The following is a 72,089-nucleotide window of genomic DNA, read 5'->3' on the forward strand; positions in this document are numbered from 1 at the left end:
CATTTCCTCGTTCTCTTCTTCCTTCATCTACCCCTTTTACCTTGACCCCACACCACCCCTTTTCAGTACTCACTTGCTGGTATTTTATTTTACTGAACTCTGAGTTTGCTTTTCTAAGGAATGACTACTATATTTCAGTTAGTACATTTGTATACACTTGCATACCACCTGTCATATTTACTTGGAAGTTTAAAAGCTAAACTAATGTCCACGGAGAAGGGAAAATGTGGATCCTTGTCTCTCTGGGCCTGACTTCACCTAGCATATTTTTTCCAAGTTTTTCTACTTCTTTACAAATGGTTCAATATCATTCTTTCTAATGAAGGAATAAAATTCCATTGTGTGTAGATGCCACATTTTCTTGATTTATTTGTTCTTTGAGGAGCTTCTGGGCGGATTCCATGTTTTAGTTATGGTGAGTAAACATTAGATTATTTGGAAATGTTCTGAATATCACAAAGCCTAAGATAGAGTGTACCACACAGATGAGGAGTGATATTTTTATGAGAATCCTGAGTTTGGGAAGATGGGTAGTAGGATTAAGAATGTTCAGTTCTTGAGGTCTATATTATTTGTTCCTGGGTTAGCCTATGACTGATTCTTTGGTGAATACTTGATTGTTTTCTCTGTTATGTCTAAATTGTTTAAAAATAAAAATAAATACGACTAGCGGGTGTGGTGGCTCAGCGCTGTACTCCTAGCTACTCTGAGGATAGAGATTGGAGGATTATAGTTTGAGGCCAGCCTGGATGAAATTTGCCCAAAGCCAGGGTAGACTATAGTCCTTCTATTTATTCTGTGTAATCTAAAATTTTTAGGAGCCATTTTACAAAATAAAAAGAGACAACATTAAGTCTAACAATGTATATAAGCAGAAAAACTTAATGGGCATTGGGGTAGATACATGGCATCATGTGGAATTTACAAAAGTATTAAACAAGGCAGAGCTTTAATCTGCAAAGGAGGACCTAAAAAATGAAAGTGTTAAAAATACAGGTGCGTACCTGGAAAAGAAGAGTCGGGAAGTTTGGTCACAATAGGCAGAAAGGAGAATGTTTGTTCTAAAACTTGGAGAGAAAGGGGTAAGAATAATAAAGTTTGTATTCTAGGGTAGGGTTTGTAAGTCTAAGGAAAGTAAAAAATGTGTTCTCAAATCTTTTCATGATGAAAGAGGAAACCTTAAAAAAAATTTAGATTGTTCATGAAACAATAGAACCCTGCTATAGGTGTTCAGTTTTCCTTTTTGGTAATATTAATCCACACTGAAGCTCTGGCTTGTGATTCCAAGGACAAAGCAGAACAAAGTTGACAAGAAATGTCACCGTAGAGCTTCGTGCAGATTTTTCAGGAGCATTCAAGGCTGACTGTGCCAGACAGTGTCTTGGAAATTTAAAGCTGATTCATAAAGAAGGAGATGCATGTTGACTGATGGGAATTCTTGGTGCCAAGCACAAAGAAATAGTGGAGGTGAGGAGGAAGGATAGAATGTGGGGAGAGAAAGGGAGTTCTCGCATGAGTGATAGATCAGTAGATAAGAAAATCTGTGCTCCTTTGCCACACATCATTGTTCTGTCTTTGAATCTTTGCATTAAAAATATTTGTTACAAGGGACTGAAATGCATCTCAGAAAGAAAAGGAAAGGAAAGGAAGAAAAATGAAGAAAGGAAAGAGGAAAAGAAAGAGGGAAAATGAAGGAAGAAAAATGAAGGAGGGAAAGAGAAAAGGAAGAGGGAAGAAAAGGAAGGAAGGAAGGAAGGAAGGAAGGAAGGATAGAGCCTGCTTTCTCGGACAGTCAGCACTTTGGCTCTCCTTCATTTGTTTATGCCTTCCCCTAGTGCCCCTGCTGCTGTGTTCTCTACAGCAAATGCCAGATGCATTTGCCCATAGAATCCAGGGAGGGTCCTTAGACTCTGGCTGATTGGGTCCCAGCTGATTGTAAATGTCATGGCTGGGGCTTGGGGTGGAGTCAGGGTTCTTGGATTATACATTCCCCCGCTGAAAGGAGAGTTGTTGGGAGGCTGGGGATAGTACAGTCAAGAGTCCTTGCAGTACCAATGGCAGTGAGCGGTAGACACACTCCAGGGACTTGTAGCCTTGTGTAAAAACTTCCTTTACACTTTTTGTTTTAATTTCCTGCTTTATTTTGAATACTAAGTATAATTTCAAATTACATTCCAGAATGCCCTTTCATATAAACCAAGGATTCTTTGTAGGTCTTTTGAGTAAAATCAATGATTCAAAGCTATTGTTTAACCTGTGACTTCAAACCTTCCTTCACCAGGAGGTAGGAGTAAACATTTCTTAAGTAATCATAACCTAGGGGAATCTTTCCTACAGATAACATACGTGGTATATAAAGTAAGTAGAACTCTGATTATTTTATAGATATCATGTCTTTGATATACGTTCTGGAAAATCATGATTTTTTTTTAAGAATAAGACATCTATTTTAAGGGAAAACACCACAATTCACATTTTTTTTCTTTTTTTGGGTCCAGTTGTGGGGCCTGAACTCTTGGCTTGGATGCTATCCCTCAGCTCTCCAGCTCAAGGCTAGCGCTCTACCACTTGAGCCACAGCGCCACTTCTGGCTTTTTTTCTTTTTGCTTATGTGGTGTGAGGAATCGAACCCAGGGCCTCATGCATACAAGGCAAGCACTCTACCACCGAGCCACCTTCCTAGCCCCACAATTCACATTTATTTACAACTGCCTGTCTTTGCAATTAACCAGCTTTTAGATATTAATAACCATAATAAAAACATCTGAGGGTACTTCATTTTTTTTTAATGTGCTTTGTACCCAAGGTCATTACATTTAGTCTGCGAATGTGTTTAGTAGCTGTAATTGTGCTGTAGGACAATTTAAAGACTCACACTGAACTCTTAACCCCAGGTTTCCTCTGAGATAATTACAGGATGAAACATAACTAAAAGAAAATAAATCTATGGGTCTTCATTAATAAAAAGACCTCACAGCACTGCTCAATATCTTTGAAATTGAATGATGTTTTCATCTCACACACAGTCTGTTCTAGCTGTTTTTAGGAATTAGAGTTATCAATTTATTCTGATATCCAGATGTCCTAGGAGACATAGATCCTAAGGAATAAACTCTTATTTTCAATCAGAAATAGGGCTTATTATTTCTAAAGTGCCATTTTCATGTGAGCAACATAATCACATTTAGTACTAAAAAGAAAAAAAAGAAATTGAGGTTCAGTGTGATTAAATAACTCGTTTGAAGCAAACACTCAGATACTCAGAGCTGTGACCTTAACTTCACACGCCGTGGATTTCTGTTGATGATAGATAGATGTGTATTATATTAACATAACGGGCTGCAATATTGCTCATGGACTTTCCCAGGTTGAAGGTGGATGGCCTAGCCAGCCCCTACCTGAGCTCAAGCTCTGGGGCACATTTTCCCAGAGGCTCACTTGAGCTGTACCTTTTGAAGTCATGCTTCCTCGAGTCTTTGATGTGTTTCTTCTGACCAGGTTTCTTTCAGGTGTCCAACTTCAGATGAATGATAATGGTTCCATTCTTCAGCAATAACATAATAGAATTGGGACTCTTTTTATTCTTTTGTGAGGCGGGTCATTAAATGTTGCATTTTTAGATCATTTAATTGAACAAATCAGGAGAGTTGAGTTTTAAAGTTTATCTTTTGGTTGTTATATTACATGTAAATATTCAATGGCATTAATTTACAAGCCTTTAGGAACTTTTTTTTTTGAAACATGAACTGAACCCTCTATTCAAAAGAGATATGGCCAATCGATTTTGTGTTAGCAGGTAACAACAAGGGAAAAGCTTTCAGAAAAATTTCCCCTTCTCTCCTTGACATTCAGTTTGCTTTCGCTTCCTTTCAGGACTCATTCTGGCTTAGACAGCTTTATAATGTGCTGTTTTGTAGAAACAGTGAAGGACAAGTTGGGAGGAAATAAATGTTCAATGCACTCACTTAGAACATCCCTAATCTAAGTCAAACTTGGAGAAATGAAGAGTTTAATCGTGGTTATGGGGGGTCTGGTAGGAGGAAATGGGGAGATGTTGGTCAGGATACCACCTTTTCGTTATGAGATGAAGAACTTGTAGGGATCCAAAATATGGCATGGTGACTTTAGTTACTCATGTTTACTTGAGATTGTCTCAGAGATCCTGAGGTGTTATCATTCTCCTACACAGAAGGCGAAAAAACTACCACATAACCTTTCTATTTTGTCTATTTTAAATCATGTGATCAGTGTGGATGTGAGCTGTTTTGGTTGGGGCTTGTTCTTTCTTGCCCCTCAAACTGAAGCCTCTATTGTAGATAGAAGAAACAAGAATGAGTCTTAAAGAAAGTGGGTCATTGAGGGAGTTGAACAATGAGGCTCTGACTTTAGAGTTAGTTTTCTCTTCATCTATGTTCCTTGAGACCCTGCAAATAGGAGGCTTGTCTTTGATCAAGATGACTTGATCTCGAGAAAGTGATGTAAGTTAGATCTCCTCCTATACCCCATCTCTGGGCCACAGGAGAGGTGCACAGTGTGATTTAGTTGTGGCAGGAGATGGGTGTGTATATCAATCAACTCTCTCATCTTCACTGTTCTTTTTGTCTCTCTGCATTTCATAGACAGTCCGGACATAATTTGATGTGAGGTTTTGCTATGGGGACAAAAGACTTACTGAAAAAAAAAAGAAAGAAGTAGAGGATCCGGTTTCTAAATGAATTTCCCATTGATCGCTAGGTAATTCTCAGTGAGTCATGGTTTTCCTAACCAGTGGCCCAAATGGATAAGATTAATGAATGTGACTGTGGGGATAATAATAGTCCGGCAGTCCCCGCAGTAATGGCAGTGCATTTTCACATGTGTCCATCTCTAAGAAAAATCCAGAGAGGAAAGAGGAGCGAGTTATTTAGCATTCATACAGGCTGTTCTGGTTTTATATCTGGAAGATTTCTCTGCTGTTAACCAGCACAAAGGAAGTAAAATAGAATGTTAACCCTAAAGATTAGAAACAAATGATAGAATGTTGAAAGTCAGAATTTTGTAAAGGAATCTGCCACATATAGCAGTGTGTATGTGGATTTCATTGTATTATTTTAAGGGGTATAGAATTGGGAAAGGATAGAAAGTTATATAAGAAAGTATTTTCTAAGACTCCCTTCTTTCCTTTCTACCTCCATGTCTTCTCCTTCTTCAGTCCTCCCCTCCTCCCTCCTAACCCTCCTTCCCCCTCCTTCCCTTCCTTCCTCTAGTATTCCAACTCAGGAACTTCCCTAAGGGAAAAACCCACTTCCCTAAGAAAGAGGTCAAAATTTAGAGAAAGGTCTATCTCAAACGTTACTGCACAGTGTTTTTACCTCTTATTCATGATGTTTTTGAAAACTTTTCAAACCAACTTTTAGTTAAAATTTGATGTAATAAGTACAAATATTACTATCTAATGGACCTATTTATAATCCTTTAAAAAGAAATAGCTAGTCAGTAATGCTATTATTTGGGCTTACTAGAGTGTCAGGAGAGAAGTTTGGAGAAATCTCTCCACTTAGGTATTTGCCTTTTTTTGGCCAGTCGTGGGGCCTGGGTGCTATCGCTCAGCTCTTCAGCTCAAAGCTGGCTCTCTACCACTTGAGCCACAGCACCACTTTCAGCTTTTTCTGCTTATGTGGTACTGAGGAATTGAACCCAGGGCCTCATGCATGCAAGGCAAGCGCTCTACCACTGAGACACCTTCCCAGCCTGTGTATTTACCTTTTTTTTTTTTATCACAAGTATTAAATAGTGCCATGCAAATTTCAGTGAAAATAAGCATGAAAAATATCTAATTCCCTATAGTTGAGTCATTGGTCAATAGAGCAGTTATAGCCTGTCATAATTGTATTCTTTTTCCTTATTTTTTTGTGGTACTAGAAAATATCTTTGAGTTCTAATAAGAATTAGAGGAGAGGAGAACTATATTTTAGTTGAACTTTTTCTTTATTTCTGCTTTTCTTTTTTATTGTCAATTGTGGGGCTAGAACTCTGGACTTGGGTGCTGTTCCCCTCAGCTCTTCAGCTCAAGGCAAGCGCTCTACCACTTGAGCTACAACACCACTTCCTAGTTGAACTTTTTCAATAACTCTATAGAGGTACATATTTTTTGAGGAGGAGAATTAGCAATTCATATTATTATAGGTAATATTACATATTGCTATATGTAATAATCCTTCATAATTAATCCTCCCAAGCCTTCAATTGGGGTATTTTTCATACATAGAAGTCCAAAATAAAATGGAAAGGTGAGGGGGACATGATTCTCTGAAACCTTAATCACTGCAGAGGTTTTCAGGGATTAGGTGTGAGGTACAATTGATTTTAGTTGCCTTTAATCTTCCTGGAAGAGTGAACCAGTGTGGGTGATACAAGGCAGCTGTGTGGCTGATGTGCTTCAAGCCAAGCAGGGAGGTCAGTATCCTGGAGTGGGTCATCCAAGGGGAAAGTCATAAGGAGAAGGAAGGGCAACTGGTCATTAGGTCATGTTGGCTCTCCCAGGCAGTCTGAAGAATGTTGTTTTTATTTGGAATGATAGTGGAAAGTCCTCAGATTGTTTAATCAAACGAGTCACGTAGGTTGTCATTGACTTTGCAAAGACTGTGTGACTCATGGTGAGGAATGTTAGCACAGAAAGTGGAGACCACTGAGGCGATCTCAGGTAGGCTAGGATGGCAGGGGTAGAGTTATGCAGGCAAGATCAAATTCAGGGTATATCTTAAAGGACACACTGAAAGGATCTGGATTGGACATAGGGGATGAATGAGAGGGTGACATGAATAAAAAGTTCATGGGACATTTTTTTTTCTAGTTCAAAGGAGGTCCTTGCCATTTATGACATCAAAGAGATGAAGAGGTGCAAGTGTGGGTTTGTTTGGACACATTGGGATGTCATTTACTGTGAATCTGTGAACTTAGTGGGGAGCCTGCATAGAGATAAAAAACCAAATAGAGTTTTGTGAGTATATAGCTGTTACCCAAAGCTACCAGACAAAGCAGGACTATTTAGGTATTTACAGAATTTACAGAAAGAAAAACTGTATGAAGATGTAGACCTGAGCAGTCCATGGTGGAAATTTGGGTCTATGAGGAAGAGGTAGTAAAGGAGAGGACAAGGAGTAAAATAAGAGGGAAATCGTGTGTGTGTGTGTGTGTGTGTGTGTGTGTGTGTGTGTATGCGCGCACACACATGCATATGCATGCATGCATACATATAGCTCAGAAGCCTTATGATGGAAGTATTTCAAGGAGAAGGAGTTGAAAACCTTAGTTAAATCTTTAGCAATTTGGAGGCCAACTTGGTGACCCTGACAACCACAGGCAGGAGTGTGGAACCACAATCCGAGTGCCTGGATTTCTAGAGCAAGCCAGAGCCAAGAAAGGGAGGGTAGTTAGCAAATCAAGTCTTTGGAGGGATGGTAAGGGGAAACAAAGGAGGAGGCAACAATGCTTGATAAGAAATGTACTCATTGCCTTGCTCATGTATGGTATTTTCACAATAAAAAAAAATCGAGTCTTTGGATGAAAAAAAAAAGTGAGCTGATGGGAAGGGATGTGAAGGGAAAACAAAGGAGGAGGCTGCAATGCTTAATAAGAAATGTACTCATTATCTTGCCCATGTAATTGTAATATCTTGCCCATGTAATTGTAACCCCTCTGTACAGTATGTTCACAAAAAATAAAAATTAAAAAAAGTGAGCTGAGAATAAGTACTACCAGCTAGAGTCAGAACTGAGGTCAGAAGGCAATGTTAACAGTTTTAAGTTTGGTTCGTGTGAATGGAAGTAAATGTAGCTTGAAAATGATTTAGTATAGACACACGAGATAAGGAGTTGCTACTTCAGGGCAGTGTTGGACCTGGTCAAAGAGATTGGGGAGTTGGGGGCATCTTCCATAGGTGCACAGCATTTTATCCAGTTAGGAGGATCAATCTAGAGTATCTTGGCACAGATGCAGGCTGGTAATAAGGTGTGATAGCATGAGTAAATAGGGGGAGTGTTTTGGGGTTGTGTGGGCTGTTTTGTCTTTTGGTGGTGTTGTTTCTCTGAGCTGTTCTAGGCAGAGGACTGAAGGCTTAGGATGAGACACCGGGAAGGAATTGGGAGAGAAGGTTCTTTTACAAATTCAGTGGAAGGCTAGCCATCAGTGGCTTTGTAGAATAGCTCTTACTGTTAGAAGATATATTGTATTCCCTCTTCAAGTGTTCCAGTCCAGAGGGTTGGGCCTCTGATGCTTCCTTACCTCTCTCCATGCTAGTTCATGACATACTTTTTCTCCCATGGCACCAAGAGCACAGGACTGTTGTGTAGCAGACTTTGACTAAACAGTGGAAGGGGATTGTAATATGGTCTTTTTTGGTACTGGGACTTGAATTCAGGGCCTGGGCACTGTCCCTTAGCTTTTTCCACTAATAACTAGTGCTGTACCATTTGAGTCACACCTCCACTTCTTAATTATTTGTTGTTGTGGTTGTTGTTTAATTGGGAGGTAAGAATCTCATGAACTTTTTCCCCTGGGCTGACTTAAATCTACAATTCTCAAATCTCAGCTTCCTGACTAGACAGGATTTATAGGTGTGAGCCACCAGTGCCTTCTGGCAAAAGATTCTTCCCTTTGTTCTTCCATCCATTTTCTCTTGCTTCAGAGTGAAGCTCTTTTCTTTTTTGTGCTATAGACTTTGTAAAAACTTTAAAAAAATATTTTTTGGGAGACTTCTACTCTTATCCTATGGTTGAAACTACTTTATCCACTTTTAGCTCACAACAGTACATGCAAACCTGGCATGATTGTGCTGTAGACATTTTTGTGCAGACTCCCTCCTTGCAATAATTTGTAAGTGAAAAAAATCTCAAAAGAAAGTAATTAGCACTGCTGTTGAAATTAAGAAAAGCACAGCTGGGAGTTAATAATGTATGGGTCTTTATTACATGTTAAACAATGAATTTTAGTGACACATTACATGACTACCTTAATTTCAAAGGAGTCAGCAGAGTAAGCAGTATTTCTTTTTTTAAGTTGTGAAAATACTGTACAGAGGGGTTACAGTTACATGGGCAAGATAATGAGTACATTTCTTATCAAGCATTGTAGCCTCCTCCTTTGTTTCCCCTTCCCATCCCTTCCCATCCCCCGCCCCCCCAATCCTCCCCGGCCCCCCCCCCACACCAAAGTTGTAAAGTTCGTTTTCGACATAATGACTTGTACATCTCAACGTTGCAATGGGTCCACCTGTATCCCTATTTAAACGATTTGTTTTTCCCCTTCCCCTCCACAAATTATACCAACATCAAATATAGTGAAAGCAGGGGTTATACTGTGGGGGAGGGACATACAAAGCAACAAAGAAATCATCTTATAAATGTGTTAGAAACAATCGCATGAAAAAAAAAACCACTTGAAGACATATCTTAAGGTTCATTTCCCTGACATCAACTTATCTGACCTTTTCTGCTTGACTCAGACAAATACTAAATATTGCAAATAAGGGAAGCCATGGGACCTATGTTTCTTTGGGCCTGGCTTACTTCACTTAATATAATTTTTTCCAAGTATTTCCAGAGCTGAGGGGGCATATGATTTTGGTTGGTGTCAAGGTGAATGGTATTGATGATAATTTTGTGATTTACTCTAAAAGAAGCAGACAGTGTGCTGATACTTTCAATTCTTTAAATATCAAGTGGCTACTTGAACTTTTGTTTACATTCATGCAGATATGAATGAGTTAATTGAAATTGTAAAGCTGTTAGCTCAGTGTTTGACACGTAGTGAGCACTACACAGATGATATAAGGGATCACAAATGTAGTTATACACCAACAGCTAGATTATCAGCCTTTTTGGAAACTGTAAACAGGAGGATCTTGTTAGTCCTGTACATCTCTATCCCCAGGCCTGGCTCAGTGGTGCCTCACTGTATGTTATCAATAAACATGTGTTGCCTGATTGTAAGCCCCCAGCATGTGGTGGTTATACAGAGTGGAAATAGATGCAGGAAGAGATATTCAGGTAACACAGACTAAAGGTTAATTCCTTTATCCCTCTTACCTATCTTTGTACAGTGAAATGAGTCTTTCTTGCAAAAACAAAATGAATATGGTTACTGCAGGTAGATGAGGTAGTGGCAGGTATTTAAGTGGAGCTCATCAGCTGGGCTGCTTTGGATCTTCATGGGCAGTCTGCATTCTTACTGAATACATACAGGTTACAATTGTTAGTATTTTACGTATTCTATATGGGTTTATATGAATATTTTGGAGAGTTTTATTCATTAAATTATATAGATAGAAGAAGACCTATATACACATAAGGAGAATGGCTTATATTGTGTGTGTGGAGATTGGGGGCTGGAGTTTGAAATATGGGCATGGGTGCTTGCTGTCTCTCTATCTCTGAGCTTTTGTGCTCAAGGCTAGTGCTCTACACTTGGGCCACAGCTCCACTTATGGTTCTTTGAGGGTTAATGGGACATACAGTTTTGATATTCCTGCCTAAGGTTGGCTTTGAACCTCACTCTTTAGATCTCAGCCTCCTGGTTAGCTAGGATTGCAGGCAGGAGCCACTGGCACCTAGCTGTTTATATCTATTTTTAAGCAATGAAAAAATTTCAGCCAATATTCACCACCCACCACTTATATATCAAAGAACTTACACATTTTTTGAAGTATTGGTTTAGACAATTAAACTATATTTCAATAATGAATCTAAGATACTTTTACATGTAAAATGTTGCTCTTTATGAGTTCTAACTGGCAGCCATGATAATGAAAGTACATTATTAGTGTGTGGTTTTAATTTTTGCCTTAACATTTATATACTCACCAGTTCAGTTAGAGGGTTCAAATGTTCAAATATTTTACAGGGTCATGAAAATCAGTGCATTTTCCTCTTCTAAAAGTAACCACCTCCACATTAAAATTAACACATTCTCTTGGCTTTATTTATTTTATATATTTTTTGGATTATCATTGTCTTCTCCTACTTAGAAAAATGACAGAATAGCTAGTAGACTATATATAAAGTAATTTTATACGTGCTGATTGATCTTCCCTTGGGAGCTACTGTAGATTTTGTACCTAGCTTGCTGCCTTTGAAGAAATGCAGTTCTGTTCTTAGGAACTCATCTGGAAAGGGCATTTCTTTGGGTGGGATATGGAGACCATGTGTGGAATTCCAGCCACAAGGAAAAATTCTGAGATTTAGACAAAGAAATATTAGGTGGTTTAACATTGAAAGTTCATTTGTGAAAAATTAGTTGGCTCTTAATAGTCATATTTTATGTTCTCCAAACCTAATTTATCATGAATTCTTGGTCCCCAGTCTGGAGTTTCCAGACTTCTAGTCCTGCACACACAGATTGGTTCTCCTGATTATTCTACCTGTCCTGGTCAAAAGTACTAATTTGAAGTAGCATGGTTTTGATTAGTTAAAAATGAGCAAATGGTTGTTACTTGAAAAAGAGCAATTTCTTTCCTTTGCTAAATTTTCATTAACATGGAATTCATAAGAAGCTCCCCCTGGGAAAGGCTCTTGCCAATTTGAAATTTGGACGGTAGAGCTGTCAGCTATGTGAGCCTGAAACTTCATATTTATTCAATTACTATATTCAGCTGTAAAGAGCACAAACTACTTAATTGAAATTTACTTTAAGACATTGTGGTTTGTTTCCTACATTTTTTTTTCTTGTGCTGGTCCTAGGACTTGAACTCAGGGCCTTGGTGGTGTTGTTCCTGAACATTTGTGCTCAAGGCTAGCACTCTACCACTTGAGCTACAGATTCACTTCTGGATTTTTTGGGTGGTTGATTGGAGTCAAGAGTCTCATGAACTTTCCTGCTTTGGCTGGCTTTGAACCAGGATCCTTAGATCTGTCTTCAAGTGTGAACCATCAGTGCCTGGCGCACATTAAAATTGTTGATGAATGATCAAGTGGTTTTGTTATACTTATGTGATGAAAAGACACAGGGAAGTTTTCTAGATTATTATATTTCATCCACTCTAGCACATAATTCTTAATAGGAGAGGTATGAGATAATAAATAAAATAAAGTCATTTTTAACAAAGTCGCTTTTACTCTACTTGGATTTAGAGATACCCACAATAAGCTAGATTCTATTTTCAGAACCAGGGTGTTTTTTCCTCCCCTTCCTCCTCTTTGTTAGACTCTCAGCTCATGTCACTTTCAAGCCTCAAACATTTTCTGAACATGTTTCTCCAAGTCATCATAAAACCTTGAACATTGTTTCTGGAGACTGAATTCTGAATGTGTTCAACATTTGGCAGTTTAAAATAAGCATTAGATGGATAATTATAGAATGGCCCCCAATATCAGTCCATTCTAATCTTTCAGAAAGCTTTGGGGAGGGTCTGATTCTCAAATGGCTCAGCAATGTCATTCTGCAGTCCCTTGCTCATTCTTTTTTTTTAATTTTAATTTTTTTATTGTGAAAATATTGTACAGAGGGGTTACAATTACATGGGCAAGATAATGAGTACATTTCTTATCAAGCATTGTAGCCTCCTCCTTTGTTTCCCCTTCCCATCCCTTCCCATCCTCCCCCCCCCCCCCCCCCCCAATCCTCTCTGCCCCCCATTCCCCCCCCCCCGCACCAAAGTTGTAAAGTTCGTTTTTGACATAACGACTTGTACATCTCATTGTTGCACTGGGTCCATCTGTATCCCTATTTAAATGACTTGGTTTTCCCCTTTCCCTCCACAAATTATACCGACATCAAATACAGTGAAAGCAGGGGTTATACTGTGGGGGAGGGACATACCAAGCAACAAAGAAATAATCTTATAAATGTGTTAGAAACAATTGCATGAAAGAAAAAAAACATTTGAGTACTAACATCAACTTATCTGACCTTTTCTGCTTGACTCAGACATATACTAGTTATTGCAAATAAGGGAAACCATTGGACCTATGTTTCTTTGGGCCTGGCTTACTTCACTTAATATAATTTTTAGTCCCTTGCTCATTCTTGTGATTTGTACTTCATCTTCTTTAAGTCGAATTCCAGTTCATAGGAAAGATGAGCGTTTTAGTAAAAATAGGCAGGAGAATAACACTGAACATTTACAGAGCATTTGTCTGACAGTTTTTAGGGTCTTTATCTCTCATTTCTCAAGTCTGATAACTCTTTGATGAAGCAGGCATGATTATATCTTCATTTTACAAAAGGGAAGATAGAGACAAAGATAAACAATGGTCTTCTCAATGTCACCCTGGCAGAAAGTTTCAGAGTCCTCCCTTACAATCAGCTCTCTGGGGCTGAGCATGTGTGCATAAGGCTAGTACGCTATCACTCGAGCCAATTGCGTTAGATTGCAGTGATGTTCCTTTATCTCTCTAAGGTGGCTTCTCACTAGAAAATATATTTAGCCCAGACTGACCTTTTTGCTAATAGCACATTTACTCTCCTCTACCTCCTTTCCAACTTTTCCTTCTTTTGAGTCAATTAGTGAGGTATATGGAATCTAAAAGTGAGTTGTGCTGAGATATTTTGCTTGGTGTTATTTAAGAGACACTGATGGGGCCTGAGTTCTTGGAACTTGCCAACATCATGATGCTTGTCAGCGATTAGCCAGTGAACATAGTCTGCCTGTGTGGTCCAGGATGATAGGAAATATATGAAAACATTACCATGCTTTTAACCAAAAATGGCACAAATAATAAACCCCAGACGGCCGAAGGTAGTGCTTATTTTTTTTTAATTACTTTCCCACTTCAGCTAATGGAAACTTCTCATTTCTCCTGGTGCCAGCTACCACTGAAGAAAAGTAGTTTGTATTGTTACCACTGGTAATATTTGTGACTTTCAGATGAACATTGTCTCCTACTTTCCTTTGTGTTCTTTCAGTATTGTAAATGTCTTTAAAACATTCAAGTTATATGAATGGATCGGATGAGTTCTTGCCAGTAAAATACTCAAACATGACTTATATGTAAAAGTTAGAGGTATGATTTGATCATTCCACAATGTATATGTGTCCTGACACATTGTATGGTTCCCCATATACATATTTATTTATTATTTGCCAATTAGAATAAAACCTAAAAATTAGTATTTGGCTTGTGTGCTGGTAGCTCACGACTATAATCCTAGCTACTTAGAGGCTGAGATTTGAGGATAGAGCCAGCTAGCAGGAAGATCTGAGGTTAGCTCCAAATAACCACCAAAAAGCTATAAATGGAGCTGTGGTTCAAGTGGTAGAGCATGAGCCTTGACCACAAAAGCTGAGGGACATCACACAGGCTCCAAATTCAAGTCCCCAAACTGGCACGCGCACACATACACACTTGTTCAGAATTGCTAAATAGCCTCTTCTAATTTCTAACAAAAGGCCAGTGATAATCTAGGAGAAGAAAGCAAAAGAGAACAAGCAGAAATCTCATCAAGCTCACAGCAATGGGGAAAGGAAGACGGAAACTTAGTTGGTAGAAACTTTATGTGTACCCTGTGTCTCTAAGTAACTGAATTGGAAAAAATGGGTAGTCTCATAAATCAGTTAACCCAGCAGGGCCAGCGTAGGAAATGTGGATTTCTTTCATAATATCTTCTGATTGCTGAGACTCTTGATCTTTACACAGTGGTGTCTCCTCCTGTTCTTTCTGAAGGAGCTACAGTGTTAGTAGCACACATAAAGGACTCCTTTTCCCTTTTGTCTTGCCTCTGTTCTCTTCTTAATATCCATCTAGCAGTGATACCTTCTAAAAGCTGCGGGCACCTGAGGAGCTGCGGAGGTAAAGTTGCCGGATCACTTGCATCCTGAGAAAAAGAGATCTCCGAGGCTGAAGGGTTCCAGGGGATGACAGAGAAGGAAAGTGTGTGTGTGGAAGGGAGGAGGATGCTATTTTAGTTTTCAGGTCATCTTTTTGACAAGGGACAAACTTAAGAAACCCTTCTGCAGTTTAGCAACAAACTTTAACTGCCTCCCAGACACCGAGAATTGGACTACAAATCCTATTGCACACGTGACAGTGTGAATGAGGATTTCTATATCCACTCAAAGCAAAATGAGCCAGGCCGATGGTGGATAGCTTCGTCCTTCCAGGAAATGACCACTCACAGGTCCTAAGCAACCCAGGACCCATTGAAAAAAAGACTGCACTTTAAAGTGATTGCAAGGGAAGATACAAAAGAAAGGTGCATGTTTTGAAATATTTACCATCACTAGGAGCACATTTAGGAAGCAGTTTAGCAGAACAGAAGAAAGAAAAGAAAAGTTCTATAAAACTTAGGGAGCGCTCAGGAGACAAGTTCGTGGTTTGATGCAGGTCAGGAACTCACTGGGATGGGGTGTAACAATAAAGAATTCATGTTCTGAAAAGCAAAGCCAACTGTATGCACGAACTTGAGGAACTTTCCAGATCTCACAACAGCAGTGAGGGATGAGAGGTGAACGCTCACAGACTTAAAGGAGAATTGCTATTCTATCTGAGAAAGACAAGTGACTCATCAGATCAAAGCAGCCTTGCTCTTATGCAAAGAAATATCAATTAAAATAACGTTCCACTTTGTGCCTAATAGTTATCATTGACAAATGATAACCTTGCTTTGACCCTCAGTGCAAAAAAAAAGATTGATTGCAATGTGTGATTATTTAGGTAATTAATAATTTATCCTAAATGAATAATCCTAGAAAACATGTCTTAGGCGATGGGGCACTTACATAGTACAGTAGCTTACAATTTCAAAAATCATGTTTTTGGAGATAGATAGTTTCTGTGATTCCAAGTTGGATGCTGGTAGATTGACAAGGAAATCATATTAAGTAAAATAAACTAGGAAGTCTCTTGCTTCCCAGATTTATTATGATTTACTTCCTAAGTCATTTATTTGAAAAATAAATCGTAAGATGGTAGCACCCTAGAGCATATTACAGTCATTCAGAAAGACCTCTGCTCACCTTGTGCCATTTTATAACTTTCATAGTAGAACAGATATTGAATAAGATATTAATATCTCCCAGATAAGACTAGAGAAATATTGCCTTAATTGAAAAATATAGATAGGGAGGGGCCAAAGGGCTGGGGGGGGTGAGAATATAGCCAAGAATCCATTGTCTATACCACAAAATTAGGTAAGGGAAGGGGCGGCTTGAAGGGGATGAGAATGTTGGAAGGGATGACACTGTTCAAGATACATTGTCTTCCCAAACTGCTTTGTTAAATGGCAACTCCCTAGTACAACTACTTAAAGGTAATAATAAAAAGAAAAGGGAAAGAAAGAAAAAAAGGTAAGTAGCTGAGGGTGTGGCTCAATGGTAGAGTGCTTGCCTAACAAACACAAGGCCTTGAGTTAAAGCCCTAATACTGCCAAAGAAATAAGTAAAAGTAAATAGACGAAATCATTTAAACGATCATCTCTGAGTGGTGAAACTGTCTTATACATGTGACATGAGTTTTCCTCACCAAGAATTTCTTCAATAAGAAAATAATACTCATAAAAATGGAACTATTCTGGTAATGGATTCATGTTGTCATTATTTTCTGTTGCAGAATTTTGTGTTTATTTATGTGTTTAACATAGTATGAGATATTTTGTCTGAACTTTAGTACTGCATATAGTTAGTTCTTCCTGAACTGAATTCAAATAGATAAGTTGAAAAAAAATGTTATTCTGAGTAAAAGTAAAATGAAAATGGTTGGTTTTAAATTTTATTTTGTCTTAGTCAAAGAACTGAATATGACCAGTCTTACTTGTATTGATGCCTGCTATAAGAAAGATGGAATATAAAGAAGTAATCTGCTATTGATTTTTGAACAGTGTAGGTATTTGCATGTGTATGTATATTTATTTATAACTTGTGACTTCATTTTTTATTACATTAAAGGAAAAGATATGTAATACTATCTCCTCAGTTTTTCTTTGCCACTTCTAAATCAACTGAACAAAGTTTAATTATTCACAAGTGAGATGAAGTTGACAAGAATTTTTGTCCATGTTCTGTTTTCTCTTTTATCTTAGACATGATGACATTTTTGTTGCTCTGTTAATAGATCAGCATGGCAACATGGTTATATAATTTATGCAGTAGTTTTACATGAATAGGAAGATCTAGAAATAATGTAGATCTGTGCCTCTTTTTTTTAAAGAATATTTTTGAACTATGGCCCATCTGATTAGAACAATCAAGCTTCTGGACTCTACCCTTCATATGAAAACAAGTGGTATTTAGTGTAAATTGTAAAGTAAAATGAAAAGTACATTTATAACTAGTGATTTTGAAAAACACAGATTGTCATCTTTTTAGTTGCTGAAGTTATTATTATGTTTACAATTGAAACTGAAGATACAGTAAGCACACAATATTTATTTCATTCCAACAAGTGATATTTGGCTGATGTAATATCTTGTAGTGATATTTCTGGCATTCTAAATGCCAGAGTTTTTGTTCTTCAGTATCGTAGCATACATCTTCTAATTTTTAGACCTTTCTTAACTTTCCTCCCTGTCTGGAGAGGCCCTGAAGAATTCCCCATTAGTGGAAAAAAAAATCTGAACACAAAGTTAACAGACTAGCCTCATTAATTTGCTGAATTCTTTCAGCCCTCCCTTTTATCTGTGGTGATTCCATTCAGTTTGAAAGACTTGTCGTGCAGGAAGAATCAGGGCAGACCAATTTGCTTCTCTTAGTATAATGAGTTGGTTTCAATATGGAAGTGGAAATTTCAAATTAAGCAACCCAGTTTTAATTAGTTACAGATGAAAATCATCAAAATGATGCCTGTCAATATGTCAATGATTAACTGAGCTCCTGGAGAACCAAGAAAGGGAAGATTTTTTGTTTTCATTGAGTGAACCCAAAATGTTTATCTTTGAAATCCTAACTATACAGCTGCTTTATCACTGATACATAATTAAGTAATTTGCTCACCATGTAGACCAAATGTTACTACAAAATCTCTTATTTGTTACCTTCATGGATTTCCCAGAAATGAAACATTTATTATTACTTTGTATTAGCCCTTTTTGAAGAAAAGCTCTCTCACCCAGTTCTCTTATTTTAAGGCTCTTCATCTTTATGCCACCTGGTCTGAGATCTGGCTGCAAAATTGCCACAGTCCCTGATCAAAGCATTCAACAAATCAGGAATGCAGGAGTTGACCATATGAGGATTCCAGCACTTTCTTTGTTCCAAACTTAAGTATGTACAAGAACTTCGGAACCGATCTTGTACCTAGGAAGTTAGTGTGAGGGAGAAATGTTGCATTATCCTAATACACACTGCAGTATGTGAAATAAGTCTGGTTTCTTCAGCGTCAGAGATTACATCTCTCAGACTCAGTCTATATTGCCAGGCATGTATATTTTATATATATTTTCCCTTTTTCTAGAGAAGATATGTCTGTTACTTACAGACTGTGTGTGTGTGTGTGTGTGTGTGTGTGTGTGTGTGTGTGTGTGTATGTAGGGTTCTTTCCCTGAGATTTTTTTGGTCAACCTAGTGCTCTGCCACTTGAGCCACATGTTCATTTCTGGCTTTTTGGTGGTTAATTGGAGACAAAAGTCTTACGGGCTTTCTTGCTCTGGCTGCTTGGTTTGCTTTGGACTGAAATCCTGAGGTGTCAACCTCTAGAGTAGCTAGGATTATAGGCATGGGCTACCTGTGCCCAGCTACAAATGTTCTTAATTTTTTTTCTTGTAAGAGTTTTTTGCCTTTATCCTGATTAGTATTGTTTTTTTGCTATATTAGCTTTGGTATTGGCAAACCTGGGTCTTCCTGATTTTAGGCATTTCGCCTACCATTCTCTCTTTTAAGAGGTGGTTGGAAACAATTGCAAGAAAGGAAAAAAAAAACATTTGAATCTTTATCTTGAGGTTCATTTCACCTAACATCAACTTATCTGACTTTTTCTGCGTGTCTCAGACATATACTAGTTATTGCAAATGAGGGAAACCATGGGACCTATGTTCCTTTGGGCCTGGCTTACTTCACTTACTATAATTTTCTCCAAGTCTTTCCATTTCCTAACAAATGGGGCAATGTCATTCTTTCTGATGGAGGCATAGAATTCCATTGTGATGTTTGTTTCTTTCTTGCGATTGTTTCTAACATATTTGTAAGATGATTTCTTTGTTGCTTTGTATGTCCCTCCCCTACCGTATAACTGCTGCCTTCATTGTATTTGATGTTGGTATAATTTGTGGAGGGGAAGGGCAAAAACAACCTGTTTAAATAAGGATACAGGTGGATCCATTGCAACAATGAGATTTACAAGTCATTATGTCGAAAAACAAACTTTACAACTATGGCAACGGAGGGGGCGGAGGGGGGAAGATGGGAAGAGATGGGAAGGGGAAAAAAAGGAGGAGGCAACAATGCTTGATAAGAAATGTACTCATTACCTTGCCCATGTAATTGTAACCCCTCTGCAGGGTATTGGAAAATAAAAAATTATAAAAAAGAAGTGGTTGGACTAAGTCCACCTAAAAGTTAGCATTTATATTTTAGTGTCTCTGAAAGGATCACTCTGTTGACATTCCCACATATCTGTACATAGTTTGTTGTGTTTGGGGAGTTCCAGGTGATGGAGTGTGGTGATTTAGATAAAGGATGCTGCATGAAACTGGATCCAGATCCCAGGAGTGCTACTTACTAGCTGGTAATTTAAGGTAGTAAATTATTTTTGTTTATCCCTTTGTGTATTAGTCTCCAGGAGTGTATAATTGGCATAATAATATCACTTATTCCCTGAGCTTTTGTGAGGATTAAAGGTGGTAATGCCTGTAATGGGCTTCAAACAATGTGTGGTGCATAGCCAAAGTCCTGTGTGTTTCACTGAAGGTCCATTAGAATTCGATATTACCGTCTCTCCCTAGTGTTTTTTTTGACCCTCCATGATGTTTGGTTGTCTATTTGGCCAAGGTTGGTCTCTGCCTTTGGCAAGTCACATGTTCTCTTTGAGTCTTAGAACACGTTGTACTCTGCCCTAATTAGGTTCTATTCTACCATTTTGTGTGTATGTGTGTGTGTGTGTATGCACACACACATACCAGTACTGGGGTTTGAATACAGGGCCTTGGACTCATAGCTGGTGTTCTACCACTTTGGTCATACCTCTACTATTGGCTTTTTGCAAATTAATTGGAGATGACAGTCTTTTGTATTTGTCTGCTTGACTGACTTCAAAGCTCAATCATCAGATTTCAGCCTCCTGGATAGCTAGGAGTATAGGTGTGAGTTACTGGCCCCCAGCTAAAACCTAGTCTTTAGTAAACAGTTAAGATACCACTACCAAACTAGATGGTGAACTTTCTGAGGATAGACACAGAAATTATATTTGGAGATATTCCTAACCATCATTATCACAGAATGACAGAAGAGGAAGTTATCCAAAAAAACCCATGCTGACTGTAAAATTATGCTTATCGCTTATCTATTTTTTCCAAAAGTTTAGAAATGATGTAAAGTAGATCCTAACTGAAAGCTGTACATTTAATTAATACTAGAAAAGAAACAGAGTATTTATGTATAGATTCAAAAGACAGATTATTTCATATTGAATAGCCCTTGAACATTGTTTGAATGAAATAACATCATCTTAAGGCTGTATTGTGTTGCGGTGGTGAATAATTTGTATTTATGGCTTACTAAACTTTAATAGTGAAGAAGCTGTTTGTTTCCGTGGAAATTATAGCTGGCATGATCTAAGGGCTATCATGGGCTGTGTATATAACTGTCTGCCAATGCCTAGTCTTGACTGAAAAGCAAAGATCATGAGGACTTAGGAGATTCAAAGTTTAAATGTGAATTTGGGGAACATTTATCTTAGTGAAAGATTTAGAGAGTTTATGTTTAAGAGCTACAGCGCTTTAGAGAGTTCTCCAGACTCTGGGTGCCACCCAAGGGTGTGAGTTGATTGTGGCCAACAGTGGAACACAGGAGAGGCAGTGAACATGGCCATGGAAGCACAGAGATGCCAACAGTATTTCTAGATTTCAGAATTTTCTTCTCTGGTAACCATCTCTGTGAGACCTTCAGACTATTCAAAGTGGAGAGAAGAAAATATTAGCTCTCTCTATCATTTAGTTTGTAGTTTCTAATTTAGGTTTTGTATTTTCCTTTAATGTTTCATTTTGACACAGTGTGTTTTTAAAATGGACTTTTCTTGTGGATAAGATTTTATGATGTGCTTTTTCTTAAGTTCTAGGCGACAATGTGGCGGTGTTTTATTTACTTGGATCATTTGTGATAGGAACCAGACTCACACTTATTTCAGAAATGGTGTTAATTATACAAATAAAAGAGGCAGATATCTTCTTGGTTCATCTACTCATTTTAGAGTTGTTCCTGTGGTACATTCCTGAAACCACATCTAAATAATCACATGTCATCTTCTAATGCAGTAGATATTTTAGCTTAGCCCATGGAAGTGACATTTAATTAAACGACTGTCCAGTAATTACTGGTTGTCAGGGTGAATAGCTTGGATAGCTGGTATTTGCAAATGATATTACAGGCTGCGGAAGATAGGTTCCAATATATATGATGCATTGAATATTTAACTTACTCTTTGAATTTGTAGACTTCATTGATACTTTATTGCTGTATATAAAATAAAGGAATAAAAAAACCCTAGTGCATTATGTTACGTTTCCATGTATAAGAGTATTAAGTGAACACAACTGAAGGATTATGTAATGCAAACAAATGTTCTGTGGCTTGTGCACCCATCTGTGAAATTACTGAGATCCAGTCTTCAAGGATGACTGAGATTAGTCTTTGATGGGATGCAGATCTTAACCTTTCTTCTTTTCCATGTCTTCATGGCAGCTAGGAATGATCGGGGTAGGTAAAGGAAGGTCAGAATAAAGATCATGATATTTATTTTATTCAATAAAACCTCCCAAAGGAATCAAGGTAATACTTAGGGGTATTTTTAGGGGAGCGAGGAGAATAGGGTAAGAGTAGAGAGAGGATTGGGAAGTCAGTTTGGATATTAGGGGCCCAGGTATAAGCTACTATTTCTGAGCATGTGGTTTTGTTTTAAAGCTTCCTTATAAGTGATTCTTGATTTGGTACAGAAGTTTAATACATGACTTAGAGTTTGCATTTAAAGAGTTAATTCCCTAGAATTTTATGACTGTAGATTAGAGACTTAATTATATTCATAACTTTGATAGAAGGGGGGTATAAACTGAAGGTGCTATATTTATAGTTTGGAAATACTATGCCTAGAGGGTAAAAGTATACAAAACTCAAACTTATGTGATTGCCTTTTAATCAGGTTTATTTAATCATATTTAAAGGGCAGCTGAGAGCAGCATGCAGGATATCTTCAGGTTTCTATCTTTTCTGCTTAAATATGTCTTTTTATATTACATATGAAAAGCAGATTTAACAGTTTAGTACTATGTGGAAACTTGTTTTGTAATTTACAATTGATATATGACAATGTAGTGATTTATAGAATGTTAATCATTTTCAACTTTAATGGATTTATTCCAGGTGAATTTAGAAAAATATAGGGTTATGTATATTTATTAAAATGAATAAGTGTAAGAATATTAGCACGTAGAGCAAAATGCATATATGTTCATATATGTTCATATGTTCATACTCCAACTCCAGTGGCCTTCAAAAGGATGAACACAGAAATCTTATATATTTTGTTTATTCACTTGCTGACAGGGATAATAACATGCATTAAATGATATTAATGCCTGATATTTCTATGTCTAACAATAGACTGATAAAAAGTTTATGGAGATAATTATGGAGTAGGGTTATGTCTTATTTGAAATGCTTTGATTATTTGTGTTAGAATTTTTCAAATGTATAGAATAATTTTTAAAATTTTTATTTTCTTGTAAAGATGCTGCACAGTGAGGTTACAGTTACATGAGCATATTTCCTGCTGAGCACTGTTAGTCCCTTCTTTGTTTTTCTCCTACTATCCCTTCCCTCCCCACCTCCCCCACTACCCCCCAAGTTGTAAAGTTCATTTCCAACATAGTGTCTTGTAGTATCATTGTTGCAATGGGTCACCCAGTGTCCTTGTTTCAGCATTTTGTTATTCCCCTTCCCCTCCTCAAATTAGATAAATGTATCTACAAGTACAGGGTACCAAAATCAAATACAGTGACAACAGGGATATACCATAGGAGGAAGAACATACAAAAGAAACATTAAAAAACAACAACAGCAAAGTAAAACCTCTTGTGTCCATATCTTGGTGTTCATTTCACTTAGCATCATCTTATTTAGTCACATGTATATGCCGTTGAGCTTTTCTGCTCATCTGATAAGATTATCCTAGACATATACATATACTAGTCATTGCAAATGAAGGAAACCATGGGACCTATATTTCTTTGGGTCTGGCTTACTTCACTTAATATGATTTTTTCCAAGTCTTTCCATTTCCTAACAAATGGGGTGGTGTCATTCTTTCTGATAGAAGCATAGAATTCTATCTATCTATCTATCTACCACATTTTCTTTTTTATAGATTTTTTTAATTGTAAAAATACTATACCGAGGGGTTACAGTTACATGAGTAAGGTAATGAGTACATTTCCTATCAAGCATTGTTACCTCCTCCTTTGTTTTTCCCCTACCATCCCTTCCCTCCCCACCTCCCCAACTCCTCCCACCATTGAAGTTGTAAAGTTCATTTTCAACGGTAGTGTCTTGTACATATCATTGTTACAATGGATCAACCTGTATCCTCATTTAAGCATTTTGTTATTTCCCTTCCCCTTCCCAAATTAGAAAAATGTATATACAAGATGCAGGAAACCAGAATCAAATACAATGAAAACAGGGGTTATACCATGGGGGAAGAACATACAAAAGAAACAAAAAAAATCACACAGTACATTATAAATACATTAAAAACAATAGCAAGCAAGAAAAAACCACTTGTGTCCCTATCTTGGGGTTCATTTTTCTTAACCTCATCTTATATAGATTTGACCTTTTCTGCTTGTCCTAGACATATACAAGTTATTGCAAATAAGGGAAACCATGGGACCTATGTTTCTTTGGGCCTGGCTTACTTCACTTAATATATTTTTGTCCAAGTCTTTCCATTTCCTAACAAATGGGGCGATGTAATTCTTTCTGGTGGAGGTATAGAATTCCATTCTATCTATCTATCTATCTATCTATCTATCTATCTATCTATCTATCTATCTATCTATCTATCTATCTATCTATCTATCTATTTCTATATATATCTCACATTTTTTTGATCAATTCATCATCCATTCATCTGGGTTGCTTCCATATCTTAGCTATGGTAAATAATGCTGTAATAAACATAGTTGTGCTGGTAGCTTTAGTATGGTCTTGTTTGTGATCATTTGGGTAAATGCCTAAAACTGGGATTGCTGGGTCATAGGGGAGCTCTATGTGGAGTTTTTTGAGGAACCTCCTTTTGAGGAACCTCCATACTGCTTTCCAAAGTGGTTGAACAAGTTTACACTCCCATCGACAATGCAGTACGGTTCCCTTTTGGTCATATCTCCTCCAGCATCTGTTGTTATTAGATTTCTTGACTATAGCCATTCTAATTGTGGTGAGGTAGAATCTCAATGTTGTTTTGATTTGCATTTCCTTTAAGGCTAGAGAAGCTCAGTATTTCTTCATGTATCTATTGGCCATTCTTATATTCTCTTCAGAGAAGTTTCTCTTTAAGTCTTTAGCCCACTAATTTATTGGGCAGTTGTTTCTTTGAGGATTTCTTGGGGATTTAATTTTTTGAGTTCTAAGTATATTTTAGATACAAGATCCTTGTCTGTTGTATGGGTAGTGAAGATCTTCTCCCAATCTATGGGCTTTCTATTGATCTTGCTAGCTATGTTCTTTGCCATGCAGAAACTCTACAGTTTCATCGAATCCCATTTGTCCAACCTTTCTTTGATTTGTTGTGTTTCTGGGTCTTTATTAAGAAAATTTCGGCCTGTGCCAAGGAGACCTAGAGTTTTTCCTATTGTGTCCTGTAATGTTTTCAGGGTGTCTGCATTTACTTGGAGGTCTTTGATCCATTTGGAGTTGATTCTGGTGCAGAGTGATATATAAGAATCTAGCTTTAGTTTTCTACAGGTGTTTACCAATTTTTCCAGCACCATTTACTGAAGAGGCTGGCTGTCTTCCATTATATATATATTTTAGCTCTCTTTTTGAAGATTAGGTGGCTATGGGTCTGTGGGTTCATTTCTGGGTCTTCAGTTCTATTTCACTGATCCTCAGGTCTGTTCCTGTGCCAGTACCAAGCTGTTTTGATTATTGTGGCTTTGTAGTAGAGTTTGAAATTTGGTATATACCACATTTTCTTGATCCATTCATCTACTGAAGGGCATCTGGGTTGGTTCCATATCTTAGCTATGGTGAATCATGCTGTGATGAACACAGTTGTGCTGGTAGCTTTAGTATGGCCTTGTTTGAGATCATCAAATGCCCAGAAGTGGGATTGTTGGGTCATAGGGGAGCTCTATGTGGAGTCTTTCGAGGAGCCTCCATACTAAATGCATAACATAATTTAAAATGGCATTGAGCAAGATGTATTATATTCATATATTGCTTTATTGCATAGCAACTCCTCTATACAACTACTTAAAGACAATAAAATATATTTTAAAAAAGATTCCTTGTAGAGAAAATAATATGTGCCATAAAGTATATTCTTAGGTATAAATCTTAGGAAACTGGGAAACAACATAGCTTATCAGCCTTATATATTCATGATTTCTAGCCTTCTAGGCACTGATGGTTGTAAATTAAATTTCTAAATGTTTCCAGCCTGCCCCATTCTTCCATTCCACATAGAATACTATTGCCACCCATCTTCTCAAGCTCTGTTTAGTAACAGGAACCTTTTCAGAGGATGATCTGAGAAAATACAGGTCATCAAAAATGCCCACCAACCTTCTGACTTGTATGGCATTCACCTATATATTCAGACATTCATATTGTCCTCCCTGCTTTCAAGGTATGAGAATCTACCTTTACCCAAACAATACTCTTATTCAATTATATCCCCCTCTTTCTCTTCCCTTCCTCCTTTCCTATCCCCCTTCCCACCCTCTGTTTCTTCTTCTAGCTCCTTTTTTGGAGGGGGGTTGTCATGGGGCCTGAACTCTGGGTCTGGGCATTATCTCTCAGCTCTTTAGCTCAAGGCAAGCACTCTACCACTTGAGCCACAGCACCACTTCCAGCTTTTTCTGTTCATGTGGTGCTTAGGAATTGAACCCAGGGCCTCATGCATGTGAGGCAAGCACTCTACCACTGAGCCACCTTCCCAGCCCCTGGCTTCTTTTATAAAAATCTCTTCTGCTAGCAAAACCCTAGCTCGAAGTCAACCTCTAAGTGTGCTGTGTGTGTCCCTCTGGAAAATTGCTGTTGGTGCTCTTCATCATTCATTCCTTGTTGATTTCTCTGGAGGTCATGGCTGTAAATGCTTTCACAGTCTTCCTCATGACCGTGACTTGTCAGATCTTATGGATACTTGATTCAGGCCCTGAACATCCTGTCTGTATTCTGTGGGGGCTCCATATTAGACACATAGATATTAGTTAAATGAATGGCATTTTCCATTTACATTATCTTTCTTTCCTTTGTTTTTTTGTTCCTTGGGGGGCTTGAACTCAGGGCCTGGGTACTGTCCCTGATCTCTTTTGCTCAAGGCTATTGCTCTACCATCTTGAACCATAGCACCACTTCCGGTTTTTTAGAAGTTATTTGGAGATAATAGTCTCATGGGGACTTTTCTGCCCAGGCTGGCTTTGAGCCACAACCCTCAGATCTCATCCTCTTGAGTAGCTAGGATTATAGACATGAGCCACCAGCACCTGGCTTTGTGTATAGATATGTATTTTATTGTTATTGTAAAGGTGATGTACAGAGGAGCTATGATTATAGTCAGGTAATGAATACATTTCTTTTTGAACAATTACCCTTTTTTCTCTCTCTCCCAGTTTTCCCTCTTGTCTTGTTTCCATTTCTTGTAGTTTGTGTTGATAAATATTATTTTGTATGATCATAAGCACATGGCTATTGAGCCTTGTGCTCCTAAGATTATCTTCCTTTGGTCTCACTGTGTGAATGACAGACATATTGTTTTAAATGGAGACATTATTTTAAATGGATGAATGATAAAAATATTTTTCTAGCAAATTCTTTAATGTTTCTTTACTCTTTCTATAATATAGAATATAAAACCTCTGCGAGCTTTGGTTTTTAAATCTATTATCATTATCCATAAATTGTACAAAAAACATTCTACACTTTTATTTAGCCCTTTTTAGTTTCTATTGCTAAGCATTGGAACAAGAATTTTTTTCCTATGATGCTAAAATTTCTTCCAGATCACATGCAGAAGTACTGCCCTTTTGTTTTTCTTTGAGGTCCTTCCTAAGTGATCGATGTGGACTTTTAAATATAAATACGTAGCCCTTTAATCTGAGCTCTACCTGACTTTGTGCTATTCAGATAACATGTATCTTCAATATCTGGCTTTGCTTATAGACTCTATTTTTCTTCTTGAAGCTTTGACTGGAATTAGAGGTATGTACTTTCTGTGTAATAGAGGGTTAGAAGACTTGAGTTTGTAATACTCTTATTCATTAGAAATGAAGTGTGACTGAATTCTAAGGATGTATATGTGTTACAGTTAATAATATTTAAATTTGTTATGCTCCCAAAGAGTATGTAAGCATGTCACTTAAAGATGTAGCTTTTATGAAGTGGTTCATGTTTTATATACTTAGCTTTTATCTTTCTTAAAGATGTGCAGCTGAATGATTGCAAGGAACAGAACCACTTTCCTTTCTCTTTGAGATCTGGTCAATATTTGTGTACAGCATAATAAATATCTTCCAGATTGAACAAATTATTAGTGGTATTTCAAGGGATATGAAGCAAGCTTTCTGCAGCTAAAACCCTATGGAGACCCTAAGTGTAAGAAGTTGTAGTAGAGAAGGAGTTTCAAAGAAATGTAGCTTTTAAGGAATAAAATAAATTTATCTTGGTGTCTTATATTGTGTCTTAATACAATTTTTTTAAGAAACACTATTCAATCTAAACTAAATTTAGCCTTTAGACTTATGGACAGAAGTTGACAAAACTTCACATGGATTCTTGTCATGTGAACTGAGTGCCATATTTGGGTTTGTTTTTGTGATTTTTCTTCTATAAAGCTTAGAATGTAGGCTTTTTAGAGTTCCCAGGCCTTTCCAGTCATATTTGGGTTTCTCATCACTGTGACTGCAATGACTTGCTGACAAGGTTTTTGATGAATTAATTTCCCTTCCTCTTTCAACCAAAGGGTTTTTAAAAAATACTTCAGTAAACTATCTATACTTCTTTTGCTTGTGGTGGAGAGCATCTTTATGCATTGGTTATGATATTATTTGCTGTGTGATGGTTGCAGAATTGTTCTCTCTAATAGAAGCTACAAGCTTTAAATTGTCATTACAAGTGGTACATTAATGACATCCTTCACTGTTGTTTTTCTCTGTCTTCTTATTATACCTTAGTAGAGAGTTGGGTGTAATCAGAAGTGGTTTAGGGTGCCGTCATTTCAATTTCATTTACTGAGTATGGTAGAGTCAGTTTAAATGTTCTGGTTACCATAAATGGGGCTGTGGCATTAATTACATATGGATTTGACATGGAATCACCCTGCACTGATTATCCTCTGTCAGCCCCGTGAAATCTCCCCGATATCAGTGAATGTGTTGCATTAGATCCTGACTTCAGTTCAGAAGCAAAGGAAGTTCACAAGAAACAGAGTTTATGATTGCCCACCTGAGCACTAGGAGCTGTTTTGTTCTACACTTGTGAAAAGTGACTATGGAGCTATGGAAATAGCATCAGAGCAACTGTTGGATAATCTAAGAATTTAAATGAGCTCCATTATTTGCTGTGAGGCTCTGACACATTGTAAATAATAATTTTGTTTTATTTTATTTTTTGGTGAGAGGTATATGTTTCATATCCATATGTATTATAGAATTAGACACAATAATCAGGAGCTAACACTCATTTTGCAGAAGAGAAAGCCATAGCTTGGAGAAATTATGTATCACACAGCCAGTAAAGCACAGGGACTGTCTGGTTCAATGGCCTGCTCTTTACTGATACACATTTTGCTGCATGTAAAGGACTCTGTGCTTCTTGTGAAGGTTAATAGGCTAATGTGGGAATCCTTTGCAAACTGAGCTCTTAAACTTCATATGGAAGACTGTGGACATGTTTGTTCTTGGAACCTTGAAACTCATTAATTTCTGCTGCTATTTTAAGGTTTTACATTGATTTGATAGTTTTATGGGTAACTATTTTATACCTTCAAGATTTTTAATATTTTTATTATTATGATAATGTCATATCTCAATTAATTTTTCTAAATCTTTGCTATGCCCTACTCCATACTTCATAAAATTTTGTTTGGGAAACTCTGAATCTTTGTTCAGATTTTCTTGACTCTAGAGTTTAATAATGAGTCATATTATTCTCTTATCATTATTACATATGTATATGTATATATAATGGTAATATTTTTAACTTTCTATCTTAAAAATTAGTTCAAAGTAAACATCATATTGTGTGTATATAGATATAGTTTTATTTTTTCATATTATATTTTTTATGATAAAAATTTTAACTGTCATTTGCTCCCTAGCTGCTTTGAATGCGAGTGAATTGCTGAAAATTTTAAGGACATCTACAGTGTGTATGCATTGCTAAAGTACCCCCAAGGTCTGATTCTAGGAGGCAGGAAAACATTTAAAATTGCAAGAGGAAAACAAATGGATGCTTACTCATGTTGTAACACTTTTCTGTAATTTACCTCAATTTCTGAGCCTGTCCTATAGTACCTTTTATTCAGGTTAGGAATAGATTTTAAGTACACTTGATCTCAAGTAATTAGTTTAATTGTCTTAATGCTATCTTTATAATGATTTTAAGCTGTGGCTCTCTGTGACTGAGTGCCCAGAGCCTGGGTAATTGACATCCTGGTGATGAGGTCTGCTTTCTCTTACTGGCTGTGGCAGCCGGTATGACCTCACAAGAACACCTCTCTCTCTCTCTCTCTTTCACTTTCTCTCTCTCTCAGAAGTTAAAAATTTTAACTATGGTTTGGGATTTCATATGTATGTATGATCATTTAACTAAAAACTAACACAAGTATTTATAGAGAAACTCTCATGTCTACACATCCATTTTAAATACTATCTAAAAGTGTAAAAAAGATGAAAAACGGGCTTTTTGGAAGTTATCTTTTAAACATAAGAACAATAGAGTTTAAAATATCTCTGTAAGGGGGCTGGGAAGGTGGTTCAGTGGTAGAGCACTTGCCTTGCATGCCTGAGGCCCTGGGTTTGATTCCTCAGCACCACATAAGCAAAAAGAAAAAAGCCAGAAGTGGCGGTGTGGCTCAAGTGGTAGAGTGCTAGCCTTGAGCTGAAGAGCTGAGGGACAGTGCCCAGACCCAGAGTTCAGGCCCCACTACCAGACCCCCCCCAAAATAAAATATCCCTGTAAGAAGCAAATATTTAGGGATAGTTACAGCTAAATTTTTGAAATAGAAAATTTCAAATTTTAGTCTTTTGATTAGAAATAAAATATATGGACTTTTCAGTCTGGGCAGAAGTTAGAGACATCTTTCATAGACAGCATGAATTGATGAATCTACTGGTTTATGCTGTAGGAGAGGTATCTTTTATTAATAATTTCCAATGTTTAGCTGATCCCCATGTAAACATTCATCAATAAAAGATGATTGTCAGTTGCCCCAGAGAATAATTTACATACATAATGCTTTTGGCGAGCATGAAACTGAACCTTAGATTGGAAGGCTGTCAGACACAATCTGCTTCTCAGAAGTGTGGAGAGGAGAGATCTGCATTTGATGAGGTTTAAAGCTGGTGTAAGTCCATTCAGGGTTTGAGGTTCAAAGTTCAGCAAAATAAAACACTAGGAAGGAGTGGATTGGGGGTTAAGGAGAAAAGGGTAGAAACATGAAGAAGAGAAGAGGGATAATGCATTCAAGAACCCAAAGTTAAAAGAGTGAGGGAAGGGGTAGGTAGAGGTGAAATGGGGAAGAATGTTGAGAAGAGTGACATTGGTCAAGATGTATTCATAAACTGCTTTGTTAAATGAAATAAAAATAAAAATAAACAAATAGGCCATCATTTTTCACCTTACTTTTCATTTCTTGGTCAGTTTTGAGGAGTCTTTTAACAAGCATCTCTGACTTCTTTCTCTTGCTTCTCTGGTCAAAGTCAGAGATTGTGAAATTCTCCCTGGGGTCCTGACAGTTGTATCTGGGTTATTATTTTCTTCTTTACCTATTAAAGTGTTGCTTCTTTCCAAAGAGCTCTTCGTGGATTTAAATCTTTTATCTGGCTTTTCCATCATATTTTCCTAAATCTTATTCTTCATTCACGGTATGAAATCTCCCCTTGTAACTTACTGCATGTTACACATTACTTTATCGATTTGAACATTATGGGTGAAAAAGAAAAAACATAAAATGTACCAACTTAGACATTTCAAGTATATACTTCAGCATCCTTCATTTTGTTAATCCCTCCATCCTCTGTGGACATTGTTGTTGCTTATGCTTCTTGCTATTTTTGAATAGCAAGAGTGAACCAGAGTGTGCAGATAGACACCTATTGGAGATCCTGTTTTCAATTCTAGAACATTGTTTCCTGAAATCTGAGATTAAACACCCAGAAGTGAGATTTCTGGATCATATGTTAGTTACATTTTTTAAAACCTTTAAGGACTACAATTTTGTTTTCTATAATGTCCACATCATTTTACATTTCTACCAAAAGTACACTAGTGTTTTTGGTTTGTCTAGATCTTTTCCAACACTTGGTATTTTTTTTTTTTTGTTTTCTCTGCCTCTCTCCCATCTTCCCTCCTTCTTTTTTCCCTCCCTCCACCCCTTCCTTCCAGTCAAAATAGACTTTTACGCCTTCTTTTTTGAGGAGAAAAAGGATGTTCAAAAAATCATACTCTCCCATGATGCAGATATTTGTGTTAGGTTCTAGGACTTCTAGAAATTAAATATACTGTTTATGCTTTCTGAAAATTGGAAATAATGAAGTAGTCAATATACTGTTTTTTATAATCTGTAAAGTTCTATGATCTACTCAAATTTCCTGCCATTTGGTGGGCATTCACTGTTTATTCAGAGAACAAATTTTGAGTAAAGTAGGCCTTAACAATAGTCTCATATACCATTAATCATACTATTAATCACTTTATCTTGTCCTTATTGAGTGTCAGCCCTTTACAAAACACCATGACTATTTACCAAAGAGGGAATTAAAACACAGAAGAGGTTCACTAACTCCTCTAAGGTGAAGAAGAGATGCATTTAATAGTTCATCGGTTCCTGATTAATAATCAAGTATCTACTGTGTATCAAGATGCTATTTTTAAGGGACCCGCTCTCCTGTAGGCATTTCACACAAGACTTGCCTGCTTTAAGGAAGCAATTCTTGTACAGTGGTGTGATTTAGGTTGTTTATATCATTTATTATTCAAATATTTTGAATGTGATTTGAATGTTATTAAACTTGCAGTATTAATTATCACAAGAGGTGAACAACAGTTAATTTTATATTTAGTGTCATCATTTCATTTAATTTTTAGTGTCATCATTTCATATAATTTTGCTTTGTCAAAGTATTAAAATGATTTACATTACTGATTTTGGGTTATATTCAATTGAATTCTGACCAAATCTTATGGCATTTTTTTTCTTTTTCTTTTTGTTGGACCTGGGGCTTGAACTCTGGGCCTGGGTGCTGTCCCTGAGCTTCATTTGCTCAAGGCTAGTGCTCTATCACTTGATCCACAGTGCCACTTTCAGCTTTTTCTTAGTAGTTTATTGGAAATAAGAGTCTCACAGACTTTCTTGCCTGTGCTGGCTTCAAACGTGATCCTCAGATCTCAGTCTCCTGAGTAACTAGAATTATAGGTATGAGCCACCAATGCCTGGTGTAGGTAATTTTGAACTATATAGAAAATATATTTTATTTTTATTTGGCCATATGGGAGTTTTCTTTGATTTAACCTGTTAATAATGTTACCTTATCTGATTAAGACAGATATTAATTTTTACTAGCTTAATCTGATAGTTATAAAGTGTTATAAGTCTTATTTTTTTTACCTTTGTTTGACTACATAGCCATGCTTTTTTGTGTTTCTTCTTTGTTTTCTGTTTCTTGTTTAGAAAGATACAGAAAAATATGAAGAACAAGCAAGTGCAGAAAAACATATTTCATGTCTAATGAATCTGATATCTAGTTCACATGGTTGTGGTTTGTATGTTTTACTGGAATTGGTTATATGAAAATTATCAAAGGAAAGTCTGATATTGTGTATATGTGTATATTTCTTCATGTGTATGTACACACATATTTGTTTTCCTTCCTATTTTTAGAAAATGAACCGGGGTTAGAAAAAGATTATTTATAAAAATCTAAGTTGCATGTTTACCCCAATTTTTTAGGTACCCTTTTATTAAGTAATGTTCTCATATTAATCTCCTTTAATTACAAGTCTACTTGGATATAGTATTTACTTCCTTTTGGGAAGCTGTCAGAAAACGTACTATGATTTGTTCTATCACACTGCATCATGTATATTCTTTTACGTATAGATGAGAACTTAAAAGTTAGAACTTTGAGGTGCTATACTATGTGTATATTTTCAATTCCCTTGTGTATAGCATTGGTTCTACATTAAAGCCAGCAAACTATAATTTAAACTAGTACGCTATAACTTAAACTTAACCCAATAGGTTAAACAAATAGCAACTCAAATGTTTCCCTTTGTTGACAGGGTGGAGTTCCACTTAATCTTTCTTAGATGTGAATGGTCATTTGGTGCCTGGGTGATAAAGGTAAGGTCATAGTAATTACTAAAGTGTTTCGAAGACATTATTATTGCTTTTTGACATCTTGCCTTGATGGTGTTCTGAAGTCAACAGAAAGAAGTAAGTTTTTATGTGTGAATGGAATGTGTAATTGCTTCTTTATCACTAAAAATACTCAAGATAAGGACACAGGTGTAAATCAACAAGACAAAGTAACTTGTGCCTTTCATTTGCAATGTTGGCTTACACACTTAGTCTGTTCTCAAACATTTACACATTTGGTAATGACCTTTTCCCAAATATTGATGTTATCATTATTATAACAATTTTTCAGGCTAATACAGACTAGATTACAATATGAGGTTGTTTTCATGCAAACCCAATCAATCACTCTTTTCTTGCGGTAGTTGCAATTGGTTTTGGGGAAATGTGAAGTGGGTGGTATGGATCTTGGAGGCCCACTTTTGAGAAGGTTTGCCTGTACTTTGGCGATTGTTCACTAGTACTCTGTTCTAAGAGTTTTCCCTCTATGGTGTGGCTATTTTTTATAGTGTGCTACAATGTCATTTTCACACTTGATCCACATTATGATCCTATGTAAAAGCTCCCAGGTGATCACTCATTCTAATACCTTCCCAATTTTCTTTAAAATGGATTCTACTGTGAAACCAACAGTGGCCCCTTTTGGCAACTACCTGAATCCTAGCCTACATAGAGAGAGAATGTAAGATAACTCTCTAAGATTTCAGGTCTAACTATATCACAGGTTCAATCAACTGTACATTTGACGTGGAACAGAAAAAAGAAACAGTGAATATAAATTAGTGGCAAAGATACTGCTGTCAGAGAATTTATGTCAATGTAAAGAGAGGGTGCTGAATTTGCTTTTGGTAAGTAGAGGTAAATTGGTCATTGAAATCTCACTGCAGCCCAGAGAGGGAATAAACATCTTTTAGCAGGTACTTCACTGAGATTAAACCATTTCATTTTCAATAAAATGAAATTAAGCAAGGATGGTGGTCATGAGCGATGATCTATGCTTGTTCTATGTGAACAACTTTGTGATTCTAAGGGGAAGATGTACTTTATTTCCCTTGAATGTTTTTAACTAACAAAAGAGCAAGCATAGGAGGAATAAAAGTTGTACTTATTAATGACTTTGAATTTAATTTACTCCAGTGAACTCTATTAAATTTTTTATACTTCAAATTATTATAAATGTACTCAATAAGATTTTAAGAGGGAGATTTTGCATAGTTATGAAAGACTTTATTACTTAAAAACGACTATGTTAAAAGTGACTAGTATAACCTTTAAGTAAAAATGCAGAAACGATCGATTTAAAAGTATGAATATTGCTCTTTTTGGTGCTGTGAGTACAATCAAAATTTCTTTTCCTACGTGAAGTGTTTTGAATTCAAACTTACCTTTTAAGTACTAAGATATTAATTGATATATGATAATGACTGTGTTTCTTTGTGGTTTTACAGCATGATATTTTCAGTTTATGTATACTAGGTGTAGGGATCAAATCTAGGTAATTACCATATGTATCACCTCAAATTTATTAGTACTTGGTGTTAGTAACATTGGAGATGGAAATTTCAACACAAAATAAATTTAGTTGGGTTATTATTATTCCAGTGAACATAAAACCTCACATTGACATGGAAGATAGTTTCCCAACAGTGTACATATTAAAATAAAACCTTACTCTCCAAGGTGGCATTATGGGAGGTGTTCTGGTTCTTAGATCACGGGGAGAGAGTGTTCCTGAAAAGGATTGTGGGTACCCTGTGTGTTCTGTCTCTCTTTTTACTTCTGACTCAGAATGTAAGTGGTTTCTTCTACCACACATGCTTGCCACGATGTACGACTTGGTTCAGCAGCCCTGCTCCATGAGGCTACCCAACATTTGACTGAAGCCAATATACACTTTGTCTCTTTATAAAGTAGCTTTCTTCTGTAATTTATTGTAGTACCATGAAGTTGAATAACATAGTAGACTGTCTGAATCATGGATTTTTATTTAGGTGAGAAATGATGAGGAACCTTTATCTGGCTCCCATCTCTTTCCATTTGGTCATCCATTTTTGAATCTTACTTTCTGTTTATAATGGTTATCATTGGCTGTCAACCTGACTCTTGGGAGATGCCCAGGGGGTTAATGAAACACACTTTGTCTATGTCTGTGAGACTGTTTCTAGAGAAGAATGACATGTGGGAGAGCAATGGATTGGGAAAGATGTGTGTGTGTCCTGAATGTGGCCAGCCCCATATAATGGGAAGTGGGCCTGGGTGGAATGAAAGTGGAGAAAGAGAATGTCAACCAATGGGAGTGGACATGGAGAATGACAACGTCAACCAGTGAGAATGGAAGTGGAAAAAGGAAAAGCCAACCAATGGAAATGGAAGTGGAGAAAGAGAAAGACAACCAGAGCTTACAAGCTTCAGCTTTCCTGAGTGTGTGTGTCTGTTGCTACTGCCATCTTCCATGGGTGCCAGACTCCAACTTCTTTGACCTTTCAATACAGACTCACACCATTACCCTCCCTCTAGGGTGTGTCCAGGTGCTCAGCCTTGGACTGTCCCTGTATCATTGGTTCCCATGTTCTGAGGCTTCCAACTTCACAGGCTGAGGAGCTCCTGGCCTTTCTGTCTCTCCAGTGTGCAGCAGCCATGTTGGACTCCTTAGCCTGTGGTTATATTAGCCAATCTAATGATTCCTTTTTGGTAATCATATTCTGTTGACCCTGTTCCTGAGAACCTGCAACATGCTTGTTAAGGGGATCATTGTTCAGCTCTAAAAGAAAAAGGCCTTTTTAACCAGACATATGATGAAGTTAGAGAGCCAGTCAGATGGATTGGCTTCAGGACTGGGGATTCCTTAGACACTGAGTTGGAATAACAAAAGTCTGAAAAATAGCTGTGCACTTGGTAGAGGTAGAGGGTACCTTTGGGATTTGTTCCCTACGGATAAAATTTAGCATTAATATAAAGTTCAAGATTAATCTAGGTGTCTCCTCCCCCATTCCCTTCATATGTAGGTCTGTTAACAGTGTCTAGCTTTGAGAAGAGAAAAATAGGAGTAACTTATCTTGTAAGTTCAAATTTAACTACATTTACTAAATTAGAAGAATAAAGAATGTGAGCACAACTACACAGGTTTTTCAGAGATATTAGCTACCAAATGAGTTAAATGTGAATTTCACTGCATATTTTATTGATGAGTATAATATTTAATACAACAACTGACATGATACTTTAGTGAAATGAATCCCTGGTAATTATAGAAATTTGGTAGCAGAAGGTAAAAACTGTCTCTCTATGTCAGAATTCAATTGATTAGTACTTGTGTTACATAGTATCTAAGAGAGGTAAACATAGCAATAATTATATAAAATTAAATAAAATAGCAAAACAGTCATATTTATCTATACTTTTAATAGTATTTTGGTGATTTGTACAAAATATAAGCACTATTGAAATGTATGTATTTATGTTTCTTGTTTACTTTAGTAAATAGAATTTGGAAAAGGCTCAGCAAGCTGGTAGAATTTCATACTACTCCTAACTCATATTTTCTCTGTAAATTCAAGGCATAACAACCAATTTTGTCTTCAAAACAAAGAATCAATATAATCCTTTAACAAATAGAGAGGCAGAAAATCTTTCTGTCTTTCAAAGGCCTGTGGGTAGACACCTGCAACAAAGGGATTTGGCTGAGAAAACCAGGATTCAAGTCCAGGCTTGGGCGAGTATTTTTACTTTTCTGGCCTCTTTTTACTTCAGGAGTGATATAAGATAATCGATTTTTACCTTGGATGATGACTGAGATGTCTTCCAGCTCTGAAAATAGTCTTTGCAAATAGATCTCAGACTGAGATTTCCTGGAGTTTTCAAGTGAAAAGAAAGCAGTGGTTACAGAGTTTGGAAGTACTATGAAAACCTAGTATATTTGCTGTAGTATGAAAAGAGGCTATGTTGCTCATACTGGTGACATTTTTTTCCCAGTGAAGTTTTCAGAAGGGTGAGATATTTTCACAGATTCAATTAATTTTTTTTCATATCCTTCAATACAGTGACATTTTCTTAACAGTATAAAGGGAAGCATCATAGTTTAAAAAATGTGTTTTCTATGTCAACATATAAGGACTGTTCTTTCACCAGATATAGTTTAGGTTTCCTTTCCTAGATGTTTCTTCTCTTTCCATTATTTTCCTCCTCAGAATTTAGCTTTTGGGTGGGCAATAGGAGAAAGATGCCTTACCTATTTAGCTGTTAAACTACCATTTTTGCCTTTCTACTTGTAGTATGTTCACTGTCACAGTTGTTTTCTACTTGTCAGACACCCTGTTGACACTCGGCCTATATTGTTTTATTTTCTCTCCTTGACAACCCTTCAAGGAAAGAAAACTTTAGACTTCTTTTTATAGATAAGGAGAATGGGGATCACTGACTCTTATTTACCTAATCCAGGATAACCCAAATAGAATTGGTAGGGTGGAGATTTGAATGTAGGTCAGTCTGTCTGACTCACAGTCAGAAGATGGAATGTGTGTGTGGCTTTTCTGTGGGGATCTTCAGACCTCGAAGAGATCATGAGGGAGAAGAAAATTACATTTCAAAGAGCATTCATCAGATGTCATGATTATGAATGTAGGTGTACACAGTTTGGAACATTATCTTTGCTGTGATTTGGTTGGCAGTGCAGACTAAATGGAAAACAAACCCTCAGACATAGGTAGGGACAGAACTACCACCCCGGAGACAGAATTATGAGAAACTTAGTCCATAAATGTAGTACGAGATCTGAGCATCTGTAACTTCACACCACTAGGAGTAGTCTCCAGTGCTCTGAAACATCTGGAATTAATGGTATTTTTTTTTTTTTGGAGTCAAACTTATCTAAGCCCTGCAACAGCTCTGTATCACCTCCATTTCCCAGATGAAGACATTTGGGAAGTTCTAAGTAGCAAAATCAACACCGCTTAGGGTGGAGAGCCAGATTTGTGCGATGCCAAAGCTGTCCGCATCCCCTCTGCCCTGCTGTAGCTCTGGTTTCCCTCACTGAAGGAGATCGTCGACACAACTCAGCGGCCTCATTCTTGCTCTGAGCAGAGGAAAGGCTCATTAATTCTGGGCTCTTCACTTACTTCATCGCCTTTTCTGTCAGCAGAGAACTTGGCCTCCCCCCCCCTCAACTCACCATCACCATAATGTCCCACAGCCTTCATGTTCCAAAACTAGAAACCCGAGAAGGGGCCACTGTCTTCCTGTGTGAGCAACAGATGGTTACTGTTCAGACGAGGGTGAAGTTGGCCTCTGGTTTGTGCAGGGGCTCTGGGTGTGTGCAGGGTGGGTGGGTTTGGAGGGCTAGGTCAGGGGACCAGGCTAGTAACAAGATTGTGGAGGGGAAGATGTAAACAAACCGAATGTCTAGCTTTCTTTCCCCTTATGTACTCTTTAATCACCGTTCGTGGCAGGTTGTATTTTTTCTGCCCCCTCCCCACTCCATTCCAAATAGAGGGGGTGGGGAGGGCACCAAGGGAGGGCTGGGTGGGCTGTTGAAATTTGTAGTGTGCTGGCATCAAGCAAGTGCCTTTTGCTGTGGGCTAAGTCTTGTGGCTTGTTTTCTGCCTTCGTGAATAGAGCCTTTCCAGCTTTGCCAAGCCTACAGTTAATGCGGTCAAGGGATTTATTATGAAATGTACTAAATCTTGGCATGGAGCTAATTGCATATAACAAGAAGCGTGCTAGAAGCTCGGACCTGTGGAGTGACACATGCAGAAAGTATTCTCTTTCCGACGCTGCTGAAAGAGGTTTTGTGTAGGGAATGTCTGCATGTCTGCACTTACTGCTAATGAGGCAAGCCCTCCAATCCAAAGTCGATTTCTGAGTTACTTGTTAAAATAAATGGAGAATTTCTCTCTCTCTCTCTCCATTTTTATGAACAACTGGCAATTGAAGAATGAATATTTATTTACTAACTCTCCTAAAACTCCTTGCTTTACCACGAAAAATACATTCATGGTAGTTTAAACTACATGACAGAGTAATTCTTATGTACTACTACTTGAAGAATAATTCCTACATGAAGGTATAAAAAGCAAATCAAGATTTAGGTATTGTCTCAAGTTGCTGTAACAAAATACCCTAGACTGAGTTCTATTTTCAACTCTGTGTGTGTGTGTGTGTGTGTGTGTGTGTGTTGGTCCTGGGGCTTGAACTCAGAACCTGGGCACTGTCCCTGAGCTTCTTTTACTCAAGGCTAGTGCTCTACCACTTGAGCCACTTCACTTCCAGATTGTGTGTGTGTGTGTGTGTGTGTGTGTGTATAGTTTATTAGAGATAGAATTTCATGGACTTTTCCAACCCAAGTTAGTTTTGAAATGAGATCTTTAGACCCCAGTCTCCTGAGTAGCTGGGATTGCAGACATGAGCCATCACCACCTATCATACAACATGAATTCATATTTTTGCAATTCTGGAAGCTGCCAAGTGCAAGATCAGGGTGGCAACAAGCTTTGGCTCCTGTGAGGCTCTCTTCCTAGCGTGCTATGTCTGCACATGGTCGAGAGAGGCAAAGTTCTCTGGTGTTTCTTGTTGCAATCATGCTAATGCCAACACAAGAGCTGTGCTCTCATGAACTGACCTGAATCTAATGACCTTTGAGAGTTTCCATCTCCAGGCACCATTCCATTAGCAGTCAGGTCTTCCATATGAGTTTGAGCATGCAACACCACTCAGTCAATAGCAGAAATGTTTTAAATCCACTGTGTGCCTCTAAACCTACTTAGTTTTCTTCAGTGATGTTGAAAGCAATAATTGGAGAAGTGGTTTTATCTTTCTGCAATACAACGATACAATTTGGTTGACTGCATTTTCTCCAAACTTTTAAAGGATATTTTTCTTTATTCCTTATTTTCTTTATTCCTTATTGTAGCTTAATATATTTATTGTGTCTATGTGAGTACTTGATATTTGATTGATTCACTAATCACTTCTTGCCTTAACATGTTGGGTGACACTTTAGCATTTTCCCACTTACATCTTATTACTGAAATAGGAAATAATAAAACATGATTTGATGAAACAGCACATCCTCTTGATATTGTAAGTACCTTTCTGAAGAAAGCATACTTGGATTCTGGAAACAAAAGCCTGTGAAGAAGATGCATTTACAAATACTCTTGTCAGTCCAATAATTTTTCTATGCGAGCACTCTGATGCTATACAGAACCAGTGGGAAAAACACATTATTGCAATGTCTTCCAACACATGGTTCAAGCTGATGTTTCTTGCGCTAGTGATTTTAAAGTGGCAATAATTCTGAACTTCAAGCAAAACAATGGTGGCTACAGATTTCAAAAGGCACAGGAACAAAAAAGGGAACATTGGAATGAGAAGATAGGCATTGGAATCGAAAGGGTGACATTCAAAAATCAAGTAGCAACGAGATTATTTATTTGACCCCTACAGTATTGCAGATTTATTAATATGTAGGGCTTTGCCAGAATCTCTTAGAATTGTCATTAATTGCAAGAAATTGGCATTGATAATGTTTTTAGCGAAAGGCTGGGTTGCTTGTTCATTTGTGTCTTCATTCATTCATTGAACATTTGTATCCTCAGGTCCCTCTGTGTTTGAGAAGCCATGTTAATCCCTATGACTAAAAGACTAATATGCAATAATTATTATCTTCAGGTACTTAAAATCTAATTTATTTAATATTAAATTGAGGCCCTCATACATATTAAAATAGTGTCCTATCTTTTGGGACTGAATATGCATAGTTAAAAAAATTGTCATTTCAAAAAAGGCCATGTCACTGTTTGAAGAATTTCATATAACACTTAATTATTCTTAGTTATTGTCTTAGTAACTTGAAGTTTGCTGCAAGGTATGAGAGGAGGTTAATATCCAAGAGGAACATATAACTTTCTAAACACTTGCCCAGTTCTGCATCATGGTACTTTAGAAGATTAAGTACTTGGAGTACCTAAAAGGGAGTCTGGGAACCGATAACAGTGTCCTCATTGGAGAAAGTCATAGAAATGTAGAACCCCAGCCCCTACTCCATAACTATAGAATCTGATGTTAGAATTTATAAACATCTTCATATGTTTCATGTGGGTGGAAAAGTCTGGGATGTTTCCATACAAGGTTTGACTTGTAATCATAATTACATGACATAATATTTTATCTGATCTCCTAGTTGAAATGTTTTATTTGCACCTGTATTCTTTCAATAAGCATTTAGGAACACAAGGATTTCTTGAACATCTACCAAGTATTGTATTGGGAGTGGAGCATTAGAACAAAAGAGAAAGACACTCCTCTGTGGGCGGAGCTTCCTCCGTGGGCGGAGTTCCTCTGCATGGGCGGGGTGACAACTTTGGGGTGGGGATGGGAAGGGGAGACAAAGGAGGAGGCAACAATGCTTGATAAGAAATGTACTCATTACCTTGCCCATGTAATTGTAACCCCTCTGTATGGTATATTCACAATAAAAAATTAAAAAAAATTTAAAAAAGAGAGCCTTTAGTTTTAGTTAATAGTTAACTAAATTCTCTCAAAGTCAGTAGGAAGCAAGTATGTCAGTATGGAGGGAAGACATCCTTCTTGAACTCCACCTTGAAAAACCCAGGAGTTTTTGTTTAGGGGTGAGAGGGAGCGGAACATTCCAGATGTTTTCTCAGCTCCATCTATCTGTCAGCTTTTCAGTTCTAGGTGAATTACTAGAGAGAAGCTGTTGAAAGCCTTAAATATTATTTACTAAACTTCTTAATCAGGTTTTTTAAAAAAAATGTTTTGGTGGATCTTTTCAAGGAAAGTGTGAGGTTAAATAACTTCAGGGTTCACCATGGTATTTTTCTCTTCTGAGCTTTGTTTTCTTCATCTGAGAAGTGGAGAAATAGTGCAGGATTTCGGTGAAGATGACAGGAACGAAGAAGCTAGCACTGTAGACACCAGAGAATTTTAAGTGATCTTACATGACTCCAAGAACACTGTGATTTTTTTTCCCTTGATATAATGTTTGCTAATTTAGAAGAAGGGAAATATAGCAGTGTGCCACATCCTTAAAATAAAGATCCTTCTCTATAATATAAATGAATTTAAAACATGAGATTAAAAATGAAAAACATAGTATCCACAAACTGTAAAAAAAAAAAGGATATCTACTTTCTCAAAGAGGAAAATATGCAGAACTTTCTCTCATGGCTGTAGTCTGTCCTTGGTCTTTGTCGTCAGTCCCCAGGCAGACCCTCTCTCTGTGTCTATAGGAATAGGCCATTGCTGTCATGTTTGTCAGTTGTAGGGCTTGAACTCAGGGCCTGGGCACTGTCCTGGAGCTCTTGCCCAAGCCTCTAACTCTACCACTTTGAGCCACAGCCACCACTAGTTTTCTGGTGGTTAACTGGAGGCAAAGAGTCTTATGGACTTTCTTGTCCAAGCTGGCTTTGAACTGCCACCTTCAGATCTCAGCCTCCTGAGTAGCTAGGATTAAAGATGTGAGCCGCTGGTGCCCAGCTTGCAGTCATTCTTAACGAACCTTGGCCCCAATGCCCTTTAAATAATTGAATAGGAAATTTGTGTGAAGTAGGTTCTTTACCATGTTTTGTGTGTGGGCCTGCTAAGAAAAAAATAAATGCACATGGTCTTAGAGAAAATATAACCACTCTTGTTCTTACTTTTTATTATTTCATAAATCCAGGAAACACATTTTGGTATCATGCTAATAAAGAACAGCTGAGTGTTTCCTCATATAAACAGAAATTGAAATTGGATTTCTCTAATCAGTGAGAAAGAAATGTTCTTTCTTCAGTGCTCAGGGACTTGATTCATTCGTTGTTTTATAGCAGAGTCTTGCATGACTTCAGGCAAGATTTCTTGGTGCCTTTCCATTCTTGTAAAATTGTGTTTCTGAGAACCACCAGTTAGAAAGCAAAATGTAAATGGGAGGTATTAATCTGAAACAAGAGTGGAGGGAAGAACCAACAGCCGAGTGGCAGAGTCTGAAATGGATAGCATAAAGCCAGCTGAGGCACAAAATTTGACTCCCACAGTTGAACTGTGCTACTCAAGGTAAACCATTCCCTTCTGTTGTCCTTGGCAGTTCTTGAGTACCTTGTCATGTTAATGTCGTTATTGAAATTGAATTTGGAAATTGTAATGTTGCTCTCATATTTCACTTAAAAACAGTGTTCTGAAAACTCCCACCATGAAAGGAATCACATATATCCATAAGCAGAGCACTGTTAATATTTTACTAACCTCATTACAAGAACAGTGAAATGAAATACTGTGAACAAAGCATGCCCAATCTCCATTTTCTTTGTGTTTTAACTTTTTTTCCCGGTACTAGGGAATTGAACCCAGGACATTGCCCTTGCTAGGCAAGTGCTTTGCCATTGAGCTACATCATAGCTTCATTCTTCCCAACTTGTTTGCAATAAGTTGTGTAACGTAAAATGTAACCTGCTGTGCAGGTTCTTTTACGAATATACAATGCATACTCAGTGTGTGTGTGTGTGTGTGTGTGTGTGTGTGTGTGTGTGTGTGTGTGTGTGTGTAGTGCTGGGCCTCTGTGACCTTGGCAACATTTCAGAAGCTACACTTTCATATAAATCAAACTGTTCTTGAACAGTTTCTCCAATGTGTTGGTACACACCAGAATTTTTTTAAACAGTAGGCATTTATTCTTTCTTTCCCACCTATTTTCCCTCAACAAACATAGCCATTATGACTGGCAGAAAGTGGGGAGGGAAGGAAGAAATTAAGAGTGGGGGGGCATGGAGTGGAGAAGGAAAGATAAGAAGAAGAAGGGAAAGTGAAGAAGAAGAAAGGAGGGAGGGAAAGAGATAGAGAGATAGAGAGACAGAGAACCGGAAAGCTGGCTCAACAGTTCTGATGACCATTTCTTTAGATATTTCCATATGGTCTCAGGACAATTTCATGATTTATTTGTCCCTTATTTATTTTTCAAGAAATGACTCGTACTGTAAAGGCTCCTTTCACAATACTTTGTTTTACATATTGCTCCCAGTAGAAGAGTTTAAAAGTTATAAAACAATCTTGACTTAGCGCTAAATCATTTTTTCTATGAGGTAGTTGTTGATTTGGTTTTGGGTTATTTTTGGAATTATTTGAGGCAAGTAGACTTGTAATTTTATTTTCAGGCCTGGTTATCTTTGTTACTGAATATGAGGAGAGCCTACTCTTCAGCTAATTATTTTTTTTCTGTCCTTATTTCACATTTTTGTACACCGTCCTCCTAAAAGTTGTTGCATGAACAAAGCAAGTTCCTTTGATGCCTTTTTTAAAGTTATTTTAAGCTTAGGATGAAACTATTAATTTCTTCCTTTGGTTGCTGTATTAGACAGGAAAGGCATTTGTAAGTAATATGATACAGGAGATGAGTAGTTAGACAAGAAATAGTTAATGTGGATATCTGAAGTTCTTTAGTGTGCCTCATTGGAGAGATTGGAAAGTATTAAGTTCAACTTTGAATGTAAACAGGTATCACAAAATTCTCTCTTCTGCTTGGTTTTACAGTTGTATAGTCAGTCCAGAGTTGAAAATGTGCTTGTTCTTGAAAGGAAAAATGTCCCACATTGCTGAGATTAATGGAGCCTTTAGACATGTTTATGCTAAGATGGCGGCAGAGAGGTGAATGGGCTCGATACTCTGCATTTGAAATCATGGCATCTTGCACAACAGATGTGGCCCATGAACTGTTGTTTATGTAGCTGCCTTCAATTTGCTTTGATTTATAATCTTATGAAAAAATCGAAATGTTTTGCCTCTATGTTTTAAACAAATGGGATTTTAGGCAAACATTTCCATTAATTCTAAATATCCATCGAAGAAGACTTACCTTGCTACAGTTCAGCTCTGTGGTTAAATTATATATTCAGGTTTTTCTAGAGTTACTCCATGGAGAAGTTGAAGCAAGGAAGGTTATTTTATTATTTGAAATCATAGAAGTAATCATTTGTTAAATATGACCATGTGGCACTTCAAAATAATCTTTAAGAAATGATCTGAGCTGGGCACTGGAAGTTTATGCCTGTAATCTTCGCTAGTCAGAAGGCTGAGATTTAAGGATCATGGGTAGGGATTAACACAGGCAGGAAAGTTCATGAGACTCTTACCCTCAATTATTTACCAAAATGCAGAAGTGGAGTTGTGGATCAAGTGGTAAAGTGCTTGCTTTGAGAGAGAGAGAGAAAAAAGTTCAGGGACAGAATCTAGACCCTGAAAGATCAAACCCAGACCACTGGTGCATCAGGGCACACATGAGCACACGCACGCGTGCGCGCGCACGTGAGCACACACACACACACACACACACACACACACACACACCTCTCAAAAAAGGAAAAAGGAATTCCCTGGTGTTTATGAGATACATTATAAATTATGTGACATTTGTTTGCTTTGAAGGAATAAAAATATGTTTATACAATATACAATTATTATATAAGACAAGTTGAATTTTTCCTTAACCATATTTTTGGAAGTTATACTTTGAACATTCTAAAATACACAAAATGATTACACCCTATGCTCTTTTTAATGGCAAGATGTTATACAAACACACAGATATGAAAAGTAAGGAAATAGGCTATGAGTACCTTATCTTTAGAAGGTTTCTGGTTGACAGATGATTTGCATTTGTTTAGTGACCCAAATATATTTTTCATGATGCCTTTTTGTGACTCCTCCCACAGTTTAACTTTGTTGATGTAACTAGTGATCTTTAGCAAGAATAGCAGTAAAAACTTTCTACTTCTAGAGATTTATTTTTCATTCAGTGATGTAGTCTTGGTTAATAGCTCTTTGGGGATTTATAAAAATATCTTTGCTAATACTAACTCAAAGGACAGAAGTGAATAATATCTTTCTTGGGGGTTTGGGGAAAAAGCTGCTCTCTTGTTGATTTGTTGAAGTTGATGTAACTTCTTAAATTAGTGATATGTGTCTGTGCATGTTGATAAGACTGTGAATATATTCATTTTGACAGGTAAATCTAGATTTGATGATAAAAATCCCTGTTCTAAAATAGAAAAAAAATTTGGGAAATAGAGGTTTTGATTTGTACATTTGAGACATGATTTTATGTGATCAGTCATTTAATGCCCTGAGCTTGCTGTACTCAAAAACTAAAGGTTGAAAATGATCTCTAATTTGATTATAATCCTTTCCCCCCACCATTTAATGATATAATATGCTTAATTATAATCTAATACTAAGAGTTTCTCAATCATAGAATTGCTTTATAGAAAGGAGATTTACAAATATAAAATGTCTGCTTATTGGTTCTGTAATTGTAAGCATTTTTAAAAATACTATATGATTATAGTATGTTTGCATATTTTATGTTAAATTGCTAGAGGTTTGGAAGCGTTATTTTTATTTGTCTTCTTTGTTTGAGTGGGGGAATGCTAGTCCTGGAGCTTGAACTCAGGGTCTGGTTGCCTATTCTTAGCTTTTCCATTTATGAGGTACTCCAGAACTTGAGCCAACCCACTCCATTTCTTGATTTTGGATGGTTAGTTGGAGACAGGAGTCTAATGGACTTTCTTGCACGTTTGTTGGCTTCAAACAGTGATGCTCACATCTCAGACTCCTGAGAAGCTAGGATTATGTCATTCATGTTTATCAATGAAATTATAGGAAGTGTTTTCAGAAAATATTAGAGTATTTTAGAAAATGGTTAAGTGTACAAGTTAAACCCTCTTGGAAGGAGAGGCTTGGCCCAATAAACTAATACAAATTATGTAATAAATGAAAAAAACAAGGGAAATAACAGAATTCTCATTTGGAAAGTTGAGTAACTTTTGACTATACGATTATATGTGGTACACAGTATTTTCACTTATTTGTGATTTAGCTTATAAGTGAATCTGGAAGTATTAGAAGGATGCCCAAGAGATCCTTACCTGATAGGATTTGCAAGTCAAATCAGCAAGACAAAAATGGGCAGGAGGTCTTGACTTTGCCTTTCTAAATCAGGCCGATAAGAGTTACCCACTCTTCATGGCTAAGCCAGGTTCTGTTGTACCTTCCTCTTGGTGAGTACAAGCTCCAGTTTGGCAACACATGACTTGGCATTGGTCCCAGGTCTTCCTGCTCATGTAGGATGACCTTGAATGGCCTTCAGATTTTCTTACTCCTTGGGAGTGCCAGTGTAAATAAGTGATAATTGTGTCTACTCTTGCAGGACTCATAGATACTCAAAATCACTGCAGATAAGGTGGCACATTTGAAGACATTTGGAGGATTGTGGCTGTTCAGACTTAATTCTTAAGTATTCCAGTCATCTGGGAAACTAGAGGATTTGTACCTGCTAAGCACCACCTTTATGATAGTCCTTCACCCTTGCCCAAAATACCTGGTATATAACAGTAAAAACTATGAAAAGAAAAAGTCAATTATAATGCTAATGTGTTTTTCTGGTTCTTTTTCTAGCCATTTGGAATTAAAATGAAAGATTAATGTATATATTTTTTATATGTAGCTTTCTTATATCACATAATAGAGTGTGTCCAAATACTTTTTTGATGTTAGTTTGGATAGATGTTTATAACATTCAGCGAAGAAAACATATTGGTCTGCTTGCCTCTCCTGTAGTTGAATGTTCAGATTATTTGTGGTCTTTGATACTGTAAAAAAAAATTCATGGGAACATCTATAAGAAATTGGATCTAAACTTTTTTAGAATGGATTTTTACAGAACCAAGCTATATGGTATGTTCGTACTTTGGATTACCACTAGTAAGTTATGTTGTGATATATTGAAAGAAACTTTGCCTTTTGGATTAGGCACTGCCTTGATTTTTACATGAACACTTCATTTCCCTGAGCCTAATTCTTACAAAAAAAACACCCCACAGATTTTCTGAAACATAGACTCATTCATAGTTTTCAAGTAGTAACTTCTCCTCAAACTTACTGATTTGAAAATTCAACGTATTATTATTCTGAGCTAGTAGCGGTGGCAGTTTTCATTTCCGGAAGTTGCTGCTGGTAAGGTTCAGTTTGCTCACTCACTCCCACGCTGAAGGGTAGAAGTGCAATCAGCATCCTCAAGTTGAAGGCAAGATATCCACAGAACTGTCTCCCTGGGCAGGTGAGAAGACAGAGTCCTCGGTGGCTCATCCAGCTGTTAGTGGCTGCTGGCATTGTGTCAGATGTGGTCCCGTCTCTCCTCTGCCTCCTTCGTGTGCTATTGCCTCTGGTTCTCCATGTGAAATCACCCTCAGAGCCAGCCCCCCCCACACAAGGACATTTACAAAGACATTTAGGGTCACCTAGATAATTCAGGGATTTCCCCATCACAAAATCTTTAATCTAGTCATACTTGTGAAGATCTCTTTTTCCAATAAAGTTGAGTTTGTAGATTCTAGGAAGCTGGATCTTTAGGTTTGTAAGTTTGTAAGTTTGGTCCTAAGATGAGTCAAGTACTTGGCATAACACTTGAGATTTTTTTCTTTAAATCGTATTTATTGCTTAGAGAAAAATGAGTGATATTATTGGGAAATGATTTGGTTGAATGAGAAACAGGAGTATGGACATAAAAATGTAAGTACAGCCAGTAGTATCATCTTGTCCTAGGATTATGTGACATCCTATTAAATATTGGCATATTTAGAGGCTGGAAGACATAGCTTGATTGTAGAACACTTTTCTATGTATGCACAAGGCCCTGGGCAGGATCCCCAGCACTGCAAAATTAAATGTGGTATATGTATATTTACTAAGATATAGCAAAAGCATGAATTCGCCCTTTATCATCTCTGTCTTAGAAGTGTAAAACTATTTAATTCAGACTCATAGGGAATAGAGAAAAACATATAGCCATTGTCATGTAGAGTGAAATAGTAAACCTTTTGAAACGACAATGACTATACTGAATCTAAATTACATTAAACATATATAATTATATGGATGCCAATATATAAACACTTTGGATGCCAGCTGAGTTTCTCTGCTCACCCACACATGGCTTTTTTTTTCTGGTTTCAGGTGTGTGTGTGTGTGTGTGTGTGTGTGTGTGTGTGTGTGTGTGTGTGTGTGTGTGTGTCTGACAGTCTGTAACCAGGCACTGTGCTTGCTATTCAAATTGCTACTGTACAATTCTAGAAAATAGCAGGTTGTCACTCCTAGACTCCCATGTGAATGAAGAGCCAAGGGAAGGAGGGAGAAAGAGCCTGGTTTAGAAATAACCTGCCAGTTCTAATCTTCAGAACCTTTGCATAAACAAGATTGGAATGAAAACAGTGTTTTTTTTTTAAATTTAGAAACCTGTAACTTATCCAATCATAACATTCCATGCTGAGTGCATGCACACGTTTAGAAAGACACCACAGTGTAGGCTTCTGGGTCCCCAAATCTATCTTCAGTACTGGCTTTGTATATAACTTAAACTTAAGACGTCAATTGGCTGCATGGTGTATTTTTACGTTAAATCCAGTAAAATGAAAAGAAAGGATAAAATGGCCAGTAAAAAAAATAGCATTGCAGTAATAAGTTTTCAGAGCATTTTATGTGTTAATCAGAATGTTAATTAGTCCTGTATTTACAAACAGAAAATGATGAAGTTTTATATTTCATATGTAGATTTGAAAACAGGACGACAATGATGTCACATGTTTTCAGTGCTCAGCTTCAAATATATTGGAGATGTATTAAAAAGAAGGGCAGACGTCTCAGAAATGGAAACATTAACAAAAGTTCACTGTCCTATACCTACTTTGTTGAAAGGTACAAGTGTACGTACTTTGAGTATAATAGTTGGGACAGCAAGGAATCTGCTTGTATTATTAAAATAGCAAAGATATCAGTCAACAAGTTACTTGATTACTTTTTAGGGGATAATTTTGTAATGGCAAGTCTTAAAACTTATATATCTTTCAAAGGTATAATTTCAGATAGGCTCCAAAGTATTGGCCTACGTACCTCTGAAAACTCAAAAAACGGTTTAGCAAATAACAAAGCTAAACTCCAGTTAGAGACAAATATGCACAGAGCTAAAGAAAAAAAAACACCCAGAAAACAAAAACAACCCAAAAATCCTCTGAAAATATACTCTGAGAACCCACACTGTGCACATCCCTATGAGAAGCTGACTGGCAGCATGTGGTGTGAATGGAGAGGGAGACTAAGGCCCTTGGTCTTGGCCTTTGGTTGGAACTAGAAAGAATAGTTCCTTTTCCCTAAGCATACTGAGCCTGGAAGAGAGCCTGGGCTTTCCAATCTGCGCATGTACTTCCTCTTCGTGACATTGATGAAGAGTTTCAGCAAGCAGTGACTTAGATGGAAATAAAATGCCACAATGATTTTTACCTAAGGTTTTTGCTCAACTTTTCTAACACAGTACAAAACTGAATGGACTATTATGGTTCACTGTCTTCAACAGTGCCTGGCCCACCAGCAGATCTTTGTGTTTAGATCTCAAGAATGGGTGGAAATACCAGATGTGCACTTTCCTGCTTCAGGTGACTGTAGTGGTATCAAATAGAGAATGCCCAAAACACAGGGCCATGTTGAACAAGGCTGAGACTCTCCACTGTATTTTGGCCAACTGCCCATCTCCCTGAAATCACAGACACAATCATCTCCAAAGGTTGTCTATCATCTAGGAAATAGAAATTGAAATAGCACTGGAATACTACTTTATCACACTGCACAATAATGCCTCAGGCCCCTGACCAGTTACTGCCTTCACTTTGGGAAGCAAGTTAATGGTTCCTGGTAAAATGGAAAACGATGTGTGTTGTCTCAGACCTAGCACTTCCAGGGGTATGCAATCTTTCCCGCAGGAACTCTCCTGCCTGTGTATGGGCACAATGGTACCCCATTTGTGTCTGTTCACAGGTGAAGCAGTGCAAAGAAATCAGGTATATTCATTCACATGCATGTTCATTCCACATGAAGGTAAGTCTGATCTCTGTTGTATGGTGGAATGGCTAAGTTCGCTAAAAACTGTGTGTGTGTGTGTGTGTGTGTGTGTGTGTGTGTGTATGTTTAAAGGAAGCAGGTTGATGAATGAACCACAAGCCAGTTTATAATAATAATATAGCTGTTGGAGTGGAGGAATTCTATCACTACCTGTTCCAGAGGGAATGTATTAAACACACACACATGTGAATATGGAAAAAGATATATATGAATATATATATTGCTTTAAACTTTAACTTTGCCTTTCTAAGAAATTAGATTATTTGTATTCTTCCTTGAATCTAACATTTCAATCAATACATTTTGTATACACATACATGCTATCTAATGTATTTACTTACCAGTTTGTAAGCTAATTCTAGCTGCCCTATGTAAAAGAAAACACAACCTTTGTCCCTCTGGCTCCTACTTACTTCACTTAGCATAATTTTTCTTTATAAATGATATAAAATCATCTTTCTGATGGATGAGTAAGATTCCATTGTGTATACATACCACATTTTCTTGATCCATTCATCCACTGAGGGGCATCTGGGCTGATTCCATACCTTGGCTATGGTGAGTATTGCTGAGGCAAACATATTTGTACTGGTGGCTTTACTGTATCCTGATTTGTAATCTTTTGGACAAATGCTCAGGAGGGAAATTGCTGTATTATAGGGTAGTTCAACAAAATAAACACCAGGAAACGGGCACTTGAAAGGTGTGGGGTGGGGTGAAGAGGAGAAGGATAGAGGAATGGGGAGGGGGTGGGGCTTGAGAATACAGTCAAATATTCAATCTATATCCCTCAAAATTAAGAAAAGTGAGGGAAGGGATGAGTTGGGGGGGATGGGCACGAATGACAGGAGTGACATCGATCATGATGCTCTGTTCTTGTATAATGCTTAATTAAGTGACAGCTCCTTTGTACAACTACTTAAAGACAGTGAAAAGTAAATTAGCATAGGGGCTGGGAAGGTGGCTCATGCTTGTCTTGCATGCATGAGGCCCTGGGTTCAATTCCTTAGCACCACATAAGCAGAAAAAGCCGCAAGTGCCACTGTGGCTAAATAGCTGAGGGACAGTGCCTAGGCCCAGAGTTCAAGCCCCATGACTGACAAAAATTAGCATAAAAAGAAAAAAGATCTATATAGTGCTATTATGTAACAACTTCTATTTATGTAAAACTTGTAATAACTATAAATATTTCCGACTTAATCAGTGAAAACTAATCTGTATTTTCTGTTGACGTGGTTTCTGTGAAGACTAGACAGATCTGGCATGTGCACACCCTTCCTTTAGCTTGTACCCTTTAATTCCCTGTGCTGTCCCAATGACCAAAGGCAGACCATGAGATCTCCATGGACATTCTGTGTTCCTTTGTTTGGCTTGGCTGTTGGGTTCCCTCAAGGCATTTGTGTTCTCTCAGTGCTTATGAGGACCAAGACAATTTCCTCTTTCTCCTCCCTCTGTTAGCCCTCCCCTTGGGATTTATTTTTATAATCTTGATGGAAAAATTCAGAAGTTTTACATTTACCAGGAAAATAATGATATATATTGTCCAATTTTAATTAGCAAATCCATTTTTTTAAAAAAAGAATAATAAAAAGTCAAGATTCATTTCCCTTTGGGAAAGTATCAAACCACAAAAGAATACTTAGTGGGTTTTAAGATGAACTAAATAATTTTGGTAATTTTTAAGAAGTGTTTCACTGTTAAAGGTTTGTTCCTGTCTAGGAAACTCATTTTGTGTTCAGCCAGGATTTTTTTTCCCTGCTGAATAGTATTTGGATGTAATTCACATCATCTCCAGTGACTTTACTTTTTCCTGGCGGCTAACACTAAATAACTCCTCAGGTTGGTATTTTCTTTGTGTTGCTATTTTGATAAATTAATCCATTTATGGTCAAGTCTGGTTGACTTGAAAACCCAAAGGATTTGTAAAAAAGCCATGAAAAGACCTTTAGAGCTAAGTTTAAATGGAAACTTTTTTTCATTCGTGTGATTTTTGTTATATCAAAAATACCAGTTCAAAGGCTGATACATTTCAGACCACACATTTGTTAATATCTCATGTGAGCAAAAGACAAAATGCTCAGGTAAAAGTAGTAGCAGTCCTTAAAAATAGCCCCTCCCCCCAAAAAAATCCTAAATATTTTATGACTCACTATCTGTCTTCTTGACTGTTCTTACAAGAAAGATCCATCCTTTCATTTTATGTCTTTCTGACTTCATCTCGTCATGTGGAGCTGGAGGGCTTTCATCTAGCCTTTATTTTTAGTGCTTAGAAGATCACTCTCTTTTCTGTCTTCATCACTCGCATTTCTGTCTTCTAAAACAGATGAACATTTGTGTTGTGCCTCTTGAAATGTCTCACTTTATGGTGTTTCCAGAACACTTCTTGTATTGTAGTCTCTGTTCAGACTATTCCACCCAGCTCCAGGCAGGCCTCAACATCTCAGCTTTGAATACCAGGTGTGTCGCTCAGGTCTCAGTGCAGGTCACCAACTGTGGGATGTGTAATTGAGATAGTCACACAGTGAGATTTTCCAGAGTGTGCTTGCTCATATTTTAGCCTAAGAGTGCAGCTTTACAGTTTGGGAAGTGGTAGCTGGAGAAGTGTATTTTGGAAATGCTTCTCAGCTATTTTGACATACTTGCTTCATCAAGAGGCGCTGACTGTACCACATTAGTGGGTCATAAGCCCAGAGATAATTAATCAGTTATGCTTAAAATGACAGGATGGCATTGTTGTTGGTGGGTTTTGATGCCAATGACCATTGCCTTTTACACATGGAAAGGAATTATGCTATATTAACAGAAAAAAAAAAACCTTCTTATCTGTCACACTTACGTGTCAGGAAAATTCAAAGTTCAACACCCAGGCCATGAGCAAGGTAATTACCTGTGGATCTGTTTGGTCTTCTCTCTCCAAAGCTTTCCTCTTCATCCATTCCTTTTCTAAGTAATTATCTATTAAGATGTAAATCAAACAGTGCCATGTATCTCAGCAACACTTTACCAGAACTTGGAGTTAGAACTGGAGGTCAGTGCACTTTTGAGAGGTAATGGTGTGTATCAGTGTGTCAGTCACTTGTGTTGGCTTGTTACTGGTCTCTCATTGGTCCATGCATTCATTCAGGAAATAGCTGGTGACTTGCATACAAGCCTGGGCAAACTATGTTGTCAGTGCCTAATGTAGTTCTAGTTTTCCTGCAGCAGAGGAATGAATGGGAATTCATGTATCTATTTAGCATGTGTCACAAGCCAAAAGGTCAAAGGTCTTATAAGAGGGTCCATTCCAAATAAGAGAAATCACAGCTGCTGACCTTTAATAAGAAACAGGAAGGTTTTTCCACCTACAATAATTGTTCCTCTCTTCTGAAACAAACTTGTCAGTACCTTAGAATTTTGAAATTTTCTTTCTTTTTTTTTTGGGGTCCGGTCATAGGGCCTGAACTCTGGGCCTGGGTGCTGTCCCTCAGCTCTTCAGCTCAAGGCTAGCACTCTACCACTTGAGCCACAGCACCACTTCCGGCTTTTTTCCTTTTGCCTAAGTGGTGCTGAGGAATCGAACCCAGGGCCTCACGCATTCAAAGCAAGCACTCTACCACTGAGCCACCTTCCCAGTCCTTGAAATTTTCTAAAGCTAAGTTTAATACTACTTTATTAAATACTACTGTATTAAATAATACTACTGTATGTGTGAGAGAGATATTTCACATGGAACATTTGAGGTTAGACTTCTGGTCCCTTAAGAAGTCATTCAGCCAGATGCCTATTTAGGAGACTGAGATCCAAGGATCTTGGTTCAAAGTCCAGCTGGGGCAAGAAAGTCTGTGAGATTCTTATCTCCAATGAGCCACCAGAAAAACCAGAAGTGGAGCTGTGGCTCAAAGTAATAGAGTCCTAGCCTTGAGCACAAAAGCTCAGGGACAACAGGCTCTGAGTTCAAGCCCCCAAACCTACCCAAAACCCCCAAAGATGTAGAGAAAAAAAGAAGTCGTTCAAATGGCATTATTTGAATCCCTGTTTCTTAATACCATATTTCCTCATGGTTGCTCTGATGCTCATTTCTCCTGTTGTTCTGTTGACTCTCAACTCCTTGGTCTCCTAACCCTCCAAGCAGTGAAGATCCTCAAGGTTCCATTCAGCTTCTCTTTTCCTGCACAAATAGCTGTAATCAGGCCCTCTGTGCCATCTCCATCTCCATGAGACCCATATTTTTATCTTCAGCCTTCATCTTTTTGTTTTATTACCACTAGTAATTCATTTTAAAAGCTTGGTCATAAGTAAAGGGTAGACTGATGAATATATACAGTTGTAGACAGGACTTTTCATCAAATCTAGTGGTGCCTTTTAAAATGCATTCTTGTCAGATAGCCTCTCTTTAAAAATTATGAAAAACCCATATTCTCTCCTTTATAAATGCTTCCTTGTTTATAGTTCTTATCTGTTTCTCACCACGGTGCTTTTTTTTTTTTTACAGTCATAGGATTGCCATAAGAAATTATGGTGAATGTGGTGGCTTAAAAAAAGTCATTAATTTTCTCTCCATTTCAGAGGTCAGGATTTGGAAATTAATGTGTTGTGAGACCCCACCCACTCAGGGCCCCCGGAAAGATGTCTTTCTTGCCTTTTTCTAGCCATCTTAGTGTCTTTATTTAATGCCTGCATCCCTCCAGGCTTGCAGTCCATCTTTGCTCAGCCTTCTCTCTGCAACTCCTTGTATCTCTTCTTGGGAGAATGCCAGTCTGCATGTAAGGCTCATGCCAGCCAGCATGACCTCCTCATAACAATAACAACTCCATCTGCATGGCCCCTGCTTCCACTGTTCCAGGTGGATGTGAACTTTTAGGAGATGCTAACCCACGGCACTGTCCAGGTTCATCTATGGTTATTGCTCAGCATGTGAGGTAGTTCAGAGTACACCTGGCAGAAACTATGGAAAATGGCTGTCAGATTCAGCTGCTCCTGAATGCCTAGCCTCGGACCAGTGGCTTAGTGCTGTCCTTCCAATCCTCGAGAACAAAGTGGAGGAGATAATGAGGCCACCTCATAGACTGAGTGTAAAGATGAAAGGATTTGCGTGTGTATGAAACGCACAGCAGGAGGTGGCAGCTATCTGTTGGCATTTCTGTCCTCATCAGTCTTTGTGTCTATGTCTACCATGCTTCTGAAGATGCTTCCTGGAGATGGTTCTCACATATGAGGGGTTAATGGGCTAGACTGGGGTAGAGCAGATGGCCTTATACACCTTCAGGGTCACTTCTGGAGCTGCTCAACTCAGAAAGTTTTGCATGGCTGAGTGGCTGGAGATTGTGGGGCCTATTATACCTCCAGGTGCCTACGGTTACCTGGGTTCCTTGGAATGTCAATTAATTTTCATATTTCCCTTTAAGTTTCTTACAGGGCTCAAACAAAGAATTTTTGAGTTAAGTCCTAAGTGGTGTTCTCTTTTACTAACAGTCTCATAAGACACTGTATTTAAAGATTTTTTTTTAGAAGGCTTTAAGAAGCTTTCTAGGTTTTCAAGCTACTTAAAAATTTGTTCTTGCCTCTAGCACAAGAGCTTTTGGTGTTATCTTTGCACCAAAGTTTCTGGGATTTTAGAATGTATGCCTCGCAATGAGCCGTGAAATGGATTTATTGTAGCTCAAGGACCCGAGGTAAGAGAACACACTGTCGTCTTTCCTCTGAGAATTTCTGGCTTCATAGAAGTTGTATTGTTTTCTCCAAAAGAAAAGCTATACACAGTGTCTGGGAACTCTAGATGTATCCGTGGATGGCACTGAAGTCTTTCTTATTCTTTCCTGCTATTCGAGACCAGTGGCAAAAAGCTAGATTCAATCAAGCTAAATGATTTCTGTATGGAAGTTTGGATGTCGAATGTAACTTGTAAACATGTGTTTACATTCTTGTCTTGGTACCATGGCATCAGCTGAGATACTGTTCATTCATGAGGGTTTAAGTGTAAATATTACTGGCTTGGCATTCAGTGAATCTATAAGAGGGAACTAAGGAGGAAACTGCTAGATTAAAATACAGTTTGCAAAGAATAAGAAGCAGAAATAATTAACTTTACCTAGGACAGGGGTAAGGAAGCAGTTTGCTAAGAGGAGATGACACATTTTGAAACATAATTTGGAAGACAAGGAAGCCAGCAAGATCTTCTCAGGTCATAAAATATGTTATACTCAAGAGCTACAGGCAACTTGTCTTTGTTTATGGTACTCAGTCTTGATAATAGGACTGTGGAGTTTTTGGAAATTTAGGACATTTTATCAACCTCGTGATACATGCCAAATCATTTGCAAAGGCCTATAATATCAAATAGATAAGCTTTGCACAAATGAATATAGACTAAGCCTTGATAACTGATATTTAAAAGTAGAAATTTGGAAATTATTAGAAGGTACTGTGATATCCATATCATTTTGGATCTTTCTCTTGACACACTGGACAAATCATGGCAATGGTGATTTTTGAACAGTGGTAAAGGATATGTCACTGGAGAATATATTGCTGAGGTCCTTGTAGGTCCTAGAGCCCATAAGTAGAGCTTTGGGTATGAATTTGTCTTTGAGTATGATTGGATTGATATTATTATCAAATATTATTTCTCAGAAACAAAAAGTAGAAGTTTAGCTATGACCACGGAGACTGAGGTTGGTGGAGGTTCAGTAGGAATCATGAGCATGAATTGGAGTTTTTTGGGATCCAGGTTCATAAATGGCCCGTTTATTCAGGTGTTCCCAGTCAGGGAGATATAAGGGGGAGAAAGAATCTCCTCCTGGGAAAATATGGATCCGAAAATTCATGATGGGTAAGTTTAGGATAGCTAGTTTAGTGTACATTTTGGTTTTTGTTAAACCAGTCATAGTGAGCTTTCTTTTTTCCTCTTCCAGACAGTCTTCAAAGTCCATTCTCCTTAAAATTGTTTAGAATTCTTAATACTCCCAAGGGAAAAGCGTTTCCAAAAATATTCTTGAAAAGTTATATGGCCTTTTTTTTGAAAGAGTTGACACAATCCTTTGATGACGATTTAATGTAATATTTTTATTGGAGTGCAATTTTAGTTACAGTTTAGTTATTTGAATACAATTTTAGTGAAGAGTCTATCAAGTAGGCATTTTCAAGTAGATAACAAATACATATATTGTGAGTTCATAAGTAGAGATTGAGTGTACTTTCTCCTTTCCTTTTCCATTTCAACAACAGATGCTGTAAGATTTACATTATTAACATTACTTATTTAAATGATGGTATCAAGATTAACAGCAGTAACAACCAACACTCTTGGAATGAGAGTCAGAATTTCTGCCCCTGCTACTAAGTTTTTGATTTTGGAAAAGTCACATTCTTTTGCTAGCCCTTAGAAAGGCTCAGTACTACTGAAATAAATGACATGCTTAGGGACAACGTGACCTACTAATTCTTAGTCTTCTTAGAGTCATCTGATTTAAGCTGTAAACTTTAAAAGTAATTTTTCTTTGATTTCTCAAGAGGCTCTGTTCAAGAAGAGTAAAGAGATATACTAACAGGATGTGGAGTTTTAGAAGATGATTATGCTCATGATTAATTTGTCTTTATATTCAGTGTCAGTAATTCCTCCCCTCCCTTCCTCCCTTCTTTCCACTCTCCTTCCTTCCCTCCCTCCCTGCATGCCTTCCTCCCTTCCTCTCTGCACCTCTTTTCCACCCTCCTTCCCCTATTTTATATAAGGCTCTGCAGTGCCAGAGGGTGGTTGACAAATTCTCTTTTCCCGTAGCATTTATGTTTTAGTATGGCATTATTCAGTGGCACTTTCTGCAACAACAGAAACATTGTGTGCTTGTGTTCATCCACACATGGTGGTTGCCAGCAACCGCATATGGCTACTGAGTTGTTATAATGTGGCTAGTTGGGACTGAATTCTCTATTTCATTTCATTTCATTTTATTCAATTTCAATACACTTGAATTTTGAATATCTACCTGTCTTTGGTAGACATCTTATTGGAAATTTCAAATGTTGTGGTGAGTTAGACATTAAAATAGTCAGATTATAAGCATAAGCTTTTAACTCTGAGAAATAATCTGAAGGGCATGTGTTTATAGATTTTTTGAGCACATGCAAAGTTTTGTTGAATTTATAGGTATTGGAAGGTAATCATTAAAAGGGTGAAGTATGTTTGATAGGGGTGGAAAGAAGTAGACAAATTTAAAGGAAGAATAGTATATGAAATAGACAGTTGTTTGGAAAATGAGGATGAAGTAGGTAGTTTCAAAGTTGACTTCTAGATTTCTTGCGTGTAAAACTAAAGATATTAGGTCACTAAGAGAGAGAAGACTAAAGAAGAGTCAGGCTTACATTTCAGTGAGTTTCCTCTTGCCATGTTGGTTTGGAATGTTTGGGCCTAACACTCAGAAGTAGGTTTTGGGTTAGACTGTGAGACTTGTATTGAAGATGTGAGCAAGATTATTCTCACTTAGAATTAACTAAGTTGATCAGAGTGTCCAGTAGTTACTGAAAGAGCTCAAGTACTTATTGGCCAACCTGCAAAAGAAGAATAAGAATTAGAGACTGTGAGAAAATTGAGTGCTGAAGTCTGAGAGAACCGAGAATGAAGGTTCTAGTTCAGTTAATAGGCTAGTGAGTTGCGGGCTCAGGGGTAGGAGCTGATGATTTCTCTAAGACATCTGAATAAGTGAAGTTTGTTTCCTCCAAAGGATCATTCAGAAGTGATGATACAATTCAGGATCTGATTATGAGAACGAGTGACCAAAATCATGGAATCTAAGGGACCGTTAGGTCACACAGATTAATCACAGTGAAAAAATGTAAGTTAATTCTTCCTTGACTAAAAAGACGAACATTCTTCTATTATAATCACAATGTATTAAAATGTATTTCATAATGTGCAGATATTTAAGTAGTGGCATGTAATATGAAACCTATTTGTTACAGTGCATCATAAAATTAAAGATCATATATCTCATGGGAAGGCTTTTTCAAAGTTTGAAGGTTTGCTGTAAAAAAACACTTAAAAATGATGAAAGATTACTTATACTATTATTAGAAAAGTATAGGCCCTTCATGACCTTCACTACCACCAATCAAGAAATTCTTTTGATGCCTTGAAGACATTGTTGTAGATTAAATCACCTGCCTATGCTTTGAAATCTTCAAAACTGTGTGTTCGATCATCCATCTTTCATTGCATTGCCTTCTCTAGCTGCCCTGACTCCTCCCTCCCTCTTATAATTAACTAAAACCACAACCTGGAAAGAACATGAGTTATTGGATCTCGTTCTGAAAAATCCCTTGAAGTTTAATACCTGCAGGGAAATAGATAGGATCAAAAACATTGTGACTTACTGTCTGTTAACTAATTTTTACCTTTTCTCCACAAGTTACATAAATGTACACATAAACTGACCTTTCTAGACTGGGCCACATCGTAAATTCTAGAGTTATTTTCTTTCGAATGTCTTGAATCTAAATGTTCAATCTGACCAATGCTACGTCTCTCTTTTCTCTTTGAAACTGGTTTTTGAAATCAAGACATTTGATTGATATAATGAAAGTACTAGTTTAAAAGAATGATATAATGATTTGGGCAAATCATATTTGATCAATTCATCAGTAACCCCACAAATAGAAGTAATATAATTTGATAATTTTTTTGTTTTGAACAACAGCTTTTCATTAAATAATACTTCAATGAACATTCTTATTCTGAGATTTTGTGTAGCCTCAAGTGTTGAAGCAACTCTTAATGAATATACATTCATCACAGTACGGTAACCAGACACAAGCTCAGTCCCTTATTCTCAGGTATAGCTCCATTGTAAATGGCAAATGTAGCAAGATGATAGTTGTATTTATTATTGTAGGCAGGCAAAATGTTAGCAAGCCCTCATCTCAATCAATAACCAGGTATAGTATTTCACACCTGTGATTCTCACTACTCAGGAAGTACTTAGACTTACTACTTGATTAGTACTTGAATCCTGACCTTGCCACTTGATTGAGATAAAAGTTGGTATTTCATATGTTTGTAATGCATTTCAAAATTGGGAGATTTTCACAGAGAACTCCACTCCTTCCCCCAAAAGGTTCATTTCGTGGGGTCATGTCAGCTTGTGTTCTTTGCTCTCTCAAGGCTTAAGGGAAGCCCCTAAATGCCAGGGCTTCCCATTTGATCATTGGTTCAGTGCTTTCTGTATTTGGGGGAAATTCAGTGCTGTAGGTATCCAGCTTCTGATGTGCAAATGGGACTACCAGGAAACACGAGTTACTTCAATTCCCTAAAAGTTCCCTCACAGTTATTAGGATTATGCCACATTAGGAGTTTCTCTTTGAGTCTTTTTTATTTTCTGGAAGAAGGGTATGGAAAAGTTAAGATGGTACTGTAATCTCCTACTACATTCTTTGATTCTTTTCCGTCATTTATGGCTATTAATGTTCTTTCATTTAGCACTGTAGCACTGGGTTGGATTATTGTGCCCCTAGTGGAGACAGTATGTTCTTGCACGTTTTCACTTGAGTCACTGTTTCTGGCAGTCTTCAAGTACTGTATTAATAAGTCATTTAAAGATAGACATGATGCAACTTAACGGAAGAGGGAAAAGGATATTGCTCTCTGTCTTACTTGTTCTCCATTGTAACAGATGCTTCTAAACAGAACAATGTTACTCTCCTGACATACAGGGAAGTCTTCTTTATAAAAATGCATTTACTTCAGGTTCTTTTACAAACATAAGATGTTGCTGAGCGTTTTAAAGTTATTTATTACTTTTATTGTTCTGGCTGTCGCCTGATGTTAACTCACTGTATTCATTAGACAACTAGCACCCAGTTTCTCAACCTTTCCAGAAGAAGGCCCTGGTTTCCACTAAAGAGTTTTATGGGGGCTCCCCACAGGATGAATTTCACACAGCCGGCTGCACTGACTGTTTATAATGGTCTTTGAATGCAATGCCAAGGCCTCCCACTAATTGTTTTATAGGCTCCGTGTGGGACCAGCATCCTTGACTGGGAAGGCCCTGGTAATAGGGCTGGAGACCGAGGAGTTGTCAGATACACAAGAACAAGAGCGGACACTAGAAGTAGTCCTGGTTAGCTGCGATGTTGCCAGGGAGAGAAATCCGAGCTGCAAAACATGCCAAATGCTCTCTAATTTTCAACAGCAACCCCAATCACTGAGAAAGCTCCCTTCATTACACTTTTGAGAGAAATTCAAATCACAAAGATCTCTGTTATTAATTGGAGGGATCACTTCAAGGTTTGGGCCTGGTAAAGTGTTGTTTTCCAAGGGTTAAAAAGCACAAGTCACTACATATTTTTATGTGTTCTTTTAAGGAGAGATAACTCATCGTGGTTATCTGTGAACATTTAGTCCTGGAATAATGTGTTCAAAGTTCTCTATTCTTGTTATCTTTTTTTTCCTCTGAGATTGAGGAAGCATGTTTTTACTCTATTAACTATTAAATTGCATTCGTCTACATTAAAAAAGTAACTTTTCTGAACTATAAAAAGATTTGTAGTGGTATAAGAGAGATTCCTATTTCTTAACTAGGCTTGATATTGCTACTTCTCATCTCAGTCTCGGAGAATCTGCTTGGCACTGAACCTGTCTTTTCTTTAGAGACTGAACCAGCGTATTCTTGAGTGGTAGTGTGACTTCGGAGAATGCTGTTGGCTTCTGGAATATTGAAATGTGACCAGAATTATTAGGGGTGTACTTCAGTAGTCAGGAATAGAAATACTCTGGGAAGATGAGCACACTTCCCTCCTTTGTAGGACGGTAGCATTTGAAGTAAATGACCTATTAAGAGCTTTGCAGAGTTTGACATTTCCTTTTAGGAAGCTGAAAGAGAAAGAGTTGTATTTTGTAATAGCTTACATATGCTCATCTTAAAAGAGATTCTAACATTTCACATAAATCTTATATTAGCAATTCTTTATGAAAATTATTTGTAATACATATTCTGTTAGCCTTTTGGGGCAAGGACAGAATTGGGACTTGAATTCAAATCATTGAGATCTAACAAGACTAGTGCTCAACATCATGAGCCATGCCGCTATTTCTGGCTTTTTTTTTTTTTTGGTGCCAATCCTGGGGCCTGAAGTCAGAATCTTGACAGTGTCCCCGAGTATTTGTGTTGAAGGTTAGTGCTCTAACACTTGAACCACAGCCCTACCTCTGGCTAGGATGATAGGCATCAGTCAACTGCACCCAAGCTGGCATGTTTCTTATATGTATGTGTAAAAGATATTTATGTAGCGTGTGTGATAAGCCTATTGGCTGTCCTGTTATAAAATCAATATAATAGTGATGTGAAATGCAGAAAACAAATCACAAATATGATATATATTAAGTATAAAATAAGTTAGATTTCTCAGACTATAGAAAGTAATTCAAAGCATTTGTATATGTTCTATTAGATAGAATTATTGTTTTTTTCTCTTTCAAAGTTGATTATGAGATTGCAAAATCTAAAGCAGAGAAAAAAACGTTGATGATAAATTATTCATCCTATGATGTCAAGAAAGCATCTTAATTATGTTATATATTAATTTTAGACAGCATGCAGCTATGATGTAAAAAATAATAAGATGGATTTTTAGCTCTGAATAGCTCTTTGACAAGTCTTTAATTTGAACAAGAAGATACTTAACAGTCTCACCCAGAGGTGAGTAGCATCTGGCCCTTAGTCCTTATTGGGCACAGGGTATATCTCAGAACACACTTATGCTTCATGTATGCTCTTTGTAGGCTGCTTCCAACTGTCTGCCTATATTGATAATTTTGTATGATTATGTTATCAATATCTAAATATATCTAAATGGTCCTTGATAGAAAAAAGAGCTCCTTATCCCTATATGAAACAAATCTAAATGCTAAAGGTAAATGTTAAAGCTGCCTTTATAACTTCTATAAGCTTACACTGGTCATTATGGAAGCACAAAAATATGCACTCTTTTGTGTATCATCAGAATTTCTTCTGCAGACTTTAAGAAAACTCTCCCTTGGATTTTGGGTCTAAGGACCAAATGGAACAGAGTACTCTCTCCCACATCAGGACTGATAGACATGATAGGCATCTCTCCCAATGAACATCCATCAACAGTGCTATTTCATTCAATCATTGTCTACTTGGGCTGTCTAAAACATTATAGTTATACAACTTACCCTAATGTATAACTAATATTTATAACACTTGGTTTACTTCATTAGATCATTCTACTGGATATCTTCCTGTGCATTTTTACATTTTGGTAAAGTTTAGAATGAAACTAAGGGCCAGGTGCCTGTGGCTCATGTCTATTATCTTAGCTACCCAGGGTGGTCAAAATCTGAGGATTGTGGTTCAAAACCAGTCTGACAGGAAAGTCCATGAGACAGCATGGCTCAAGTGGCGTGGCTCAAGTGGTAGAGCAACAACCTCCAGCCAAAAAAAGAAAAAGAAAAAAAGCTAAGGAACAGTACCCAGACCCTGAATTCAAACCCTAGTGCTGACAAGGACTCAGTTATTAAATAAATAAATAAAATGCAAATAAAACTACGAGTTGGCCTTGTGGACACTCAGTCTCTTTCCTCACTCTCCCTCACAAGGTGGCTGTATCCACCCATGAAGCCTGGCAGTCGAGACTCTGTATGCAGGGGTCATTGCTGAATGGAAGTGGTGTAGCTTTAGTGATGCTTCTTTCTTAGATTATACAGGCAGAGGAGTGCCTGGCAGGAGATAGAGATGTTCCATGCACAAACACGGTGGACAAATGACCAAGCGGAGAAGTCATGGAACTATACAGAGATGTGAAAGAGATATCTGTGACATTTTCGGGCCAATCACCCCCCCCCACCACAGTGCTCTGAGTACATTGTCAACTTGCATCTGTGATTGTGTCAGTAATATGTAAGTGTACATACATATATTTGAACTCTATGAATTGTTTATAGGAGGCATTATGTTATTCCAGTTTGCAGGTAGGAAACTGAGTTTTAGGGATGTTGGATACCTATTCTTCAATCACATGGCAAGTAAACAAAGATAGGATAGAAAAGCAACAACTCATTTGCTCTCAAATTCCTTGTGAAGTATTGAAACGGAAGGGCCTATTCATATATCACGATTCTCTTGTTGGTGATTGGTGTGTGAGTTACAGGCCCAATAACAATGCATTTAGATACATGACTCCATGATCCACAATACTGGTTATTCAAATGACTTCATTCCTGCCAGTTATTTTTAGGATAGATAAAACTCGGAAGTGTTCTTGTCAGAGCTAGAATTGTAGGACAGTTTGAAATGTACTAGAGTAGATGATCTTTCAACTTAAAGATAACTGGGTTGTAGATCTCTTTGTGATTTTACAAAAAGACTGGCACATACTTGGTCTGGGCTTTAGGAAAATCTATAATACAATGCTAATTATTAGGATTGTTAAACTACAATGGAGTTTCTGTCACGGGCTTGCTTCCAACTATCAAGGGATTCAATCTACCAATACTGTGTCTTGACTAGCATATAGGGTCTGTATACTTTCATTTTTGGAAGAAGTCCCTAGCACTTCTGAGAATGCGTTTTTTTTAAAATTTCTCTGACCTTAGGGATTAAACATACTTATTTGAAACATCTGTATTAGTCCTAGTTTGCCACTATAGTTATTTTTCTTTCTTTTTTTCCCCTGGGACAAGCAGGGTAAAATGAAGAGTTTCAAAATTACACAGATCATCTTATCAGCTGAACTATTGGCTTTTTTCTTTACATTTCTAGAGAAAAAGTGAGATCTTTTTTTAAATTTATTTTTTAATAAGTTATTTTTATTGTGAAAATACCATACAGAGGGGTTACAATTATATGAGCAAGGAAATGAGTACATTTCTTATCAAGCACTGTTGCCTCCTCCTTTGTTTCCCCTTCCCATCCCTGCCCTCCCATTGCCCCTCCCCCCTCCTCCTCCCGCCAAAGTTGTGAAGTTCGTTTTCGACATAACATCTTGTACATCTCATTGTTGAAATGGGTCCACCTGTATCCCTATTTAAACAATTTGTTTTTTCTCTTCCCCTCCACAAATTATGCCAACAACAAATACAGTGAAAGCAGGAGTTATACCGTGTGGGATGGACTTACAAAGCAACAAAGAAATCATCTTATAAATGTGTTAGAAACAATCACAAGAAAGAAAAACAATTTGAGTCCTTATCTTGGGGTTCATTTCTCCTAACATCAACTTATCTGATCATTTAAATGTGATATTTTTTAGATAGGTAGAAAAATAATGTCAATAACATATATATATATACTTATATGTATATGTAGAACATATACATACATATTATACATATATATATGAATAATACACATATTTGCAATACTTGGCCTACTCAGCATTAGAAGCCTTAGAAAACATATGACTAGTATGTTAATGGGGCATAGGAGTCTCTTGAAGCATAAGACTATGTTCTGGGGCTGGGAAGGTGGCTCAGTGGTAGAGTGGTTGCCTTGCATGTATGAGGCCCTGGGTTCGGTCGATTCCTCAATACCACATAAGCAGAAAAAGCCAGAAGTGGCGTGGTGGCTGAAATGGTAGAGCACTAGCCTTGAGCTGAAGATCTGAGGGACAGTGACCAGGCCCAGAGTTCAGGTCCCACGACTGACTATATATATATATATATATATATATATATATATATATATATATATAGACTGTGTTCTGGTAGGGCAGACTATTTGGCTGCTTTCCCAACATTTACTTGCGAATTCTCTGCTATCAAGCAGCCCATAATTTCCTTATGGGTGTGCATGAATTTTCAGAGAATTTGAATTTACATCATGCATGCAACTTAAATCCAGACCATCAGTATAGTGCATACTTGCATCCATGTGTGGAGGCGGGGCATGTGACTTTTCTAACCAATTGCAGAGTGAATCACAGAACTCTGAGCATTTTTGGAACAGTCATGTTCTACATTGACTGCTGAATGTGAACAGGGAAGGTATTTAGCCCCAGGAACTGCTGCCCACTGTTTAAGAATCATTACCTACATGGTACAATGGGAAAATGAAAAGGAACTGGGTCCGTGGATATTTCATCGAACCAGTGAATGAGGCCTTACCTGAAGGTTATATTACTCCTTAACGTTTTAGCTACATAAACCAATAAATCTCATTATTGTTGAACTTAGCTTGAATAATTCATTGCCACTTAATGAGTATTTTTGGAAGTAAGGGCTGGGGATTGAACCTAGGACCTCTGTACTTATTCTCTACACTTGATCTATGCTTCCCAGCACTTTTGTTTTTATTTTGTTTTTGAGATGGGGTTGGGTTGGGGTTGGGTGGGCTTTGCAACTTCGCTCAGGCCAGCTGTGAACTGTGAACTTGAGATCTTTCTGCTTTTGCCTCTGGGTAGCTAGGACTACAGAAAGGAGCCATTGACCCTGACTAAAGACACAAATTTTGAGAAATGGGCAAAGAAATGATGACATGTAGTTATTTTCTCATCAACCTGCAATTCTGAAACAGTGAATAACTCTAGTGACACAAAGAATTAATGATGCCAAACAGGGATCCGTCTTGATATAAGTCATTGCATTTTACTGTTGTTTTTCTCAACACACAGATATGTGTTTTCACCTTATCTAGCTATACCCTAAGTGTTGCAGTTGTTAAAATAATTACTCGAGAATAGTTTCACAGACTGGTTCAAATCTTTCACCCAGTGTTGGAAGAACAAGTCAAAACAGATGCCTTAAAAATTCTAAGCCTCATCAAATTCAAATGCAAAGAAAATGACTGAAGTGCTTTGAAACTTAGGTAGAATACTGCATGTATGTAGGGGGGTTGGACATATGATTACTTTAACCACCTATTCAAAAAGAAAAGGCAAAGTACCAAACAGATTTTTTAATGTATTTAAAAAATTATCTTGAAGTAGTTGTACAAAGAAGTTTCCATTTAACAAAGTAGTTTACAAATACATTGACCAAGAAGCAGATTCTTTATGAGATGAATGGATGATGATGATGGAGTGTTGGGATGGAAAATATCTTCTATTGATTTGGGCCAAATGTTGATTGGCAGCAATCAGCACTTCATAACAATTCCATGATTCTAATGATAAACAATCAAGTCTCATGTAGCAGAAGTTATCTTGAAGGCACAAATTACCCCACTTGCAATCTCATACTGCTTTCTTATTTCGCTCTTATTTCTTTCTCTTATCTTCACTCCCATCTTTCCTTTCCTGAAGACTGACTGCTATATGTGACTTCATGATAAATTTCTAGGATCAACTATTTATAAAAAGGAGGCATGCTCTTCCAGATTGCGTTGCAAGATATTTAGTGGATTTTCTTCTAAACAGGTGTTTTGCAAACGTTGTGTATTTTTTTTTACTTAATCTCATGCATAAGAATATTATATGATCATATTTAGACACTAAGTTTTTCTAACTTCAGTGTTTTATTTGAAAGCCTGAATGTGGCAAGGGTTTATTCAATATTCTCAAGTATTATTAAAGATACTTAAATTTTACAATTTTCATTTAAAGCCAACCACAATATTAGCCCAGAGGAGTTTGCCCTGGAGTTCTGATGCATCTGCCAGTGTGAATGGATGCTCTTGGGACCTATCTTATTTTGTTTCTCTCAAGAACACCTTGTTAAATTTGGTGATCATGTCCAAAGTCAGCAATGCATGCTGAGTTTTGTAAGCTATTTGGCTATATATTAGGTTGCATTTTTCAAGGTTGTCACTGTTTTCATTGAATCTTTCGGTGTTATAGTGATTTATTGTGTCTCTGTATGTGTATGAATTGTAAAAGACTACCTTTGCTTCTTGAAAAAAATGTTAAAAATAGTACCTTTGAATGGTGTTCACAGGTGAAAATCTAGTAGATAGCTTTTAGAAAACAGATGATCTCAAATTAACTTAAGTGTTGATCAGTAAGGAAAGTATAATTTAAATCATTTCATCTTATTCTGGAACTTAGGTGAAGGGTCATATTCTCACTTTGGTAGACTATGAAGAGCTATTTTTTTAAAACTATTTCTTCCTCAAGTTTGACCTAATATTTACTTTATTTGAAAGCTATTTGTATATAGCCCATTCTTCCAAAATACTTAAGATTTACTAACAATATTTAGTGAACTGAGATGATCTGGACACAGGTGTGAGTGCTAAGCTTGCTACCCACGGAAGACATTAAGGGGAAAAACAAAGGAGGAGGCCACAATGCTCAGTAGGAAATGAACTCATTACCTTGCTCATGTAACTGTAACCCCTCTGTACAGCATTTTTACAATTAAAAAACGTACAAAAAAAAAGCTCATGTGGACAGGGCAGTGTGTTCCTTCTTTGTGGGTCACTGATTGAGTTTAGCCAAACTGACCCTAACACATTAACCAAACCTACCCAAACATATTAACATTTTAGATTAAACTCACCAAACATTGATGGGTTACAGTGAGCAAGTCATTGCACTCCTCTAGAAGAGAAATAGCTCTGGCACATTTTTTCTCTTCTTACAGGGACAATTGGAAACTAGTGCACTGGGCAAACTCAAGAATTAATACTCAAGACAAAACACAGGGACTAGGCATTCTGTGGAGCTCAGAGGAGGGTAGAGTCGGGGACGGATAGGGGAAAATAAAGTCATGAAGGAATCAGTGTTTGGGATTTACGAAGGAACTCAAGGTTGAGAGTCTCATCGAAAGACCAAGTAGCCATTTGGTGAGGGGAGATGGCGGGGAGGGCATTCCATTCATAGAAAAGCTGTAAGCAAAGTTAGGGAGGTCAGAAACTGAGAGATGTCAGAGAAGTGAGTTTTCCTGAAATAGATGTGCATGAAGAACCGGTCATGTGAATGCATCTTAAATGACAGACCAAAGGCGTGTTGGCTTAGTTTGCCAGGTGGGCTTCCTTGGTAATCAAAGCGATCGCCCAGCATTTTGTATAGTGTTTTTTTTTTTTTTGAGGATCATCGGACATCTTAAATGCTTGGACAGAGGGACAGGCAATGGAGAAAGTCAAATACGCTGGCACATTCTGTATGTCCCATCACATTGCTAGAACTACGTTATCTTCAATAGTGTATCATAATATTCCCCACCAATGGTTGTGGCCATTTGGTGTCATCTCTCCACTAACACTTTTTTGCAAAGATCATGAATTACTTCCATGATTGAAAAAAAAATCGATTGGCCTCTTTGTAATTCATGTGGCTTTATTTTGGGATCACTGGTCACCTAAGAGTACCCTTTGAAAAACTCCGTTCTGTGTGCGCTTCTAGCCACTTGGGTTACTGTGCCTCCTTTTTCTTCTTCTTCTTTACTTTCTCTGCTTCTGTTGTGGACACTCTCAAGAGTTCAGTCTGAGGGGCTAGCTCCTGAGACACTCACCGAAGCCAGCATGCCTCCATCAGAAAGAATGACATTGCCCCATTTGTTAGGAAATGGAAAGACTTGGAAAAAATTATATTAAGTGAGCCAGGCCCAAAGAAACATAGGTCACATGGTTTCCCTTATTTGCAAGAACTAGTATATATATGTCTGAGACAAGCAGAAAAGGTTAGATAAGATGATGTGAAGCGAAATGAACCCCAAGATTGTTTCTCACGTATTTATAAGGTACCACGTGATTTCTTTCTGTTGCTTTGTATGTCCCTCCCCTATGGTATAACCCCAGCTTTCACTGTATTTGATGTTGCTATAATTTGTGGAGGGAAAGGGCAAAAACAAATTGTTTAAATAGGGATGCAGGTGGACCCCCTGTAACAATGAGATGTACAATATGCCATATCGAAAAACTTTAAAATTTAGGTGGGGTTCAGGGGAGGGAAAGGGGGTCAGGAAGTGTAGTTGAGGAGGTGGGAGGGAAGGGATGGTAGGGGAAAAACAAAGGAGGAGGCAACAATGCTCGATAGGAAATGTACTCATTACCTTGCTCATGTAACTGTAACCCCTCTGTACAGTATTTTCACAATAAAAAAAAACTTATTTTTTAAACCAAGAGTTCAGTCTGAGGCTTTCTTCTTTGGGCCCTCTCTTGGCTCCCATCGGCCATGTTTATGACTATTGATGTTGATGGCTCTCAGACCTTAGATCTGGAATAGATCTGTTTCATGCATGGGCCGATGATTTCTGCTCATCTGTGCTTGGGAATGGAAGCAGTAGGCGTTTCAGGCACTGCACATCCCATGTTCCAATCTAAACCCTTCTTTTCCCATGCCAGATTCACTTCCAATCCTTGACTCCCAACCTATTGAACCATACCA

Source organism: Dipodomys ordii, unplaced genomic scaffold (genome assembly GCF_000151885.1).
Source record: "Dipodomys ordii isolate 6190 unplaced genomic scaffold, Dord_2.0 Scaffold122, whole genome shotgun sequence".
Lineage (NCBI taxonomy): Eukaryota > Metazoa > Chordata > Mammalia > Rodentia > Heteromyidae > Dipodomys > Dipodomys ordii.